This window comes from Staurois parvus, unplaced genomic scaffold (assembly GCF_062004578.1).
Source record: "Staurois parvus isolate SC_StPar_1 unplaced genomic scaffold, SC_StPar_1.0 ptg001200l, whole genome shotgun sequence".
Taxonomy (NCBI): Eukaryota; Metazoa; Chordata; class Amphibia; order Anura; family Ranidae; genus Staurois; species Staurois parvus.
In genome coordinates this window covers 1,566,016-1,638,104 of record NW_028318996.1, presented here as the reverse complement: position 1 = coordinate 1,638,104, position 72,089 = coordinate 1,566,016, and the positions used below count along the sequence as shown (strand labels likewise).

At 44.6% G+C, this 72,089-nt stretch overlaps 2 protein-coding genes across 2 annotated transcripts in view; both read right to left on the bottom strand.

Moving 5' to 3' along the window:
* Nucleotides 1-20,163, bottom strand: part of LOC149438261 (nicotinamide N-methyltransferase-like) — a 21,333-nt gene extending 1,170 nt beyond the window's left edge. Inside the window, exons 1-3 of the mRNA XM_089660067.1 lie at nucleotides 19,968-20,163; nucleotides 5,491-5,698; nucleotides 1-783 (exon numbers count right to left, since the gene is read on the bottom strand). The exon at nucleotides 1-783 is cut by the window's left edge and continues 1,170 nt beyond it. Of these exons, the coding sequence (XP_089516193.1) occupies nucleotides 363-783; nucleotides 5,491-5,698; nucleotides 19,968-20,118 (780 nt within the window). The 5' untranslated portion in view covers nucleotides 20,119-20,163 and the 3' untranslated portion in view covers nucleotides 1-362. The remainder of the gene's footprint in view (nucleotides 784-5,490; nucleotides 5,699-19,967) is intronic.
* A 39,158-nt stretch (nucleotides 20,164-59,321) lies between these two features.
* On the bottom strand, nucleotides 59,322-71,734 carry LOC149438260 (nicotinamide N-methyltransferase-like). The gene is made up of 3 exons (XM_089660066.1): nucleotides 71,515-71,734; nucleotides 62,734-62,941; nucleotides 59,322-60,625 (listed from the first exon to the last, which is right to left on the bottom strand). The coding sequence occupies exons 1-3, from the start codon at nucleotides 71,660-71,662 to the stop codon at nucleotides 60,205-60,207; spliced, it is 777 nt and encodes a 258-aa protein (XP_089516192.1). The 5' UTR covers nucleotides 71,663-71,734; the 3' UTR covers nucleotides 59,322-60,204.
* Between the last annotated feature and the right edge of the window lie 355 nt (nucleotides 71,735-72,089).

Below are 72,089 nucleotides of genomic sequence, written 5' to 3'. Positions count from 1 at the left end.
AATACGCGGCCCTGCGGGACCCCGCCCACCTGCCCGCAGCATTTACTCACGTGTTCTGTAAATGGGAGAACTTCAAGTATCAACAGCCTTTTTGGCTGTCGGCTTGTAGTTCCCAGTGAACTACTGGGGCACTGATGAGAGCTCTAGGTAGTTTGTTGATGCAGTCATTATGTAACTGAGAGTCTGCAGGAGCCTTGTATTGCATCGGCGATGTGCTGATCATGGGTGCAATGCTTTGCAGGCTCCTAGTAAAAAAAAATAATAAATGCATTTTTTACCTGCAAAAAAAATTGTATTTTTTTTTTTTTTTACAAAGCTGAACATATTCTTCAACACAGTGGTGTGAACACAGCCTAATGTGTCTATTCTTTACAAGCTATGCAGAACACAGTTGAGTCAAAATCACATAGATCACTCTCCGCCATTCTTTGGGAAACCTCCAAATGGCTGATGATAAACCCCTCATTACTGAGTATACTTCTCAAGTTGCTTTCATTATACTTGACAACATGGAACTTGTCTCCGCCAACCATATAGAAAGTGCCATTTAAAAATCCATAATACAACAAGTGTCCGCCAGGTTTTAGAAGCTTTGAGAATTTCCTGAAGTTTCTCACAAAATCTTCAAGGTCTTTGCTGATGGTTTCCAGAATAGAGGTGAGCACAAGGCAGTCAGCTTGTGGAAGCACCACTGGGCCGGTGAGATTTTCCTGGTCAAGATCAAATTTTACAACATGGGTAATGGCCTCCCTGAGTCCAATTTCTTTGTCCTCACCATGCACACTGAAAGGGAGAAGCACATCTCATGTCACATAAAAGATTCAGATATTCTGTGGGGCATTGAGTATATTAGGTCTGAGCAGGTGAAATGCTGCTAACATTTCTAAGCTGTAGATGGCTATTCATAGCGAGAATACATAAAACTGGAGAAAGGAAGAATGGAATGTTGCTATGTTGGGCATTTGGATTTTTTTTTTTTAAAACTAGAATAATTGAAGATTGAAATAAATAAACATATAAATAAATCAAACTCATTGAAAGTGGTTGTAAAGGCAGAAGGTTTTTCACTTTAATGCATTCTCTAAATTAACTAGTTGCAGAATATGTACTGCAGGTGGGCAGCAGCTACAGGCTAAGGGATGTATCTGTACGTTGCTTAGCATGGACGCATTGGTGCACCACCTCGGGCACGCAGCATGCCGCTTTCGTGACCGCTCTGTCCATAGGACACATTGGATTATGGATACCAGTACCCGGCTGCATTCAGCGGCCAGGAGATCATGTGATCTCTATGTAATCACTTGATCATAATGTCAACAAAACTGTTATGAACAAATTAATTCATAACAGCTGCGCCCCACAGCTATCACATGGTACCTGGGCCAGTCACAGCACAGCCAATCACAGATCACTAGTAATCACAGCTGTCATGAATGTAACCCATTCATGACAGTGCAAAGCATTGCTGTGACAGTGATCATCATTGTAACAGCAAATAAATGTCAAAAAAGTTTAAAAAAAGAAAAATGTTTTAAAAAATTAGTCTACATTTTTTTGTTCGTTTTTTTTTAAAATACTGTCACTAGTCAGTGTTCCTGATCACCGCCTTACCAATCATATGATGAAGCTGTATTGTGCTGGTGACAGTATTTTATTTCATTTCTTCATTTTCAGAAAATTTATGACAGAATATTACAACTTCAAAAAAATCTCCATGCCTTACTAAATACCTAGGACTGTCTACTTTCCAAACAAAGGTCATCCAGAGGGTATTTGTACTGTCCTGGCATTTTAAGGGCCTCAAGAAATGAAATCAGCCATCAATTCATCAGAATTAATCAATTTTCAAATATATTGTATATATCATAGTTTGTAGCCGCTATAACTATAACACAAACCAATTAATATACACTTATTGGAATTTTTTTTATCAAAGACATGTAGCAGAATACATTTTGGCCTAAGTTTATGAAGAAATTCTTTCTGATATGTTTTATAACAGAAAGTAGAAAATATCGGGGGGGTTATTAATTTTCAGTCTTTTTTCATTTCTATAATAAAAAACCCAGCGGTGATAACATACAACCAAAGGAAAGCTCTATTTGTGTGGAAAAAATGACATAAATTTCATTTGCATAGTGTGTTGCATGACTGAGCAATTGCCAGTTAAACTAGTGCAGTACCGAATAGCAAAAAATGGTCTGGTCATGAAGAGGGTAAAACCTTCCGCAGCTTAACATAAGAATCCTTCTGTGATCAGTTCTTCTCCCAGCCCCCTCTAAATTCTTACTTGAGCCTGATCTCGATCCAGCACTATGCTCTCTCCTCACTGGACATGGAGGCAGCAGTGGGAGCCATTGGCTCCTACTGCTGTAAATCAAATCCGGTGAGTAGAGTGCAGGGAGGGCTGAGCCGTGCTATATGTGTCAATAGATGCACACATTCTGGCTCGGGATTGAGCCCAGACAAGTATCACCATAGCAAGTGGCTTGCTATGGGGGCACTTGGAAGGGAGAAGGAACTAAGAGTGCCATGGGGCAGGTGGGGGATCCTGAAGAGGAGGATCAAGACTGCCCTGTGCTAAACTACTGCACAAAGCAGGTAGGTATGACATGTATATTATTTTTAAAAAATGTACCTTTACAATCAATCTTCATTTGAGTCACTAATTCCGATCACTATCTATATCTCTATCTTCATGCTCTCTCTTTTCCTTTTCTTCTCCTCTCCTTTACGCTCCTTTCCTCATCTGCTCTCCTGTCCTGTTTTAACTGGATGCACATCCCTTACTATGGGAGGCCACCTCTGTATTTTGTCAGGGAGTCTAGTATGCCCATAACTTGGGTTTCCTAAGTAGTATTTAAGGTCCCAGTGGGAATTGCTTAGGGTTGGTTGGTGAAATGGAGTGGGCTGTAAGTGTGTGAGGATCTCTTCTCTGGGTTGAAGAGAACAGTACCACTATGAACAGCAATCTTGTCTCCAATATCACCCAAACCGCCCTTTCCGCTCCTCCCACGACCTCTTACTCTCTAGCTCCCTTGTCTCCTTCTCCCATTCTCATCTACAGGACTTCTCCAGAGCCTCCCCCATCCTCTGGAACTCTTTACCCCAATCAGACTATCGCCTACTCTGCCCATTTTTTCACGATCTCTGAAAACTCTTCAGGAAGACTATCCTGCCTTCAGCTAATAATGGAAACTTTTATTCCTTCTACCAGTCCATCTCCCACAATTATTACCTTTTGTACCACCAGCCCCTTCCCAAAAGAGATGGGGAGTAAAAAAGGAAGGCTCTTGTGATTTGCCAGAGACACTGGACTCTGTATGATGCAAGATGTTGGTACTAAGGCTCTTCTTCTGATAACTATGCTTGCATAAACAATTCTATGCTGTTTACACTGTGGAAGAAAATTGTGCTTCACCTCTGTAGCACTACTCCCAATAGACCCACTGGTGATTGGGCCTATTTCCCCTTTACAGCACCAACAGCCTGGCACATGTTATTTTCCACACTCTTCCTCAGGCTCAGTGAAGTCTAGGGGTTTTTATGAGGGACCAATGAACTTGGATCAGGTTGGGAACATGGGATACCCCAAACTGTAGAAAACCGCAGAATTTTATACAAAATAGAGGACAGATAAGCTCCTGGCTGCACTGTACAGGTTGCAAGCTGTCTCGCACAGTCATAGGCTGCAAAGTCGTCCTGTAATTCTACTAGTAGTGGGAGTAGTAGTAGAAGTAGTACTAGTAGTAGCAGCAGTAGAAGTAGCACAAAGCATGCTTGTCTTGCACTGCACCTGGCTGCACTAAGTTCAGTCACTGACAAATGGTGTGCCATTGGTTGTCCGGCACTGCTTCCGGCTGCACCTGAATTGTGAGGTATTGTATTCCACAGTCACTTCTTTTGTAAGTATGGCTGGATTAAGTACTCACTCCCAAAACATGGTCCATCCCCAGTCTCAAAGATGGAGCTTCCACTCTCCAGAACTTCTGGCTCTTGACTCCACAAAGTCCCAGGCTGTCTCTCTCTCTAGTAGGGTCCCCAGGTAAACCTAGCTGGGACTTTGTGGTTGCAACAACTCCCAAGGCATCTTCTCCTTTTTTTTCCTCTCTGCCCCAAGGGCAGAGCCCCTAGCATACAGGTCACCTCCAGAGGGATGGACCATGGACTCTGCTCTCCACGCTACCAGGTCTCAGAGTATTTATGCGTTTCCCTCCCCCTACTGAGTATGCATCTTCAGAAATAGGCTGGAGATCCATAAATAGTCAGGCTGCTAGCCCTGCTCTACCTCCCACTATGTTCTTGAACACTCCAGAAGATGGGGGAAGCAACAGGCCAGCAGCCCGTAAGACACTGAACAGCTCCTAACACATTTAAACCCTTTTCTGCTGTCTACAGAGGCGCTAACTAAATTTACCTAACAACTATCAAACTAGGAGGGTGCTACACCTCTGTTTGCATTGCTATAAAGTAAGACAACCTTGCAGCACAAGCATCAATATCTCTCTATGTAAATAGCATAATGTTTAACTGCCTTCTGGTCTGCACATTACTGTTATTACACACTGCTGTTATTGGGAACTTTTACCAAATAAAAGAATCGGTGAGACAAAGAAGGTGGTATAGACTACTCTGATCTTTGCCAAGCTGGAGGCTCCAAATACTTCTGTAGGGAAAGGGCATGGGACACTATGTTTGCGCCCACTGTGATTGCCTTAAAGCAGAGCTCCACCCAAAAGGGGAAGTTCCGCTTTAAGACTTTGTCCCCCGCTCCCCATTAAGAATAGGCACCTTTTGGGGAGCTGGTACCCGAATGTGACAGGTACCCGCTCCCACTTTTGATGCAATCGCCTAAGGTGATTGGAAACGGAAGTTGTCCCCCCCCCCTTCCTGTAGTCTTCTGGGACACGTGACAGGTCCCAGAACACTACGAGACCATTTACAAACAGCAGTGCTACTCGCGCATGTGAATTGGGCACTCAGCTGTGAAGCTGCAAGTCCACACTGAAGATGCTAGCGCCGAGGAGAGAAGATGGCTGGTGAAACCAGCCATATTGAGGAAACAACTGGACCGAGGGACAGGTAAGTGTCTGTATTTTAAAAGCCATCAGCTACAGTTTTTGTAGCTGCTGACTTTTATTTATTTATTTTTATTCAACTGGAACTCTGCTTTAAGTATGGTGATATTTTATCCCTGGTTTTGGATGAGAGTAGTCCAGCTGGACTTGTAGAGATGCAGACTAAGTGGTCCTGGGGTTTGAGCTACCCACATGGACCAGAATAAATAGGAGAGTCCTGAGTTTTGGGAATTATTTCAGATAGCCCAGAAATATATTTTCAGGGCTATCTGAAATACGAACTAAAATTTCAGGTTTTAAGAAACAAAATACAAAAACATTCAAAAAATGATACCTGGTCCTCCTTCCAACACTGTTGAAACATTATGCCAGGCATTCAACCTAACTGACAAAAAGCTGGCAGATACTTTACCTGTTTTCTGCCATCTCTGTACCAACCGTATAGGTATGTGACCAATCAAATGCTCCGGTTCGTTTACCCGTCCATTTTTTCACTTCTACAATACAGTGGTCAGTAGGCTTGAGAAGGATGATATCTTTGAAACATCCCTGGGCCGAATAGAGATGGTGAATGATGGGACCAATGCTGATGTCAATCAACACATCTCCTTTAAAGTCACCTGCAGCAAAAAAAAAAAAAAAAAAAACCTTCAAGGAGAGCTGTGTTATAGTCTCCACACACATGCAATTTGAATTCAAGACAGTTACAGCACAACTATGTTCCATCAGAATATGTGCAATTCCGGCATGCATGACACACTCTGCTGCCTAACTGTACATTAAAGTGGTTCTAAAGTCAAGAGGTGTTTTACCTTAATGCATTCTATACATTAAGGTAAACAACTCCACACTACTTGTCTATCCCCTTTCCACCCCTAAATACTCACCTGAGACCTCTCTCCATCCAGTGCTGTGCTCATCTGCAGCAAAGCTGCTCTCTCTACCTGGATTCACAGGCTACATTGTTGACATCAAACAGGTCCTCACGTATTAATAAGATTACCAAAAATAAAACAGATAACAAAATCATAACCAAAATTTTAAAACAAGTTAACAGGCGCCCTTAAAGAGCTTGAATAGTAATTCAGCCCGAACAGAGTACCAGGCAACTGAGTATGTAAAAGGGACTGCAGAGTCCCAAACTCAGTCTGGTAAAAAGGGAGCAGATTAACAAATGGTATGGATTAAAGAAAAACCATAGCATAAGATACAATTTGACCAAAAAAGAAAATAAAAAGAACAAAAAATCATTGTTGTCACGCTCCACTGATCACCTTGTACAAAAACAACTGAGTGAGGGAGTATAATGTTGGCATTGGAGGACATAGCCATCCTATGTCAGTATTATATAAGGCTGTGCATGAACAGGAACCATGGTATTCAGTTTTATAAGATAATGGGCCACCTAGTAGGCATGTGACTGAGGAGGCCTAGAAAAAAATTCTGAAAGAGTGACAATTTTTTAAATGTTGGATGCCAAGACCAAGAGTCTTGAGACCAAGAGCCAGAAAACTGATCACCAGTTGAATATCAGCAAATCAAGCAGGTTCTGCCCTGCCCACCTCATAGCAAACCCTCTTGAGATTTCGGTGTGGAGAGGGTGTATTTCAAATAGGTGAAGGTTTAGGAGTGGACAGGGGTCTGGAAAGAGCTTCTGGATTCAAGAATCCTAGTTTCTCCAGGATATCTTGCATAACATTGGAATCAATATAGGTGGAGCCATTATGCAGAACAATAAGCTTGAAGGGAAACCCCCAGTAGTATCTAATTCTGTCTGCTGCTAAGGCAGAGGTAATCTTTTTCATATTTCTACATCTCCCAAGTGCAGGAGGAGAGATGTCAGGGAAATTTTGAAGAGAGACCCCATCTTGCATGATATTTTGTGAATTCCTAGAAGCTCTAAGGATCTCTTCTTTGGTAAGGAAGTCCCTCATACACAGAACAATCTCTGGGTGGGTTATCTGGGGGTGGTTTTGCTCATCAGGGTCTAGGGATCTGGTCACAAATAAAGGACGGTGTATCATTTTCAGACAGTAAAGATTTAAAAAGCCTCATGACATACAGTCAGGTCCATAAATATTGGGACATCAACACAATTCTACCATTTTTGGCTCTATACACCACCACAATGGATTTGAAATGAAACGAACAAGATGTGCTTTAACTGCAGACTGTCAGCTTTAATTTGAGGGTATTTACATCCAAATCAGGTGAACGGTGTAGGAATTACAACAGTTTGCATATGTGCCTCCCACTTGTTAAGGGACCAAAAGTAATGGGACAATTGGCTTCTCAGCTGTTCCATAGCCAGGTGTGTGTTATTCCCTCATTATCCCAATTACAATGAGCAGATAAAAGGTCCAGAGTTCATTTCAAGTGTGCTATTTGCATTTGGAATCTGTTGCTGTCAACTCTCAAGATGAGATCCAAAGAGCTGTCACTATCAGTAAAGCAAGCCATCATTAGGCTGAAAAAACAAAACAAACCCATCAGAGAGATAGCAAAAACATTAGGCGTGGCCAAAACAACTGTTTGGAACATTCTTAAAAAGAAGGAATGCACCGGTGAGCTCAGCAACACCAAAAGACCCGGAAGACCAATGGAAAACAACTGTGGTGGATGACCGAAGAATTCTTTCCCTGGTGAAGAAAACACCCTTCACAACAGTTGGCCAGATCAAGAACACTCTCCAGGAGGTAAGTGTATGTGTGTCAAAGTCAACAATCAAGAGAAGACTTCACCAGAGTGAATACAGAAGGTTCACCACAAGATGTAAACCATTGGTGAGCCTCAAAAACAGGAAGGCCAGATTAGAGTTTGCCAAACGACATGTAAAAAAGCCTTCACAGTTCTGGAACAACATCCTATGGACAGATGAGACCAACATCAACTTGTACCAGAGTGATGGGAAGAGAAGAGTATGGAGAAGGAAAGGAACTGCTCATGATCCTAAGCATACCACCTCATCAGTGAAGCATGGTGGTGGTAGTGTCATGGCGTGGGCATGTATGGCTGCCAATGGAACTGGTTCTCTTGTATTTATTGATGATGTGACTGCTAACAAAAGCAGCCGGATGAATTCTGAAGTGTTTCGGGAATATTATCTGCTCATATTCAGCCAAATGCTTCACAACTCATTGAACGTCGCTTCACAGTGCAGATGGACAATGACCCAAAGCAGACTGTAAAAGCAACCAAAGAGTTTTTTAAGGGAAAGAAGTGGAATGTTCTGCAATGGCCAAGTCAATCACCTGACCTGAATCCGATTGAGCATGCATTTCAGTTGCTGAAGACAAAACTGAAGGGAAAATGCCCCAAGAACAAGCAGGAACTGAAGACAGTTGCAGTAGAGGCCTAGCAGAGCATCACCAGGGATGAAACCCAGCATCTGGTGATGTCTATGCGTAAAAGACTTCAGGCTGTAATTGACTGCAAAGGATTTGCAACCAAGTATTAAAAAGTGAAAGTTTGATTCATGATTACTATTCTGTCCCATTACTTTTGGTCCCTTAACAAGTGGGAGGCACATATGCAAACTGTTGTAATTCCTACACCGTTCACCTGATTTGGATGTAAATACCCTCAAATTAAAGCTGACAGTCTGCAGTTAAAGTATATCTTGTTCATTTTATTTCAAATCCATTGTAGTAGTGTATAGAGCCAAAAATGTTACAATTGTGTCCATTAGAGATGAGCGAAGAAATGAAAAATTCGATTCGGCTGATTCGGCGAATTCCAGTGTGAAATTCGATTCGATGCGAATTTCTCCGCTACGAAGATGACTTATTTAAAGGGTTTCTAGGCTTCAGAGAGCCTTTAAATTAGTGCAGAACACTGTACCTTTAATTTAAATGCCCTTGGAGATGAGGAAGGAGAAGGAGAAGGAGAAGGATGAGAAGAAGGAGAAGGAGAAGGATGAGAAGAAGGAGAAGGAGAAGGGTGAGAAGAAGGAGAAGGATGAGAAGAAGGAGAAGGATGAGAAGAAGGAGAAGGAGAAGGATGAGAAGAAGGAGAAGGAGAAGGATGAGAAGAAGGAGAAGGAGAAGGATGAGAAGAAGGAGAAGGATGAGAAGAAGGAGAAGGATGAGAAGGAGAAGGATGAGAAGGAGAAGGATGAGAAGAAGAAGGCTGAGAATAAGGAGAAGGATGAGAAGAAGGAGAAGGAGAAGGATGAGAAGAAGGAGAAGGATGAGAAGAAGGAGAAGGAGAAGGATGAGAAGAAAGAGAAGGATGAGAAGGAGAAGGATGAGAAGAAGAAGGATGAGAAGAAGAAGGATGAGAAGAAGGAAAAGGATGAGAAGAAGAAGGATGAGAAGAAGGAGAAGGATGAGAAGAAGGAGAATGATGAGAAGAAGGAGAAGGATGATAAGAAGGACAAGGAAGAGAAGAAGGAGAAGGAGAAGGATGAGAAGAAGGAGAAGGATGAGAAGAAGGAGAAGGATGAGAAGAAGGAGAAGGATGAGAAGAAGGAGAAGGATGAGAAGAAGGAGAAGGAGAAGGATGAGAAGAAGGAGAAGGATGAGAAGAAGAAGGATGAGAAGAAGGATGAGAAGAAGGAGGAGAAGGATGAGAAGAAGAAGGATGAGAAGAAGGAGAAGGATGAGAAGAAGGAGAAGGAAGAGAAGAAGGAGAAGGAGAAGGATGAGAAGGAGAAGGATGAGAAGAAGGAGAAGGATGAGAAGAAGGAGAAGGAGAAGGATGAGAAGAAGGAGAAGGATGAGAAGAAGAAGGATGAGAAGAAGGATGAGAAGGATGAGAAGAAGGAGAAGGATGAGAAGAAGGAGAATGATGAGAAGAAGGAGAAGAAGGAGAAGGATGAGAAGAAGGAGAAGGATGAGAAGAAGGAGAAGGATGAGAAGAAGGAGAAGGATGAGAAGAAGGAGAAGGAGAAGGATGAGAAGAAAAAGGATGAGGAGAAGGAGAAGGATGAGAAGAAGGAGAAGGAGAAGGATGAGAAGAAGGAGAAGGATGAGAAGAAGGAGAAGGATGAGAAGAAGGAGAAGGAGAAGGATGAGAAGAAGGAGAAGGAGAAGGATGAGAAGAAGGAGAAGGAGAAGGATGAGAAGAAGGAGAAGGATGAGAAGAAGGAGAAGGATGAGAAGGAGAAGGATGAGAAGGAGAAGGATGAGAAGAAGAAGGCTGAGAATAAGGAGAAGGATGAGAAGAAGGAGAAGGATGAGAAGAAGGAGAAGGATGAGAAGAAGGAGAAGGAGAAGGATGAGAAGAAAGAGAAGGATGAGAAGGAGAAGGATGAGAAGAAGAAGGATGAGAAGAAGAAGGATGAGAAGAAGGAAAAGGATGAGAAGAAGAAGGATGAGAAGAAGGAGAAGGATGAGAAGAAGGAGAATGATGAGAAGAAGGAGAAGGATGATAAGAAGGAGAAGGAAGAGAAGAAGGAGAAGGAGAAGGATGAGAAGAAGGAGAAGGATGAGAAGAAGGAGAAGGATGAGAAGAAGGAGAAGGATGAGAAGAAGGAGAAGGATGAGAAGAAGGAGAAGGAGAAGGATGAGAAGAAAAAGGATGAGGAGAAGAAGGAGAAGGATGAGAAGAAGGAGAAGGAGAAGGATGAGAAGAAGGAGAAGGATGAGAAGAAGGAGAAGGATGAGAAGAAGGAGAAGGAGAAGGATGAGAAGAAGGAGAAGGAGAAGGATGAGAAGAAGGAGAAGGAGAAGGATGAGAAGAAGGAGAAGGATGAGAAGAAGGAGAAGGATGAGAAGGAGAAGGATGAGAAGGAGAAGGATGAGAAGAAGAAGGCTGAGAATAAGGAGAAGGATGAGAAGAAGGAGAAGGAGAAGGATGAGAAGAAGGAGAAGGATGAGAAGAAGGAGAAGGAGAAGGATGAGAAGAAAGAGAAGGATGAGAAGGAGAAGGATGAGAAGAAGAAGGATGAGAAGAAGAAGGATGAGAAGAAGGAAAAGGATGAGAAGAAGAAGGATGAGAAGAAGGAGAAGGATGAGAAGAAGGAGAATGATGAGAAGAAGGAGAAGGATGATAAGAAGGAGAAGGAAGAGAAGAAGGAGAAGGAGAAGGATGAGAAGAAGGAGAAGGATGAGAAGAAGGAGAAGGATGAGAAGAAGGAGAAGGATGAGAAGAAGGAGAAGGATGAGAAGAAGGAGAAGGAGAAGGATGAGAAGAAGGAGAAGGATGAGAAGAAGAAGGATGAGAAGAAGGATGAGAAGAAGGAGGAGAAGGATGAGAAGAAGAAGGATGAGAAGAAGGAGAAGGATGAGAAGAAGGAGAAGGAAGAGAAGAAGGAGAAGGAGAAGGATGAGAAGGAGAAGGATGAGAAGAAGGAGAAGGATGAGAAGAAGGAGAAGGATGAGAAGAAGGAGAAGGAGAAGGATGAGAAGAAGGAGAAGGATGAGAAGAAGAAGGATGAGAAGAAGGATGAGAAGGATGAGAAGAAGGAGAAGGATGAGAAGAAGGAGAATGATGAGAAGAAGGAGAAGAAGGAGAAGGATGAGAAGAAGGAGAAGGATGAGAAGGAGAAGGATGAGAAGAAGAAGGCTGAGAATAAGGAGAAGGATGAGAAGAAGGAGAAGGAGAAGGATGAGAAGAAGGAGAAGGATGAGAAGAAGGAGAAGGAGAAGGATGAGAAGAAAGAGAAGGATGAGAAGGAGAAGGATGAGAAGAAGAAGGATGAGAAGAAGAAGGATGAGAAGAAGGAAAAGGATGAGAAGAAGAAGGATGAGAAGAAGGAGAAGGATGAGAAGAAGGAGAATGATGAGAAGAAGGAGAAGGATGATAAGAAGGACAAGGAAGAGAAGAAGGAGAAGGAGAAGGATGAGAAGAAGGAGAAGGATGAGAAGAAGGAGAAGGATGAGAAGAAGGAGAAGGATGAGAAGAAGGAGAAGGATGAGAAGAAGGAGAAGGAGAAGGATGAGAAGAAGGAGAAGGATGAGAAGAAGAAGGATGAGAAGAAGGATGAGAAGAAGGAGGAGAAGGATGAGAAGAAGAAGGATGAGAAGAAGGAGAAGGATGAGAAGAAGGAGAAGGAAGAGAAGAAGGAGAAGGAGAAGGATGAGAAGGAGAAGGATGAGAAGAAGGAGAAGGATGAGAAGAAGGAGAAGGAGAAGGATGAGAAGAAGGAGAAGGATGAGAAGAAGAAGGATGAGAAGAAGGATGAGAAGGATGAGAAGAAGGAGAAGGATGAGAAGAAGGAGAATGATGAGAAGAAGGAGAAGAAGGAGAAGGATGAGAAGAAGGAGAAGGATGAGAAGAAGGAGAAGGATGAGAAGAAGGAGAAGGATGAGAAGAAGGAGAAGGAGAAGGATGAGAAGAAAAAGGATGAGGAGAAGGAGAAGGATGAGAAGAAGGAGAAGGAGAAGGATGAGAAGAAGGAGAAGGATGAGAAGAAGGAGAAGGATGAGAAGAAGGAGAAGGAGAAGGATGAGAAGAAGGAGAAGGAGAAGGATGAGAAGAAGGAGAAGGAGAAGGATGAGAAGAAGGAGAAGGATGAGAAGAAGGAGAAGGATGAGAAGGAGAAGGATGAGAAGGAGAAGGATGAGAAGAAGAAGGCTGAGAATAAGGAGAAGGATGAGAAGAAGGAGAAGGATGAGAAGAAGGAGAAGGATGAGAAGAAGGAGAAGGAGAAGGATGAGAAGAAAGAGAAGGATGAGAAGGAGAAGGATGAGAAGAAGAAGGATGAGAAGAAGAAGGATGAGAAGAAGGAAAAGGAGAGAAGAAGAAGGATGAGAAGAAGGAGAAGGATGAGAAGAAGGAGAATGATGAGAAGAAGGAGAAGGATGATAAGAAGGAGAAGGAAGAGAAGAAGGAGAAGGAGAAGGATGAGAAGAAGGAGAAGGATGAGAAGAAGGAGAAGGATGAGAAGAAGGAGAAGGATGAGAAGAAGGAGAAGGAGAAGGATGAGAAGAAAAAGGATGAGGAGAAGGAGAAGGATGAGAAGAAGGAGAAGGAGAAGGATGAGAAGAAGGAGAAGGATGAGAAGAAGGAGAAGGATGAGAAGAAGGAGAAGGAGAAGGATGAGAAGAAGGAGAAGGAGAAGGATGAGAAGAAGGAGAAGGAGAAGGATGAGAAGAAGGAGAAGGATGAGAAGAAGGAGAAGGATGAGAAGGAGAAGGATGAGAAGGAGAAGGATGAGAAGAAGAAGGCTGAGAATAAGGAGAAGGATGAGAAGAAGGAGAAGGAGAAGGATGAGAAGAAGGAGAAGGATGAGAAGAAGGAGAAGGAGAAGGATGAGAAGAAAGAGAAGGATGAGAAGGAGAAGGATGAGAAGAAGAAGGATGAGAAGAAGAAGGATGAGAAGAAGGAAAAGGATGAGAAGAAGAAGGATGAGAAGAAGGAGAAGGATGAGAAGAAGGAGAATGATGAGAAGAAGGAGAAGGATGATAAGAAGGAGAAGGAAGAGAAGAAGGAGAAGGAGAAGGATGAGAAGAAGGAGAAGGATGAGAAGAAGGAGAAGGATGAGAAGAAGGAGAAGGATGAGAAGAAGGAGAAGGATGAGAAGAAGGAGAAGGAGAAGGATGAGAAGAAGGAGAAGGATGAGAAGAAGAAGGATGAGAAGAAGGATGAGAAGAAGGAGGAGAAGGATGAGAAGAAGAAGGATGAGAAGAAGGAGAAGGATGAGAAGAAGGAGAAGGAAGAGAAGAAGGAGAAGGAGAAGGATGAGAAGGAGAAGGATGAGAAGAAGGAGAAGGATGAGAAGAAGGAGAAGGATGAGAAGAAGGAGAAGGAGAAGGATGAGAAGAAGGAGAAGGATGAGAAGAAGAAGGATGAGAAGAAGGATGAGAAGGATGAGAAGAAGGAGAAGGATGAGAAGAAGGAGAATGATGAGAAGAAGGAGAAGAAGGAGAAGGATGAGAAGAAGGAGAAGGATGAGAAGAAGGAGAAGGATGAGAAGAAGGAGAAGGATGAGAAGAAGGAGAAGGAGAAGGATGAGAAGAAAAAGGATGAGGAGAAGGAGAAGGATGAGAAGAAGGAGAAGGATGAGAAGGAGAAGGAGAAGGATGAGAAGAAGGAGAAGGAGAAGGATGAGAAGAAGGAGAAGGATGAGAAGAAGGAGAAGGATGAGAAGGAGAAGGAGAAGGATGAGAAGGAGAAGGATGAGAAGAAGGAGAAGGAGAAGGATGAGAAGAAGGAGAAGGAGAAGGATGAGAAGAAGGAGAAGGATGAGAAGAAGGATGAGCAGAAGGAGAAGGATGAGAAGAAGGAGAAGGATGAGAAGAAGGAGAAGGATGAGAAGAAGGATGAGAAGAAGGATGAGAAGAAGGAGAAGGATGAGAAGAAGGACAGTTCTGTGACAGTTTCTGTCTATTTCTGACAGTTCTGGGACATTCACTCCATACAGCGGTTTCAACCGCTGTATGGAGGGAATGTCATAGAACTGTCAGAAATAGACTATTAATGACAGTTCTGGGACTGTCCTTCCATGCAGCGGTTGAAACATTGTATGTATTTGTTTCCATAAATGGATCCATTTATGGAAACAAATACATACAATGTTTCAACCGCTGCATGGAAGGACAGTCCCAGAACTGTCATTAATAGTCTATTTCTGACAGTTCCATGACATTCCCTCCATACAGCGGTTAAAACAGCTGTATGCAGTGAATGTCCCAGAACTGTCATAAATAGTCTATTTCTGATAGATCTGGGACATTCACTCCATACAGCTGTTTTAACCGCTGTATGGAGGGAATGTCATGGAACTGTCAGAAATAGACTATTAATGACAGTTCTGGGACTGTCCTTCCATGCAGCGGTTGAAACATTGTATGTATTTGTTTCCATAAATGGATCCATTTATGGAAACAAATACATACAATGTTTCAACCGCTGCATTGAAGGACAGTCCCAGAACTGTCATTAATAGTCTATTTCTGACAGTTCCATGACATTCCCTCCATACAGCGGTTAAAACAGCTGTATGCAGTGAATGTCCCAGAACTGTCATAAATAGTCTATTTCTGATAGATCTGGGACATTCACTCCATACAGCTGTTTTAACCGCTGTATGGAGGGAATGTCATGGAACTGTCAGAAATAGACTATTAATGACAGTTGTGGGACTGTCCTTCCATACAGCGGTTGAAACATTGTATGTATTTGTTTCCATAAATGGATCCATTTATGGAAACAAATACATACAATGTTTCAACCGCTGCATTGAAGGACAGTCCCAGAACTGTCATTAATAGTCTATTTCTGACAGTTCCATGACATTCCCTCCATACAGCGGTTAAAACAGCTGTATGCAGTGAATGTCCCAGAACTGTCATAAATAGTCTATTTCTGATAGATCTGGGACATTCACTCCATACAGCTGTTTTAACCGCTGTATGGAGGGAATGTCATGGAACTGTCAGAAATAGACTATTAATGACAGTTCTGGGACTGTCCTTCCATGCAGCGGTTGAAACATTGTATGTATTTGTTTCCATAAATGGATCCATTTATGGAAACAAATACATACAATGTTTCAACCGCTGCATTGAAGGACAGTCCCAGAACTGTCATTAATAGTCTATTTCTGACAGTTCCATGACATTCCCTCCATACAGCGGTTAAAACAGCTGTATGCAGTGAATGTCCCAGAACTGTCATAAATAGTCTATTTCTGATAGATCTGGGACATTCACTCCATACAGCTGTTTTAACCGCTGTATGGAGGGAATGTCATGGAACTGTCAGAAATAGACTATTAATGACAGTTCTGGGACTGTCCTTCCATGCAGCGGTTGAAACATTGTATGTATTTGTTTCCATAAATGGATCCATTTATGGAAACAAATACATACAATGTTTCAACCGCTGCATTGAAGGACAGTCCCAGAACTGTCATTAATAGTCTATTTCTGACAGTTCCATGACATTCCCTCCATACAGCGGTTAAAACAGCTGTATGCAGTGAATGTCCCAGAACTGTCATAAATAGTCTATTTCTGATAGATCTGGGACATTCACTCCATACAGCTGTTTTAACCGCTGTATGGAGGGAATGTCATGGAACTGTCAGAAATAGACTATTAATGACAGTTGTGGGACTGTCCTTCCATACAGCGGTTGAAACATTGTATGTATTTGTTTCCATAAATGGATCCATTTATGGAAACAAATACATACAATGTTTCAACCGCTGCATGGAAGGACAGTCCCAGAACTGTCATTAATAGTCTATTTCTGACAGTTCCATGACATTCCCTCCATACAGCGGTTAAAACAGCTGTATGCAGTGAATGTCCCAGAACTGTCATAAATAGTCTATTTCTGATAGATCTGGGACATTCACTCCATACAGCTGTTTTAACCGCTGTATGGAGGGAATGTCATGGAACTGTCAGAAATAGACTATTAATGACAGTTCTGGGACTGTCCTTCCATGCAGCGGTTGAAACATTGTATGTATTTGTTTCCATAAATGGATCCATTTATGGAAACAAATACATACAATGTTTCAACCGCTGCATTGAAGGACAGTCCCAGAACTGTCATTAATAGTCTATTTCTGACAGTTCCATGACATTCCCTCCATACAGCGGTTAAAACAGCTGTATGCAGTGAATGTCCCAGAACTGTCATAAATAGTCTATTTCTGATAGATCTGGGACATTCACTCCATACAGCTGTTTTAACCGCTGTATGGAGGGAATGTCATGGAACTGTCAGAAATAGACTATTAATGACAGTTGTGGGACTGTCCTTCCATACAGCGGTTGAAACATTGTATGTATTTGTTTCCATAAATGGATCCATTTATGGAAACAAATACATACAATGTTTCAACCGCTGCATTGAAGGACAGTCCCAGAACTGTCATTAATAGTCTATTTCTGACAGTTCCATGACATTCCCTCCATACAGCGGTTAAAACAGCTGTATGCAGTGAATGTCCCAGAACTGTCATAAATAGTCTATTTCTGACAGTTCTGGGACATTCACTCCATACAGCGGTTTCCGGCAAAAAGTGTATGTGCAGAGTTCCTCTATTCTGCAGATACACTTAGAGGAGCTCTGCAGATACACTTAGAGGAGCTCTGCACATACACTTTTTTCCGGTTTGGAATTATTCTTATTTTCATCCTACATCTTCTTCTTCTTCTTCATCCTCATCCTCATCCTCTTCTTCTTCTGAGGATGAGGATGAAGAAGAAGAAGAAGAAGAAGAAGAAGTAGGATGAAAATAAGATTAATTCCAAGCCGGCAAAAAGTGTATGTGCAGAGCTCCTCTAAGTGTATCTGCAGAGCTCCTCTAAGTGTATCTGCAGAATAGAGGAACTCTGCACATACACTTTTTGCCGGCTTGGAATTATTCTTCTTTTCATCCTACTTCTTCTTCTTCTTCTTCTTCATCCTCATCCTCAGAAGAAGAGGATGAGGATGAGGATGAGGATGAGGAAGAAGAAGAAGAATGAAAAGAAGAATAATTCCAAGCCGGCAAAAAGTGTATGTGCAGAGTTCCTCTATTTCTGACAGTTCTCTCACAGCTTCTTCACATGTACAGCGGTTGAAATATCTGTATCCTAAATGGAAACTAATAGATACAAATTGTATCTATTAGTTTCCATTTAGGATACAGATGTTTCAACCGCTGTACATGTGAAGAAGCTGTGAGAGAACTGTCAGAAATAGAGGAACTCTGCACATACACTTTTTGCCGGCTTGGAATTATTCTTCTTTTCATCCTACTTCTTCTTCTTCTTCTTCTTCTTCTTCTTCATCCTCATCCTCATCCTCTTCTTCTGAGGATGAAGAAGAAGAAGAAGTAGGATGAAAAGAAGAATAATTCCAAGCCGGCAAAAAGTGTATGTGCAGAGTTCCTCTATTTCTGACAGTTCTCTCACAACTTCTTCACATGTACAGTGGTTGAAACATCTGTATCCTAAATGTAAACTAATAGATACAATGTTTCAACCGCTAAACATGTGTTCCTTCTGTCAGAGAACTGTCAGAAATAGCGGAGCTCACTGCAGGGACACTTTTGCCGGCTGATCGGGAAATGTTCGATTCGCGCACCCGAAGTAGGCAAAATTTCGGTTTCGACACGAATCGAATATTTCCTGAAATTCGACTCGAATTCCGGTTCGCCTAGTTCGATTCGCTCATCTCTAGTGTCCATGTCCCAATATTTATGGACCTGACTGTAAGTAGATACCTCAGAACAGATTGTGGAACTCCCCTAATGTTTAGGTTGTTCCTCCAATTTCTGTTATCTAAGTCCTCAGCCTGGGATTTCAGCTGTGTGAAAGCATCAGCCAAAGCTTCTTGTTCATCTGTTAAGCTCACTGTAGGCGATAGAAAGTTCATCACGCTTAGTTTCCATAATGTCACTGCATAAGCATAGTGCAGCTATCTCCTGTGTCAGGCTGCTGGCAGTTTTGTATAACTCAGATTAAAATTTAGACTCCAGTTTAGTGTACATAGTCTTCAAGCTGCTGTCTAGATCTTCTTTAATAAGAGGAACGTACTCACTGCAGATCCTCAAAAGAAGTAGGCTGCTGCACAGGAGAAAAGAGTGATGTGGCTGAAGAAGACTGTGAGCCAGTGCCATCTTGAGCAAAGCTCAAGAGCTCTGTTTCTCAGGAGGTAATAGGTAAGAGATTTCTGGGCCCCTCGTCGGTGCTTTTTCCTGGATGCTGGCATGCACATAGTGTTCACATAGTGGGTGAGTGTAGAAAATCCAGTTAAAAGCAATCTTTAGCCCCTGAAAGGTGGCAAAATGCCTGAGTTTGCCTGGAGGTGATTGTTCTTTTTTTTTTTAGGTGCTCAAAAGTTAAACCACCTGCCAGTTTCTTTTTTTTTTTCATAATGCTAAGGTCATGACTCTGTACTCCTTCTGTGCCCATAATGAGGGGCTCCCACATCCTGCACTGAATTTCCAGGTATGCACACCTACAGTTCTCCATTTGTAGACAGTCTGTCTTACCGTGGGCACATGAACATCAAGGCTTTTGGAGATACTTTTGTAACCCTTTCCAGCTTCATGCAAGTCAACAGTTCTTGATCGTAGGTCTTCTGAGAGCTCTTTTCTGCGAGGCATGGTTCACATCAGACAGTGCTTCTTGAAACCAGTAAACCCAAAACAGGTGTGTGTTTTTTAAGGGCAGGACAGCTGTCAGCAACACATCCAATATCATCACACTGATTGGAGTCAAGGTTGGCTCACTCCTGGCTCCAATTAGCTCTGGGAGAAGTCATTAAGCTAGGGCCTCACATACTTTTTCCTCCCTGCACTGTGAATGTTTACATGTTATGTGCAATTAAACCATGGCAACATCTAATGTTTGTGTAGTATTATGTTCAGCTGACTGTGTTCTTCTATTGTTGTGACTTAGATGACGTTCAGAGCACATTTTATGCCCAATTCATGCAAAACTCCACGTAATCCCAAGGGGTTCACATACTTTTTCTTGCAACTGTAGTGTGTCCATTATGAAGATCTCCCATACTCCATGCTGGATTTAAAGTATAAATTGTTTTATGTTATGTAAAATGTAATAAGAGGACCTTAAACATACAAAAGTGGTCAGGAACAGCCAATACTTCCAGGAGGACATACTGTAACTATGCTGGGAGTTTATGCAGGGTGATCAAATTGTTGGTGTTTCCAACAAATGTAAGTGGCTGGGTTTATTGGCCTTTTAAAACATTTGAAAACAGCCTCATTATGCATAATCTTGTGCTCCAATAGCAAGGTAAAATATCCATGGATTTTCCTAAAATGTGAATCAACAGCAATTCTGCTTTGTCTGTACCTGGTTTGTCTAAATAAATGATTTGTTCATCCTCTGTTCATTCTTTACTTGAAAAAGATCATTGTGCAAATCAATAGTTCATGCTGCATTTTTCCAAATATATACAGTACAGTACATCCTGAACTTTTTAGCAGTCTTTAAAAAATAATTTATTAATTCAAAATTAAATTTTACCTACCTGTGGAAAATGCATAGTGAAACTTCTCCATAAGATTTGTCAGACACTCATAAGTTAAGGTCCTTTCCGGTTTATTAGAACAGTACGTGTCAAGGAATGTTCGGGAATGGAAGCCGTGTACATTGTAGAGCTTATGAAAGTCGGGCTCCATCCTGTAATATTGTTATCTCCACTCTAGCAAATCTCAAATGTTTTTCTTATCTTCTGATGTGACCAATATTTACATTTTTAAATATGTTAATGATTTAATTAGAATGTCACCAAATAATATTACATTGGGACTCAAATCATGCTTTGTCAGCTGAGATTCTGGTGACTACATTGTGTCAATTCATAACACAGGTCTGCAAATAATTTTTTTCAAGAGCTGTTTTGGTTATTCCACGTAATCTTTATGTTTTTTGATGCGCTGAATCCGAAAATGACCTCCATTTTGTCATAGGACATCATGTTTCCTGACAATTTAGGTAACTATGTTAAATAAGGCAATACCTCAAAATAAATGGAAATAGACTTATAAAATTAAAGTTTTATTACAATTTTTTCATGAAAATCCTTTTTTGAACTGAAATGAGCTCACCTACACACACTAAACTCGATTCTTCTTCCCTGTGAGGCTCCTCTTGGTGCATTTACGCTTGTGAGTAGCATCTGGAATGTCTCTCTGAAGCATCCAACAGTAGTCTGCCATCATTGTAATGCTCCATTTTCCCTGGTATCTCCTTTCCATCTCTTTAATGTCTTGGTGGAATCGTTTACCTTGTTCCTCACACACAGCTCCCAAATTTTCAGGAAAGTAGTCAAGGTGGGACTGGAGGAAATGCACTTTCAAACTCATCAGGCAACCTAAAGCTTGAAATGCTTTCAGCATTCGTCCGACGATCTTTTTGTAGGGAGGATCTTTGTTATTGCCTAAAAATTTCTGTACGACTTCTTTAAATGCAATCCAACCTTCTTTTTGAGGATCCGTCATAGTATTGACAAACTCTTGATCAACTATAAGCCTTCTAATGTCTGGTCCGACAAACACACCTTCCTTCAATTTTGCCTCGACAGGCCTAGAAACTTGGTGACCAAGTATTTGAAGCATTCTCCATCTCTTGGAAGTGATTTTACGCATTGCTTCATCAATCTCAATTTTATGTGGAGAGGTGGTAGAAGAACTTTATGGGAAGGTACCAAAGTTTCTCGGAGTTTTTTCACCAACTGTTAGCACCCTCGGCTGCCAACTCTTCTTGGTCCAGTGATTTTGTCGGTCTCGACTGTCCCAAAGACACAGAAAACAAGGGTATTTGGTATCCCACCCACTGGATTCTTCAGAAAAGATTAACCCCTTCTACCATTAGAAGCACAGACTCAGGGCTAAGGCTTATACATACAGCATGCTGCTGAGTATCCCAGTAGTCAGACATGTCACTCAGAGCACCACTTGTATTCACCCCTTTTGCAGGGGGGGAGGGGCAGAGATTGTTTACCTGCAAATAACAACAAAGGGCCAGAAGAGAACTAGGGAAATGAGGAAATAGAATGTTTTTCCCCTAAAACTTGCTTAGCTTATGTATAGATTGCTGACCATCAGATTTACAGTGCTATTTTTTTTTACATAACTCGGACAACCCCTTTAAGATTTTTTTGGCATTTTATATCTTAAATGCACTTATATGAATTAATTAATAGTAATTTGGACTTTAAATTTGGTTAAAAACCCATAATTTAAAAAAAATACCAAAAATTAAAAACATTTGATAAATTTGAAGACAATTTTGCATTTTGTGGCAAATCATGACGTCTAGGAGTTTTTTCAATATTTTATTTGTTTTCAGCACACCAAAATACATGGAAATTAGATGAAAATAATCAAACAGCTTTTTAGTCGCAGACCTGTGTAATTTAAGGTACTGTATATCTAAAATAGGGAGAAATGGCATGCCTCTTGGTGATATGGCCCGACCACAAATTTGCCCTAAAGAGCCTGCTCACCTCCTACTATCTCTACAGGCATATTATCCATGTGCAGATCCGCTTTCTCTCCCTTTGGGCCTGCCTGACAATTTCAATAAAGGGGATTGACTACATTTAAAATCAACTTTAGTAATGGGGGAAAAAATATGTGGTGCTTTGATGTACGCTATATCACACACAGGAGCGGACTGACCATTTGGAAACTCGGGCACTGCCCGAGGGCCCCTGGGTCAGTAGGTGGCCCCATGAGATGCCCCTGGTACCTTTTTCATAGGCTTTTTTGAGTTTGGGCAAGGACACAGGGGCCCCATGATCCCCTATTGCCCGGGGGCCCCATGAGTTGTCAGTCCGCCCCTGATCACACAACAATGCGTCGATGTGCTGCAAGCAAAGGGCAGCTTTTTTGTGTCAGCAACAAATGTACACTGTGGACCCCAAAATAACAAAAAGGCCATAGCAAAATATAATATACCACCCCTCAAAAAATAATCTCTGAAACCCCATATTGCCAAACCCTATTTTTTTGTAAACCTAGCTGATGTAGCACCCTCTTAGTTTATCTAGGGGGATTTAGATTCTAATGGGTAGACAGGAGCTGAATAGCAGCTCAGGAGTAATAGCCAGAGGGGTCAAATTGTGGTCAAGGTTGAGAGGCTCTGCAGGTCAGCCCCTCTGGAATTTTACTCTGTTCTGAGGCTTTTGGAGGAAGACATTGGAAGCAGTGGGTGGATCTGAGGAGTGGAAGGCTGCACTCTTGAAGGACCTCAGCCAATCCCCAACAGGAGGCTTGGCAAGGGGCTGGGACTCCCTTAAAGTGTTGGAGCCTGCTCAGTGGTAGGAGAGGAGTGTGGTGGGAGAGGTATAGAAAGTTGAAGGAAGATGTGAGGTTGTGAGCAAGAAGGCTGCAAGGAGGCCTAGTGGGATGGGGTCTGCGTGCAAGCCTGGAGCTGGAAAGGGAGAAAACCTGTAGCTTACTGGCCCCCTGAATGAGGACCACCTGTGTGGCAGGGAAGGAGCAGTCATAGGCCTGGTAGCAGCAGTCAACCCGCAAGTGGTACAGGAGAGGATCTGAGTGAGTACACCTGCAGCCCCTGGGCAGATAGGGGAAGGAACACTCTGGTGGGAAACCAGATTATCCCCCTACTAGTGACTGTTTGCTCATTTAAAGGGACAGAAGCCAGATCCCAGGTAAATCTCCAGATTTCTGGGGGAAAGGGAGAATTTCATCTAGGGTCTGGGGTGGTACATCCAGGAGATGCTGGCTAGCACTCCAACAGAGACTGTGTTGCAGAAGAGAAGCTTGTGAATAGTTCCAGGAAGTTTGTCCTCAGTTATCGGCTCCCTTGGGCATCCTATACCCCCCTTACCCTACCCTAGTTCTAAATCCCATCAAAAAACAACAAAAGAAAAGCTCAAGGACTGATTTCTGACTTTGAATGCAAGCTTTTGTGGAGAATGCCGATTGCCTGGCTGTGCAGGACTATAAGGGGACCCAAATCAACAGCAACCCCCAAGGGGGTAGTGCTACACTGATAAACAATAAGACTGAAAAGGGGGTGGGGGCAGGTAAACAGCAACTATAGTAGTCACTAGTACACACAAAAAGGTGTACCTGCTGGGTCTCTGAACACCTCTGTCTCCCACACCTTTTGATCTCATTAAACTTCTCTAACACACATTAACAAATGACTGCTGAAAACTCACCCTTTAATAACAAATCCCTTTTCCCTTTAAAAAGCCCCCATTATTGACCCTTATAAGCCAGCTGACATAATGGCAAAGGCAGTGCTTTGTGGTACAAAGAATTTAGCGCAGTGAATTCCCGCATCAATTTGACAGGTTCACGACTTTCAACCACACAGGATTCCCGGGGAGGCCATGGTAGCGTCAAACCCAAACCTCATCCCTAATAGTCAGCAGTTTCAGATTTACTGGTAGCCTAGGTATTGAGGTGTGTTCTGGAACTGAAGCCGTGTACATGTTAGAGCTCATGTGGGCCACGCTCAATCCTGTAATATTATATCTGTGATAGCTATCCTCCAGTGTCTCATGGCTTTATCATGGTACCTTTATCATGGGACCTCCAGTCTGTGTCCCCCATTTTGCTTCTGGGATAGCCCTCACTAGCTAAAGGCAACTAAGTCTGGCTTTACCAGGATTATCAGCCCTGCTGCCTCAGCAAAGAACCGCACATCACAAAGTAGGTAGAAAAGAAAAAGTTCCAGGGGCAGTTCACTTTGGTCAGGAATAACTCAGAAATGTCCAGACCACTGCATATCTTTTTTGTTTCTTTACTGAACAGTTCGACAAAGTACATAGTAAATTCAGCTACTCCACATACGGCGGTCTAGCAGCCTGGTAATGTAAATCAAATTTGGTTAGAAAGAATTGCTTACAGAATGGGCAGTACACTGAGCGAGACCTGTTCTCTTTAGCATAGAGAGGTAGATTCTAGGCATCTGTAGCATGGGGCATTTCCCAATCTTACCTCCCAAGGGGGGAAGCATCTGAAATACACAGAAGGCTTCATCTTTTCCAACCAAAAACTAGTTCTTCCTATGACTGTCTGGCTATGCGGCACCACCCTGACCTTATACACTATTTTTACAAATGAAAAAAATGTTTTGCTTATAGTTCTACTTTAAGTAATTTTACATACAAAATATATTATTTTTCATTTAGTTTGCTTACAGTTTTCACACAGGAGCAAATGACTGACCATTGATGGAAAGATTATTCATCAACTCTGAGTAGAATTCAGTGAACTTTAATAATTGGTTCATTATATGTCCAGATACAGTGAATGCAGGCCCCAGGATCCCCAAGGGGCAGACTGCATGGAGAAAGAAGCAGTCAATGCTCTTGTAGAGGCAGGCATCATACCTCCCAGCGAGCTGACTCTTGAGGTTACCATCACTCATGTGGACATCAAGTCCAGTTTTCCTGCAGCAGAGCGCTTTGTGCTTTTCTACATTTTAGCCTTATGGATACCAGTAGCCTTGAGAGATTGACATGCTCCCCCTTTCTCAACGTGTGGTGTTAAGTGGAAGACAGTGTGCTACTAGGAGGCTCCAGTTCCAGTACATCTCTAGCCCAATGTACATTTGTCTTATGAATACTCTTAAGACCTTTCTTTGATACAACACACTCATATGTTCTGTCATAGTGGATAGTGCTCAGGAGCTCTCCCCACTACCCTGTGGGTCTGGCCCCCTAATGTAGCTTTGATGACAGGACATTTTTGTTACATTCCAGGGTGTCAATGATTAAGTATGACCAGATATATACGTGTAGGCAGGTGCGGTTTATTTTCTGTTCATCAGGTGGCGCTCAAATTGAGTGGTACCTTAGCCTGGAGAGGAAGTGAAAAGGAAACATTTCTCTATGGTATCCTGGGTCAATGGAGCAGTGTTTCGGTTGGCTACACTGCGCCAATGTGACCCTCAGAGGCCATATTGGGTTAGCAGGATCTATTTAGTCCTTGCCCCCTGGTTTTGGCACGGTCGTGTGGCTAGTGTAGGGCGAGTGACCCCTCTTGTTAGGGAAAGTGACTAGCAGTAGGGAAAGCTTCCTTATGAGAAGGCACAGGTTGGGGACTCGCTGCCTTGGAAAGCAGCTACCCTCTTGGGACTGGACCAGCCAGGCTGTACTTCACCCTCACAAGCACTGTTATTGAATGTTTACTTTATGTTGTGGTTTTGAAGAATTACATTGCTCTCCGCTGGCAGCCCTCCCCTCTGGGATGTAAGCAGGATACCCATACTATGGATATGTAGCATGTGGGGACTGGGCTTTGCACCTAGTGGGCTCCCTTATGGGGGTTTTTTTTCGCTGTTAGGGTTGGGCTCAGCGAGGTGCGGCATGTGCCTCCTCCTATATGTGCATCCCAGCATGCTTCTGTGCATACTCTGTGGATCAAGCTGTTGGAGACCTGTATGCCCTAGTGGGGAAGTCGGGACCACAACTACTGTATGCTCACATAGTAAAGTTTTGTGCTTACAACAATGCCAGATGTTTACAGGTTGAACAACCTGATTTTTACTGTGCCTTTTTGCTTCTTCAACCACTTAAATACCGGGCACTTTTACCCCCCTTCCTGCCCTTGCCAATTTTCAGCTTTCAGCATTCTTACACTTTGACAATTGCGCGGTCATGCCCAAACTAAATTTTTATCACTTTGTTCACACACCTAGATCTTTCTTTTGATGGTATTTCATCACCACTGGGTTTTTTATTTTTTGCTGAATTAATAAAAAAAAAACCACGTTTTTCTTCATTTCTGTTATAAAATTTTGCGAATAAATAATTGTTCTTCATAAATTTAGGCCAAGATGTATATTGATACATTTCTGTGGCAAAAATAACCCAAATCAGCATTTATTATTTAGTCTGCAGGAAAGTTATAGAGTCGACAAACTATAGTATATATCTGAAAATCAATCAATCCTGAAGTACTGATGGCCAGTCTCATTTCTTAAGGCCCCCTCTTTCCTCTCTTCTTTCTCCCATCCCCCCTTTTTTCCCCCCTCCCCCATATTTTCCTATCTCCATGGTCACCCTGAGGGCGTGAGCACAGTTTACCCACGCAGGCTACAACATGACCGTGATGGTTGTCTCCTGGAATATCAATAGGCTAAATTCCCCAAAGAAACAGAGCAGATGTCTTGCTGAGCGGTGGATGTACACAGCACATATTGTCTTCCTTCAAGAGACTCATTTTAGAGCAGACAAGCCGGCGGCCATCTTTAATTCCAATACATTACAAATGTGAGTGCATTTATCTTGCTTGCGGATTTACTCATTCACCAATAAAATACTACACTATCAGAACTCTTTGCTTGGGCTCATTTATTGTGAGCCCCCTCCCCAAGGTGGATTTCCTTGTGCTGCATTCCGGGAGAGGCCCCCTGCTGGAAGCAAGTTAAGTTCTGGTACTGGGTGTGTGGTACCTCCCCCCTCCCCCTTGCTGGATAGATGAGTATCCCTGACACCTGGAGAGTGATGACATCTAGATTGCCTGTCTTGCGGTGGTTGGCCAGATGATCCTTGATCCTCCCCTTTCCAGATCCAGGTGACCAGGAGTGGTGTGACAACTCAAATGCGCAGTATTTTGCGCTATCTGGTTAGTGCAATACATACTCATTTACTATCACTGGAGTCACGGAATTTACCTGTTATTTACATTTGGACTTTGTTTACAGTTTATTGTTTTACCTAATATGTCACTATTGCACTTTTAACATCATTCATAGACGTCTTATGCACCTATATTTATGTATACCTGAGCGCTCCACAGCGCACCTTTTTGTTGTTATTACGCTATATTATCATCATAGCGCTGCATATTTAATTTAGGTTATGGATGAGAGGTTCTGAGATTTCACATTTATGCTAGCTGCTTGCCAATTTATGACCTAGCGCTCGTTACCCCATCTTTTATTTATTGCACATTTCCATCTCAAAGACATGTTACCACTTGATTTGCACCAAATGATTGATATCTGGAGTATATTCCATCAGCTGGAGAAGGATTATACCTTTTACTCCTCTACACATGGCTCATACTCTAGGATTGACTTCTTCCAACATGAACATTCAGCCATCCCCATAGCCTCTAAGGCAAGTATTGGACAAACCACTTTGTCGGACCACATGCTAATTTTTCTAGAGCTATCCCTACAACGTTCTCGCCAACATGGCGACTAAAAGAGGTGCTTTTGTAGGATCCCACCATAGCTGTGGAAGTTCTTTAGGAACTATCTTCATACTTTACCAATGCCATAGACTCGGTTGACAACCCATTCTGTATGGTCTGCCCATAAATGTTTTATCAGGGGGATCATAATCAAGTATAGTCATGTGGCCAGGCAACAATGAACAAAAAAACTATCTGGCCTACTGGCGAGGCTATGTGCTGGAATGTCAAAATAAAATCCGGCCAGATGGTACCTTCGAGGCAAAATTGGTGAAGATATGAGAGACCATCAAGGAACACTCCTTATATGAAGCCAAGTAGATACTGTTGAATTCCAGTCGCTCCTTCTATGAGATTGGCAACAAGTGTGGCCATCTGTTGGTCGATGCCCTGAGGGCCAAAACGTCCTAATCCTACATTCTGATTTTGTCTTCCCCAATGGGATCGAAGATTCACTCTACCCATGATTTCGCTAGAGCCTTTCGTAATTTACTCCCTGCTCTATAAGCTGGGCTCAACATTCTTGCCTTCCTCAAACCCACAGATGCTTTTAGATGTGACCACCTACATTCAAAAGGCAAATCTTCCCATGCTTACCAAAGAGGATCGTGATATTTTGTCCCAACCTATTTCTGTGGAGAAGTTCGCAGCAGCATTAGCTGATACTCAGCCTGGAAAGACCCAGATGCCTTTTCTTCGGCCTACTATAAAACATACCAGCCCCTACTAGCACCCATTTTACAAAAGCAACTTTATAGGCATTACAAAGGATCTATTGTGCACTAGTATATCAGTCATCCCAAAGCCAGACAAGGACCTGCTACTATGTTCCAGTTACAGGCCTATCTCCCTCTCGAACTACGATGTGAAACTTTTTACCAAAATACTTGCTACAAGAATGACCTCCCTTTTACAGTGCTGTCACAAGTTAGCCTGCAGCCTCCTGTTGCTTTGTCTTACCTCCTTGCTGGTTGTGTTTCCTTCACATGTGTGTCTCTCTCTGCTCACCTATGGGCGTCGTCTGCTATTCCCTGGGTTTTATGTTCTTCCCTTTCATCACTTCCTGGCCCGCCTCCTTGTCTGCCTGTCTATTTAAGACCTGCTCAGTCTGTCCCACATTGCCTGAGCAACGGTTGTTGTCTGTGCTCCCCAGTGTTCTTCCAAGTATCCAGTTTAGTGTTTCTGTGTACCGACCCCAGCTTTGTCCCTGACTTCTCTCCTACATCGTCCACCTGTGTACCGACCCCAGCTTCGTTCCTAACCTTGCTTGTCTTCCGCCTGTCCCGACTTTGGCTTGTCTTCTGGATCTCCTAGTCTACTCCCATTGCACCCTGTTCCCGCTAGCGGTCTCTTCTACCACATCTGGGTGTACCTGGGGGCCGCGACCTGGTTCCAGCCTGCTCCAAGTCCATCCCCACCATCAGGGGCTCTGGTGAACAAGCAGGCTGGGGCTTAGACTCCGCGCCCTGGGGAACCCCAAGCTGTGGATTAAGAGCTCACCACCACAGGTGCTGACAAGTGCCTTATCTCTCCGGACCAGGTGGGATTTATCCAAACCAGAGAGGCCAGGAACAACACTATCAGGACCTTGAATATCATAGGCAAAGTGCAGAAATCCTGTACCTCCCTTCTACTCCTGTCTACAGATGCTGAAAAGGCATTTGACAGAGTAGACTGGACCTTTCTTACCAAAACCCTTAGATATGTGGGCATGCCTGCCACTGTTTTGTCCTGGGTATTGGCTTTATATACTGTACTAACCCTTCTGCCACTGTCAGAGTTAATGGATTTGACTCTGATCCAGTTACAATCTCCAGCAACACCAGTGTCAGGGCTCCAGGGTATGACCAGAGGTATGTGACTGACGCAGGGAAATGCAGGCTTCAGATAAGTTGTAAACAATATAATTTATTAAAGACTAACAATACAAACATAACGCAGTGCAATACTAAAACATAACACAGTGCAAACGAACCAAACCAAACCACCCACAGATAATACATACAATGCAAGCGTCGTCAGGCAGGCCGGGTCAATAACAATCGGGCAGGTAGGTACAGGGGGGTCAGGCAGAGAATGGTCGGGGTCACAAGCCAGGGATAAAACAGGAGAAGTCAGCAGAGGTCCGGATCAGGCAGGGTCAGCAACGAATCAGACAGAGACAGGAACAGGGATGCAGGAACAAGATACAGGGCCCAGGAAAACCACACACCAAGGCAAGGACTGCAGGTCTGGCCATCACTTAAATACACCTGCATAAGCAGTTTCAGGTGTTTGGCTGGCTGCAGGGTTGAGTCTCTGATTGCTGGGAGCACCCGCTGGCCAGCCCTGGTACTGCAGCCCACAAGGCAGGTGAGTCCCACCATTACTGGCAAGTCCATTCCTAACAGTACCCCCCCCCTCAAGGAGCGGCCTGAGGACGCTCCAAACAGTCCTAGCTGGGCAAAATGTTCCACCGCCCGGGTCTGGTAACTGGCGGGATATCAAAGACTGGCACATCGGGCAGGACTCCGGGCAGCGGCACACCGGGCAGGACTCCGGGCAGCGGCACACCGGGCAGGACTCCGGGAAGCGGCACACCGGGCAGAGGCACATCGGGCAGGACTCCGGGCAGCGGCACATCGGGCAGGACTCCGGGCAGCGGCACATCAGGCAGCGGCACATCGGGCAGGACTCCGGGCAGCGGCACATCGGGATGGACTCCGGGCTGGACTCCGGGCAGAGGCACATCGGGCTGGACTCCGGGCAGAGGCACATCGGGCTGGACTCCGGGCAGAGGCACATCGGGCTGGACTCCGGGCTGGACTCCGGGCAGAGGCACATCGGGCTGGACTCCGGGCAGAGGCACATCGGGCTGGACTCCGGGCAGAGGCACATCGGGCTGGACTCCGGGCAGAGGCACATCGGGCTGGACACCGGGCAGATGCACATCGGATCACCAGGCGGAGCAGCAGGCACCGGGCCACCAGGCGGAGCGGCAGGCACCGGGCCACCAGGCGGAGCGGCAGGCACCGGGCCACCAGGCGGGGCGACAGGCACCGGGCCACCAGGCGGGGCGACAGGCACCGGGCCACCAGGCGGGGCGACAGACATCGGGCCCCCAGGCGGGGCGACAGGCATCAGGCCCCCAGGCGGGGCGACAGGCATCGGGCCTCCAGGCGGGGCGACAGGCATCGGGCCCCCAGGCGGGGCGACAGGTTTCGGGCCCCCAGGCGGAGCGGCGGGCACCGGACCCCCAGGCGGAGCGGCAGGTCTCGGGCCCCCAGGCGGAGCGGCGGGCGCCGGGCCACCAGGCGGAGCGACAGGTCTCGGGCCCCCAGGCGGAGCGGCAGGTCTCGGGCCCCCAGGCGGAGCGGCGGGCGCCGGGCCACCAGGCGGAGCGACAGGTCTCGGACCCCCAGGCGGAGCGACAGGTCTCGGGCCCCCAGGCGGAGCGACAGGTCTCGGGCCCCCAGGCGGAGCGGTGGGCGCCGGGCCACCAGGCGGAGCGACAGGTCTCGGGCCCCCAGGCGGAGCGGCGGACACCGGACCCCCAGGTGGAGCGACAGGTCTCGGGCTCCCAGGCGGAGCGGTGGGCGCCGGGCCACCAGGCGGAGCGACAGGTCTCGGGCCCCCAGGCGGAGCGGCGGGCGCCGGACCCCCAGGCAAAGCGAGAGGTCTCGGGCCCCCAGGCGGAGTGGCGGGCGCCGGGCCCCCAGGCGGAGCAGCAGGTCTCGGGCCCCCATACGGAGCGGCGGGCGCCGGGCCACCAGGCGGAGCGACAGGTCTCGGGCCCCCAGGCGGAGCGGCGGGCGCCGGACCCCCAGGCGGAGCGACAGGTCTCGGGCCCCCAGGCGGAGCGACAGGTCTCAGGCCCCCTGGCGGAGCGGTGGGCGCCGGGCCACCAGGCGGAGCGACAGGTCTCGGGCCCCCAGGCGGAGCGGCGGGCGCCGGACCCCCAGGCAAAGCGAGAGGTCTCGGGCCCCCAGGCGGAGTGGCGGGCGCCGGGCCCCCAGGCGGAGCAGCAGGTCTCGGGCCCCCAGGCGGAGCAGCGGGCGCCGGACCCCCAGGCGGAGCGACAGGTCTCGGGCCCCCAGGCGGAGCGGCGGGCGCCGGACCCCCAGGCGGAGCGACAGGTACCAAGTCACCAGGCATGACAGTGGGCTCCGAGTCAACTGGCATGACCGCTGGCACTGGGTCAGACATTGGATCGTCTGGCTGGACAGCGGGCATCGGGTCACCAGGCATCAGGTCATTTGGCTCGACAGCGGGCACCGGGTCATCAGGTACCGGATCGTCTGGCTCGACAGCAGGCACCGGGTCACCAGGCATGACCGCGGGCACTGGGTCATCAGGCATTGGATTGTCTGGCTCGACAGCGGGCATCGGGTCACCAGGTATGACAGCGGGCACTGGGTCACCAGGCATCAGGTCATTTGGCTCGCCAGCGGGCACCGCGTCATCTGGCAAGGCAGTGGGCACCGAGTCACCAGGCACGACAGTGGGCTCTGAGTCAATTGGCACGACAGCGGGCACCGGGTCATCAGGTACCGGATCGTCTGGCTCGACAGCAGGCACCGGGTCATCTGGCGCTGGATCGTCTGGCTCCACAGCGGGCATCGGGTCACCAGGCATGACAGCGGGCACTGGGTCATCAGGCATTGGATCGTCTGGCTCGACAGCGGGCATCGGGTCACCAGGCATGACAGCAGGCACTGGGTCATCAGGTACCGGATCGTCTGGATCGACAGCGTGCACCGGGTCATCTGGCGCTGGATCGTCTGGCTTGACAGCGGGCATCGGGTCACCAGGCATGATAGCGGGCACTGGGTCATCAGGCATTGGATCGTCTGGCTCGACAGCGGGCATCAGGTCACCAGGCATGACAGCGGGTACCGGGTCATCAGGCATGATAGGATCATCAGGCTGGATCAGTTCATCAGGCTGGGTACAGACATCAGGCTGGGTACAGACATCAGGCTGAAGTGCGGGTGCCGAGGCACCAGGCTGAACCACGGAAGGCAGGTTCTCAGACGGCAGGCTCACCGGTTTGGATACTGGCAGGATGGTACTGGTTGGAAAGAATTTTCGCTTTTTTCTGGTTTTAACTACTGGAGCACTGCAAGTAAACGCAGGTCTGCAAACGAATGGAGCAGCTGGAGACAGAGAAGAGCTGGAGGATGGAACAGGGGAGGGAACAGTTGCTACAGAGGGCTTCTTTACAGGGTTAAAGGCAGGATAGGTGCAGCGAGTGGGAACAGGGTACTGACATGCGGTAGATAGCAGGGTATACTGGGCTGTAACTGGTGGTGCTGTTGGGAATGCAGGAATAGAGCTTTGAGGAAATAGATTAGAAGCAGGACTGGATTTTTGTAAGCTGACTGAGGCTGGGTGCAACAAACCTGTCCATGTCTGCAGTATGGGTTGAACAAAGCTGAGCTTACACAAAGCCTGTCTGACCAAAGACTGCACTGCGTTTATACAATCCCTTAATACCTGTGGTGAACATGCAGCATAATGCTCCAAGAAGCAATCCACATCATCCCAAAGGCGACTACTCTGTCCTCCTCCTCCTAGACCTCTCCGCGGCCTTTGACACAGTCGACCACCCCCTCCTCCTTAATAAACTACTCTCCCTTGGCATCAGAGACACCGCTCTCTCTTGGTTCTCGTCCTATCTATCCCAACACTCCTTCAGCGTTTCTTACAACGATGCCACCTCCTCTTCCCTCCCCCTCTCTGTTGGGGTCCCCCTTGGCAAACTCATACACTCCCACGGCTTCATTTACCACCTCTATGCTGATGATACTCAAATCTACCTATCCACCCCTCACCTCACCCCCACATTCTCCGCCCGCATCACTCACCTCCTAAACGACATCTCTGACTGGATGTCGCTCCATTTCCTCAAGCTCAACCTCTCCAAAACCGAGCTTCTCGTCTTCCCCCCAGCCCGCGTCCCCCCCCCCCTCCTTTCCATCACTACCAACAACACCACCATCAATCCCGCCCAGCAAGCCAAGGTCCTTGGCGTCATTCTGGACTCAAACCATCCCTTTCAACCTCATATCAAATCACTTACAAACACATGCAGGCTCCACCTCCGGAACATCGCCAAGATACGCTCCTTCCTTACCCCAGACACCACTAAACTACTCGTACACTCCCTGATTATCTCACGCCTCGACTACTGCAACTCCCTCCTCACCGGCCTACCCCAGTGCAGGCTCTCCCTGCTCAGACCATCCTGAACTCAGCGGCCAGACTCATCCACCTCACCAGCCACTCCACCTCTGCCACCCCCCTCTGCCTCTCCCTCCACTGGCTCCCCATTGCCCAACGCATTATATTCAAATTGCTCACCCTGACCTATAAGGCCATTCACAACACTGCCCCTAACTACCTCACTGACCTGATTCCCAGGTACCACCCTACCCGTACCCTTCGCTCTTCACAGGACCTCCTTCTATCTTGCTCCCTGGTCTCCTCCTCCCACGCACGACTGCAAGACTTCTCCAGGTCCTCCCCCATCCTCTGGAACTCACTACCCCAATCCATCAGACTGTCACCTTCCCTCCTCACCTTCAGGCGCTCCCTGAAAACCCACCTCTTCAGGGAAGCCTACCCCACCCTCACCTAACAGTCGCTGCCCTTCCCTCCTCCTACACCTCCATCCCCCACAGCCGTTTCCTCCTGTGCCTCTACCCCCTCCCTCCTAGATTGTAAGCTCGAAAGAGTAGGGCCCTCTTACCCCTTGTGTACTGTTTGATGTTACTGTTCTGTTTCATGTATTTTCCCCCCCTCTATTGTACAGCGCTGAGCAAACCCTTTGGCGCTATATAAACTCGATAAATAAATAAATAAATAAATAACCATACCAGGGACTCTACCTGGTCTGCACTAAATGGCGGCAAAAAGTCATTCCTGCTTTCAGGGGCACCAGATGAAGCCAACTCTACACAAACCTGAATCAAAGGTTGCACCTCAGAGAACTCTGTGCCCTGATCTACTAGAACATGTGCGATCCGTATACGTTCTAGCAGTTGATCCCGGGTATACTCCCTCAGAGCCTGATAAGCATATTCTCTGTCATCAAAAACCAGCAGCGACAAATACACAACCTCATCAAGATCCATCTTTCCCAGCAACAAGCCAAGATGGCTTCCCTGTGCAGCCACTTCTGGTCAGGATAGGCCTTGGTGTAATGTCAGGGCTCCAGGGTATGACCAGAGGTATGTGACTGACGCAGGGAAACGCAGGCTTCAGATAAGTTATAAACAATATAATTTATTAAAGACTAACAATACAAACATAACGCAGTGCAATACTAAAACATAACACAGTGCAAACGAACCAAACCAAACCACCCACAGATAATACATACAATGCAAGCGTCGTCAGGCAGGCCGGGTCAATAACAATCGGGCAGGTAGGTACAGGGGGGTCAGGCAGAGAATGGTCGGGGTCACAAGCCAGGGATAAAACAGGAGAAGTCAGCAGAGGTCCGGATCAGGCAGGGTCAGCAACGAATCAGACAGAGACAGGAACAGGGATGCAGGAACAAGATACAGGGCCCAGGAAAACCACACACCAAGGCAAGGACTGCAGGTCTGGCCATCACTTAAATACACCTGCATAAGCAGTTTCAGGTGTTTGGCTGGCTGCAGGGTTGAGTCTCTGATTGCTGGGAGCACCCGCTGGCCAGCCCTGGTACTGCAGCCCACAAGGCAGGTGAGTCCCACCATTACTGGCAAGTCCATTCCTAACAACCAGACAGGGATTTCCCTTATCACCTCTCCTTTTTGTTATCATGCTGGCTCCATTCAGGAGATGCAAACTGGCAATTAGGTTCATAAGGTTGCGACTTACACTGATGACCTCTTTTTTATGTCTTGGAACCTCTCACTTCTCTACCCTCCTTATTATTGGAGTTGAGGCTGAAACAATATGGCTCGCTCTCTAACTTTAGGGTTAATCTCCGAAAATCAAAAGCATTGAATGTCTCCCTCCCTGCCTCTGTCGTGGTCAGATTGCATCCAAATTTCCCTTTTAAGTAGGCCACATGATCTATCCAGTATCTGGGGACCAAAATTCCTGCAAACCCGAATACTATATTCTCTCCTAACTTCCAACCCATCTTAGCCACCTTGTCTGCTGACCTAATGAAATGAGATTGCCTTATCCTGGTTCAGCTGTTGCAATGTATGGAAACTGAATGCAATGCCTAGGTTACTGTACATGTGACAATCATTACCAGTCAGGATACCACAGGCTTTCTTCTGCATAGGGGAATATGCATGTATTGCAGAGATGTACTGCAAAGGTTTCTTTTTATTTTGCCTTGATATACACTTTAAGGGGTCTTTTCATAAAAAAATACTGTGCAAATGTCCCAAGCATTTGCACAGCTATCACAGAATATTCTGCATAATTTGCCTAATACATTTATTTCCTATGGTCATCAGCTCTTTCTTACACATCTACTGGCTAAACCAGTATTTTCCTGATTGAGGTATAAAGTTAATATAGACTATACTGTAAATAAAAATATATCAAAGAAAACTTTTCTTTTTACAAAAATCCAATCTACATACAAAGTGTCCAATATAAAAATTAAAATGTCCCCAATGTTCTAAACAATCTCAGTGAAACACTCTTTTTCTTCTTTCAAAAATTATTCTCAATTCCGGAAGTCTGCAGTGATCATATACCTCAAAAAAAACAAAAACTCAAAATAGTGTTAGATCCTTTATACAATAAAAATATACCCCACACTGTGCGCAAAAAAATAAAATAAATACATTTGTTTTTTGCGCACAGTGTGGGGTATATTTTTATTGTATAAAGGATATAACACTATTTTGAGTTTTTGTTTTTTTTGAGGTATATGATCACTGCAGACTTCCGGAATTGAGAATAATTTTTGAAAGAAGAAAGAGATTGTTTAGAACATTGGGGACATTTTAATTTTTATATTGGACACTTTGTATGTAGATTGGATTTTTGTAAAAAGAAAAGTTTTCTTTGATATATTTTGATTAACTTTCAAGGGTGGAAGTAATTTACTTTTCTAAATAATTGGAGTGGTGCTGTTTAATGAATATATACTGTAAATAATCTATCTTCTTTCTTGATGATAATGATGATGATCTGAAATAACCTCTTCCTCCACTATTTAACATATGCAAACTCATGTGGCATTCATAGCTCAGTCAGCTGTATCCTCATGACTGCTTCGTAAATATGTTTATGAGTATATTGAATTACACAGTATTTTTCTAATTAAGGCATAAAGATAACATAGAATATACTGTAAATATTCCTTCCTTCCAATGTAACAAACTTATTTTGGTTCAATTTAAATTAGACTCCAACATTAGTTTAAATGTATAAATCATGGCGAATGTACATGTATTGCAGAGATGTATTCCATAGGTTTCTTTTTATTTTGCCTTGACATACACTTCAAACAGTAATTCCACTTTTGTTGAAAAAAAACATTCACCTTTGGGTGAACAATTTACATTGCAAAGATTTTAACACTCTGTTGCACATTCCTATCTTTTGGAATAGCTGTTTGTTTGTCTGTGTCCATTGCAAAGTGAATCTGTATGGAAGTGATTTCATAATTATCAAACAGTTGTTGCACTTGCAGAGTTCTAATTGGGAAAGTGGCAGGGTCTGCACCCCTTTAGACGTGATTTCCCTTTGGGGGTAACTCACTAAAAATTAAATTTTTGTTGCACAGGATGCCAAAAATCTGACTTTTACCTTGGTACAGATTTCTTGGATAATCAGTGAGCCAATCACACAGACAGCAAATTACATTTCTGGGGGAAAATTCTGTACACATATGGTTGCCATATTGCATTTACAATTTACAGAAAAATTACAGCATTGCAGATTTAAAAGGAAAAGATTATTTTTAATAACATTCAATTACAATATGGCTTGTGTCGCAACTGTATGTAGTGCTACCCCCTTGAGAGCAGCTGGTTTTGGCTCCTGCTTATTTCCTGCACAGTCAGGCAACACACATTTTTCAGACACAAGGAACGGTCTTGGTTTTTTGTATTTATTAGGGAATTCATCTTGAATAGGGTAATGGGGTTATGAGATGCCTAACTTGGTAGAAGAATAGCAAAATGAGGACTTTCCTCGACTAAAAAATAGCAAAATGACACACTTTTTACTGTGTTCCCTCTAGAACCATGACAGTCTCTAGCAAAGCGACAGCTTATAGGAGCTCTGGGTCCACTTAGTGAACAAAATACCAGCCCACCTGGTCACAGTATCTGATCCCAGGGCAATGGACTGGCTAAGCACTAAACTATCCCCTGAAAACTTTCTAAGAACTTGCATCCAGCAGACTTCTCTTCTAGGCCCTGGAGGTACTCACACTGTCCTTGTCCTGCAGCTATGGACGGAACTGCTTTCAGGCCTTAGGCTGGGCTGGTTCTTTTCCAGGCTAACAGGCTGTCCTTCACCAGTGGACTACAAGGCAGTGGAACTCCCTCCCTCAGCTTTCCTCCTTTCTCCAACCTGCAGCCAGGAGGGAGAACTCCGCCTTCTCCGGGGCCCTCTCCCAGGCTACACAGTAGCACTTCAATCCTCTATCTTCCACTCGATTCCCCTTGCTGGCCAGGATCAGTCCTATTTATAGGCTGGTCTGCCACACTGCCCAGCCTCCTGCCTGGGATTGATCAGACTCCCAAAAATATGCAGCTCAGCCTCTCCTCACCTCTGCCTACTGACTTCTAGAAGATTCACTAAGCTTCTAGAGCAGGGGGAGGTACCAGAGGACCGACCTGTAGAGCTTTCCAGCTTAACTTGAAGTAACCCTCTGTCTAAACCCAACCTTCTAGCAAGCCTCTAATTACACTCAACAACTATGTACATTAGAGGGAGCTACATCTATATATTATATTCATTTTTATTATTTGCTATTTTATTCCCATGAAAGTGGAGTTACCCTTTAAGAGGACTAGTCATAAAAAATTGCTATGCAGGGGGGATATCTCCGCCATCTGTGGTGGTGGATGCGCGCGGCCTGGCGCGGCCGCATGGTCCGTGATTCCGGAGGTTTCTGTCTGCATCCGCTACCATCCGGGCGGCAGCAGATCCTCCTGAGGCATCGGTGACATCCTCTGCATCCCCTAGACCTGGGGAAGAGACGGCGCAGCATATTGCCGTTCCCTGAGGCTGCGGCCTACTGCATCTGGACCGGACCTCCTCCCCCTCACATCCGAGCCACGGTGAGTGCAGGAGGCTGGTAGATACTGACCATCCTATCCCCCTTTGACGACTCGGGAGACGGGGCTCCCGCCCACCACTCCAGGGACCCCGTTCCTGTGTGATTGAGGCCTTTGCTGGGCCCTGAAACCCACTGAGGCCTATATACTGCCCTGGAGGGGTGCATGGGCTGACTATATTTGCCCTGGAGGATTCTTAGGCCATCATGAGGGATCCTCTGTCCTATACTTGCCCCCCCGTTCCTCCCAAATCCTGGAGCTATTAATGGGGTGCACCACGGCCTATGTCCACTCTACATCCTCACAGCTTGCTAACTATATTTACAATATAAAGTTTTTTCGGATAAGCTTGACAGCGTTTATGTAAATACAACCCTAAACCTGATTCGGGCGTTATAGGTCCCCTGGGGTCATTATCTCCTTTTATCATCCAATTTCCAGTTGATCACCCCCGGGAGACTCTCTGTATGCCGTCCACCAAAAAAAAAGAAGGGACAAGCTCAAAAGTCCCTCACTACATATCTACTTAAGACACACGAGATTTGCAACATGTCTCTAGGTGACGCAGAACGAGCATCCCTATCCGAACCCATGCGGGATATCACAGCTCCTTCATTAACTCTGGTCAGTGAAGATGCACAGCAACTTACAAAGGGTGACCTGGAATCTTGCTTGGAAACCATGTACACCAAATTGGCCGCCAAATTCCAATCAGAATTACACAAAAGCACTAATGTTCTCTCTCAAGAAATAGCCACATTGGGCTCTAGAACCGATCGCTTGGAAACTAAACATGATGAACTTAGCCTAGCCTATGGGGACCTTTCCAGAGAACATGATCATCTACAAACGGCCTTTTTACAATTGCAGGCACAGGTTGAAGACCTTGATAATCGCAACCGCAGAAATAATCTGCGAGTCAGGGGAATTCCGGAATCTGTATCTGATCTCTCACAAACCGTTACCAAGCTATTCAAATCACTCCTTCCGGATCGCAGCCCCGGGTCCTTCGCCTGTGACCGCATCCATAGAGCCCTGCGCCCTAAACCCCCTGGTGATAAACCGCCTAGGGACATTGTTCTGTGTCTAAAGGATTTCCTGACCAAAGAAGACATACTCAGAGCTGCTCGCAACACTCCAATGATCTCCTTTGAAGGCTCGGTTTTACAAATTTTTCCAGATGTTTCTCCGGCTACATTGGAGAAGCGCAGGAAAATGAAGGAGGTTACAACGGCTCTTTTTTCAGCTCGTATACGTTATAAATGGGGCTTCCCTTTTAAGTTGATAGTTCCACATAATGGGAGCACATATATTGCTACATCCCTTCCTGAGGGCAGAGAGATCCTGACCAAGTTGGGCCTGGCGGATGCCCCATCGCCTCGGCGTCCCCCCCCCTACACCTCGTGTCTCTCCTATCTGGTACACTCCATCTCCACGGAGGGAAAGGAGGAGGGCCCGACAAGAACTGGGCTGATGGGACCATGCCTTCCTGCCTATTATTACTTGCATCGATGATCCGGGTCTGCGGTTTCCCTTGATTGGGATAGGAGGCAACTCACGGGGTGTCTATTTTTCAGCACCCCCTACACCTTGGGGATATATATATGTGTTTTTGTGGACGCTGTTGAGCTGTTTCTGTGTTTATATAGACTATATATGCTCTCTCGTTGATAACTGGATGTGTTTAAGTCTAACAAGGGTCTTCGGGCCCTCTGAATATCGCCCACTGATTCATGGCCTCACAACTCTTGGACCCAGCCTCCTGACATGACCGGAGGAATCACCGCCCGTTTGTGGGGTGACGGCTCCGTTTTTCATGTGTTATGGAGACAGGGTTTGGGCCCGATTGGCCCTTTGATGTTGAAATTTTTTGTTTTTTCAGGTACGGCTAATTGCATACCTGATCCATGTCTCTCAGTTACTCTTTTCATTGTCGCAGCTATCATTGCTTCACTTTTACTGTTTTTTGTCTTTTTTTTCCTTAAAAATTTCGTACATGATGTTGGCTTGATGCCGGTGTGTGGACGTCACGACCCCCATTTTAGGGTCTGGATGTCCCCCAGACTGGTAATGCTACCCGTAAATCTATTTGTTATGGACTTGAAGGTCCTTACATCTAGCCAAATAATTCGAGTATATGTCTTGTCAATGTGTATTTTTTTGCTGATGGTAATAATTTTTGCATATTATGGTAATTCAATGTATCTCGCATAATGTCCAGGGTTTCAATTCGCCAAACAAACGCAAAACATCCTTTCTCCAGTATAGGCGATTAGGGGCTAAAATTATTTTATTGCAGGAAACACATTTTGCGGCCGCAAAACACCCGACATATTTTCACAAATCCTATAGACAAGGGTATTATACTTTACACTCCTCCAAGAGTAGAGGGGTGGCCATTTTTCTGCATAATTCAATCCCCTTTGAGGTTCAACATGTGTACCGTGATCCAGACAGTAGGTTTATTATTCTTAAGGGCACCCTTTCAGGCCGAGAACTTACAATAGCAAATGTTTACGCACCGAATTCGGCACAAGCTACCTTTTTCTCAAAATTTTTTGATGTTCTTGATAGATTTTTGTCACCCCATCTATTGGTGGGTGGTGATTTCAACCTGGTAGCAAATCCTCTTTTGGACCGTAGCTCACTCTTGCACTCTTCCCACGCCTTCCCAAAATCACTTACTAAAAGACTAGAGGCCTTCCAGTTAGTAGATGCCTGGAGGGCGCATAATGTAGGAGCTAGAGAATATTCATTTTATTCTCACCCACATGACTCTTATGCTAGATTAGACTATATTTATTGCACCCCTATTTTATTAGCAAACTCTAGGATAGCGAACATCCACTTGAGTCCTTGGTCGGATCACAATATTATAGCCTTGTCTATCACATGTATGGGACTTGCACCCACTCCCTTCTCATGGAGACTCAATGATTCTATGCTTACGGATGTTGACTCCCGCCATGAAGTAGCTGCATCTATTTTGGAATATTTTCAATCTAATTCGACTCCTGATATTTCTCCAGCCACATTATGGGTAGCCCATAAGGCGGTCCTACGAGGCCGCCTTATTTCTATGGCTTCATCCAGAAATAGAAAACGATGGCAGCAAATTCTGCTTCTTACCCGAGAGTTGGAAGCACATTACCGAAGTCATATTGCTAACCCATCTCTTCTTAATAAACAGTTACTATCTCAAAAGCGCTTAGAATTGAATACTCTGCTATCCCAAAAAACTGAAAAAGCTCTCCGCTGGTCAAAAGCCTCGTTTTTGTTACATAGCAACTCGGCTTCCACTATGTTTGCAAGGAAACTGAATCACTCCATGCGCCCCCCACATATTTATAAATTGCGTACTAACTCGGGTGCTATTTCATCTCTGCCTCAGGAGGTTTTGGGCATTTTTGAAAACTTTTATTCTAACCTATTAGCCCCTCCACGGTCGGACTCTGTTTCACCTGCAGCCTCGTGGCTGGATTCTATACCCCTCCCTGCTCTCACACCTTCTCAAGTTGCTTCTCTTAATGCCCCTTGCACTCTGGAGGAGATAACTCGTGCAATTAGCGCCCTGAAAAGCTCTACTGCGCCAGGTCCAGATGGGTTCACTGCTAGTTATTACAAACATTTTGCCTCTACTTTGGCTCCCTATCTGATAACTATATTTAATGATGTTTTGCAGGGGGGTAGGTTCCCGGAGGAGATGCTGTTGGCTAACATGTCTTTAATACCCAAACCACAGAAAGATCACAGCTTACCACAAAATTATAGACCAATCTCAGTAATGAATAATGATCTGAAAATATTTAGCCGCATCTTGGCGGACAGGTTGGCCCCTATTATCTCCTCTTTGGTCTCTCCGGACCAATCTGGATTTATCCCAGACAGATTTATCACTGATAATATTCGCCTCACGCTCAACGTTATTCAAGATGCTAACTTACATTCTAAAGAGGTCTTGCTGATGAGTCTGGATATAAACAAGGCCTTTGACAGTGTTCTTTGGCCCTATATGTTTTCCTTGCTACGAAAAATGGGCTTTAATAACGAATTTTTAGCCGGTATACACGCCTTATATGACTCTCCGAAGACAAGAATACGGCTCCCTGGCTGCAATTCAGACTTTTTCACATTGGGTAGAGGTACCCGTCAGGGCTGTCCCCTTTCACCCCTTTTATTTGCACTGGTGTTGGAACCCTTGGCAGTAGCGATCAGATCACACCCGGATATTTCAGGCTACCCATTGTTAGTCTCACAATTTAAAATGAGCATGTATGCTGATGATGTTATGCTTTTTCTTACTAACCCGTTGACTTCATTGCCTAATTTATGTGTCATACTGAATGATTTTGCTATAACGTCAGGTCTTACTGTTAATTTTACCAAATCGGTAGTTATGCCGGTTAATATTCCTGATTCCCTAAGTGCATCTCTCCGCAGTTCCTTTCCATTCCGCTGGTCTACAGACCGGATATCCTATTTAGGTATTAATCTCACTCCCAGTTATTCAGATATATTTGCTGCTAATTATCCACCGTGTATATCACGTCTAACTACTCTACTGAGGATTTGGCATGGTTATCCTATTTCCTTCTTGGGTAGAGTCACGGCTGTTAAAATGAATATTTTGCCTAAACTTCTTTATCTTTTTAGAGCACTTCCAGTTCCAGTCTCAAAAACGTTTCTGAGCCAATTTCAGCGGACCATTAATAATTTTATCTGGGGTAATAAGCGTGCACGTTTTGCCTCAGCAATTTTATACCGCTCACAATGGACTGGAGGCCTCGGTCTTCCCAATTTTTGGATATATTATCTTTCGGCTCGTTTTGCGCAGCTATCACAGTGGGCAACTATTAACTCTCGGATCCCATGGGTCAAATTTGAATCTCAGTCCATACGCCCATTCTACTTACCGAGCATCCTGTGGTCCAGGGTCTCTCCACGTTCACTTACCTTTTATAACTCCATAGTGACCCATTCAATGACACTTTGGTCCACATACAAATTTAAATTAAATTTGGTCTCTCCTATTCCCCCCGGTATTTCATTTTTTGGTGATCCAACTTTTACACCAGCTTTTTCTTCTCCTCAACTGTTTCGTTGGTGGTATGATCAATCTCTTATCAGATTATCTGATTTTCAAAGAGGAGGATCTTACATTACCTTTGATATGCTACGCGCGCTTTTTGATATTCCCCTTCGCGAGTACCATCGTTACCGACAGATTAGACACTTTTTTGAATCACATTCTGGCCTTACACCGTCTTCTCTGGTTTCCTTTTTTGAACGTACCAGCCGTGACTCTCCCAGGGGTAGGGGTCTTATTTCCAATTTTTATCACCAATCTTTACTTTGTCTTTTTCATACGCCTCCGTTGTACCGACAGAGGTGGGAGGAGGATAGTGGTACCACTTTTTCGGATGAGGATTGGGATTCCATGGTGGACAATATCTGTAAAAGCTCTCGATCTCTTTCGGTTCGTGAAACGGCCCTTAAGGTTTTAACTAGATGGTATTATACCCCATCAAGACTACATAGATTGTACCCACAAACGTCCCCTCTATGTTTTCGAGGCTGTGGTTTTACAGGCACTTTGGTGCATATATTTTGGGATTGCCCGTCCATATCTTTGATTTGGAGCAGGATATCCGAGGTGGCCACCTCACTGGCGGGTACCCCAGTATGCTTATCTATTCAGACTTGCCTATTGGGGGCTCATATCCCAGGGGTTCCTGATGCCATAATGAGATTGATACATACTATTTGTATTGCCACTTTATGGTCTATTGCCTTACACTGGAGATCCAATGCTGTACCTTTGGCCTCCATCCTGCACAGAATTGATGCTGTAATGCTCATGGAACGCATTCATTATACTTTGCTGGATAAGATGCACTTATTTGGTAAAAAATGGGAGTCATGGAGGGATTATAGACATTTATTGCATGATTGATAACGTTTTCAGTGAACAATGACTGACAGATGCTGTTGACAGACGTATTATTCAATTTCTCTTATCATTAACGTATTTCATGTACTTGCAATCTACTTTTCTTCTGTTTCTTCTCTTCATTATTATGATATCTTTTTCTGAATTGTACTTTTCCAAAGTGCCTTGTTTTTGCTGTTAATATTTGAAAATGTGCTGTTATTTATCGTTTACTTATACTCAATAAAATCGTTTGTAAACAAAAAAAAAAAAATTGCTATGCAAATGTCCCAAGCATCCGCATAGTCATCTCAAAATAATCCCCAAAATTTGCCTAATGCGTGTATTTCGTATGATTGTCAGCTCCAACCACCTGGAAATAAAACAGCATTTTATTATTTGAGGTATAAATATTTTATAGAATATAAATAATGTACCTTTCTTTCTTGACGATGATGTTCTGAAATAACTTCTTTCTTCACTATTTAACATATGCAATCTTATATGGCAATCATAGGTTAGTCAGCTGTATCCTCATGATTAAAATATATAAAAGAAAACGAGCACTAGATCTATGTGAATGGAGCTGCTAGCATGAAAGGTAGTAACTAGAGATGAGCGAATTATTCAAAAATTCAATTCGGCTGATTCGCCGAATTCACGGAATAAATTCGATTCGAGGCGAATATATTCGCTGCGAATTTAACGTGAAAAAAGGGTGTTTCTAGGCTTCAGAGAGCCTTTATATTAGTGCAGAACACTGTACCTTTAATTTAAATGCCCTTGGAGTCTGCTGGGGAAGAGAAATAATACTGTCAGTCAGTATGACATGCAGATGAGTGCCGTCGATCTTAGAATCACCGCACACTTCACTCATTTGGGCAGTCACGGGGCCACAGTGTGGCGGTGGAGGCAGCAGCAATGGGAGGCCATACAGCACCCTATGACAAAATGGAACCCACCAGCAGTGTGAGGAGACCTGAAACTTGCACATGGCAGAGTGTGGCGATGGAGACAGCAGCAATGGGAGGCCGTACAGGGACCCATGACACACTCTGGACCTGGCAGCAGCATGAGGAGGCGGTACAGGGGCCCATGACAGATTACGGGCCTGGCAGCAGCATGAGGAGTCGGTACGGGGGCCCATGGCAGATTACGGGCCTGGCAGCAGCAATGGGAGGCCATACAGCACCCTATGACAAAATGGAACCCACCAGCAGTGTGAGGAGACCTGAAAGTGGCACATGGCAGAGTGTGGCGATGGAGACAGCAGCAATGGGAGGCCGTACAGGGACCCATGACACACTCTGGACCTGGCAGCAGCATGAGGAGGCGGTACAGGGGCCCATGACAGATTACGGGCCTGGCAGCAGCATGAGGAGTCGGTACGGGGGCCCATGGCAGATTACGGGCCTGGCAGCAGCATGAGGAGGCGGTACAGGGCCCATGGCAGAGTGGTGGAGCGTAAGCAGCTAAAATTGAAGGCCATACAGAGGCCTATGTTAAAAAGTCCCCCCAGCAGCAGCGTGGGGAGACGACTAATAGTCGTCTCCCCACGCTGCTGCTGGGGGGACTTTTTAACATAGGCCTCTGTATGGCCTTCAATTTAAGCTGCTTACGCTTCGCCACTCTGCCATGGGCCCCTGTACCGCCTCCTCTTGCTGCTGCCAGGTCCAGAGTGTGTCATGGGTCCCTGTACGGCCTCCCATTGCTGCTGACTTCATCGCCAGACTCTGCCATGTGCCACTTTCAGGTCTCCTTACACTGTTGGTGGGTTCCATTTTGTGATAGGGTGCTGTATGGCCTTCCATTGCTGCTGCCTCCACCGCCACCCTGCGCCATGTGCCTCTGTCGTCTGCTCATGCTGCTGACGGCTTCCGCTTTTTAACCGAGGCCTGTGTTTGGCTTCCGAATACTATCAAGAGTCCAATGGCAGAGTGGCGGAGCAGAAGCAGCTTCAATTGAAGGCCATACACAGGCCTAGGTTTAAAAGTCCCTCACAGTTAATTCCAATAACGAACTCTACTCCTCCGTGCAATCTACTTACGAGACCCTGGGCAGGTCTGGGTCCAATTTGTGGTAGAGACTGGTTTTGTTCAGCCATGCTTGAGCGAGTAATAACAGGTCTGTGCTGCCCTTTGGTGTCTGGCTTAATGCCCACAACACTGAACGTCCCAGCGTTTGTCAATGATTTGCCGTTAAGTGATGCAAACCCGCTGAACCACGTTCATGAGGAGCCGGTACAGGGGGCCATGAATCAGTATGGACCTGGCAGCAGCATGAGCAGACGACAGAGGCACATGGCGCAGGGTGGCGGTGTAGGCAGCATTATTCTGAAGCCATACACAGGCCTAGGTTAAAAAGCGGAAGCCGTCAGCAGCGTGAGCAGACGACAGAGACACATGGCGCAGGGTGGCGGTGGATGCAGCAGTATTCGGAAGCCAAACACAGGCCTCGGATAAAAAGCGGAAGCCGTCAGCAGTGTGAGCAGACGACAGAGGCACATGGCGCAGGGTGGCGGTGGAGGCAGTAGCAATGGAAGGCCATTCAGCACCCTATCACAAAATGGAACCCACCAACAGTGTAAGGAGACCTGAAAGTGGCACATGGCAGAGTCTGGCAATGAAGTCAGCAGCAATGGGAGGCCGTACAGGGACCCATGACACACTCTGGACCTGGCAGCAGCAAGAGGAGGCGGTACAGGGGCCCATGGCAGAGTGGCGAAGCGTAAGCAGCTTAAATTGAAGGCCATACAGAGGCCTATGTTAAAAATAATAACATGTTTGGGGCATGATTCATGGCGGATTTAGTCAGTTGTGTCAGAAACTGGTGGTTTGAAATCCAGACTAATCCACGCCTGATTCATTTTCACAAACGTGAGTCTCTCCACACTTTGGGTGGACAGTCGTGTCCTCCGCGGAGTTACAATACCTCCTGCCGCACTAAACACGCGCTCCGATGCCACGCTACTGGCCGGGCATGACAGCCTTTCAAGGGCAAATTCAGCTAGTTGGGGCCAAAGGTCAAGTTTCGTTGCCCAGTAGTCAAGGGGATTGTCTACCTCGGTTGGCAGGGTGCTGTCCAAGTAGGCCCGAGCCTGTTGTTTGAGGTCCTGCTCCAGGTCCACCTGATGCTGCTGCTGCTGCGGCTGGTTAGTAGTTTCCTCACTGCGCTGGTGAAGAAAGCTACTCATCATCGACTGCAGACTGAGGCAGCCGCTGCTGGTGGAGCTGCCACTGCTCCTACCACCCCACCCCTCCCCTGCTGCCATGGCAGCGGAACGCGAGCGCACAGGGCCCACAGTGTCTGAGGATGGACGTTGGCGCAGAAAGGCAGAGACCAACTGACTACATAGGTGGTTTTTATAGTACTTTATTTTGGCCTCCCTCTCAGCAGGTGTGAAAAAGGCCACCATTTTTGAACGGTAGCGAGGGTCCAACAAGGTGGACAGCCAAAAGTCATCCCTCTGTCTGATGGTTATTATTCGGCTGTCGCTACGCAAGCAACCGAGCATGCTATGGGCCATTTGTGCCAAGGAATGCGAGGGACTCCCTGCCTCCATCTCCACAGCATACTGCCACGGTGCGTCTGGATCCTCTGTCTCCTCCTCTTCTTCCTCTACCAGATGCTCCTGCTCCTCCACTCCTGTCCGCTGAGTGGAAAAACCACCCATTTCACTCAATAATTCCTGAGCACCAATGTCCTCCTCTACCTCCTCCTCTTCTTCCTGTCCTGCCCCCACAGGGGTCATGTGGCGTTGAGATCTGTGCGCCACGTCTACCGCACCCTGACCAGCCATTGTTAACAGCATTTGTTCCAGGACGTGCAACAGAGGAATGACTTCGTTCATCCCATAGTCCTGCCGACTCACGAATAGCGTGGCCTCCTCAAAGGGCCTGAGCAAGCGGCAGGTGTCACGCATGAGCTGCCAATGGCTGACATATAAGTTACACAGGGGAGTACCTTTATCCGCTTGTAACATCAGGAAATCGGTGATGGCCTTTCGCTGTTCGTAAAGGCGGTCTAACATATGTAGGGTTGAATTCCACCTTGTTGCAACGTCGCAGATCAGGCGATGCTGTGGAATTCCGTTCTGCCGCTGCAGCTCAAGGAGGGTGTGCTTTGCGGTGTAGGAATGGCTGAAATGCATGCAAAGTTTACGTGACATTTTAAGGATGTCTTGCAGTGGGATGGTGGATTTTAGGAACCGCTTGACAACCAGATTGAACACGTGAGCCATGCATGGCGCATGGCACAACCTTCCTTGACGCAGAGCAGACACCATGTTCTTTCCGTTGTCGGTCAACATGGTTCCGATTTTCAGTTTGCGCGGAGACAGCCATCTGTCGATTTCTCTGTTCATTACACTCAGAAGTTCCTCCCCTGTGTGACTACGTTCGCCAAGGCATACCAGGTGCAGCACAGCGTGACACCGTTGCGCCCTGCACATGTGATATGCCGGTCGGGTAATGGGACTTGGCACGGGGGTGGCGGCTGAGGACACGGCGGAAGAAGAGGTGGTAGAGGCGGACATCTTTGCTGGACCAAGGACGTGCAAACGTGGAGGCAAAAGCGGCGTGACCTGTCCAAGTTGCTGGTGCGGCTGTGCCGGCACCACGTTCACCCAGTGGGCCGTAAATGACATGTACTGTCCCTGACCGTAGTTACAGCTCCACACGTCGGCGCTGCCGTGCACTTTGGCAGAGACCGACATGCTCAAAGACTGGCCCACCATCTCTTCTACATGTGAATGCAGGGCTGGCACTGCCTTTTTGGCGAAGAAATGCCGGCTTGGCACTCTCCACCGCGGCTCGGCACAAGCCATCATTTCTCGGAAAGGTGCTGAGTCCACCACTTGGAAAGGGAGGGACTGCAGCACCAGCAACTTGGACAGGAGGACGTTCAGCTTCTGCACCGTCGGGTGCGTGCTCGCAAACTGTTGTCTCTTGGAAACGGATTCCAAGAAAGACTGCTGACGGAATCCGTGAAGAGGAGTAGCAGGAGAAGGAGCATCTGAACGAGCGGAAGATGCCAACGAGCGACAACTCCCCTCAGCAGAGGTGTTGGAGCCTTGACTGGCTGATAGAGGGCGATTGACGTCGGGTGACAGAGCAAGTAACGGAGCAGGTGATGGAGCGGGGGCTGGGGCAGGCAGAACCGCCGTATCTTTATCACGGTTTTCCCAGGCCACCGAATGGCGACGCTGCATATGCTGACGCAACGCTGTAGTCCCAACATGGGCCCCCTGGCCACGCTTGACTTTCTGGCCACATAGTCGACATACGGCTACGTTTACTTCCTCGGGCGGCTTGACGAAAAATTGCCACACCGCCAAGTAGGAAACTTTGCCCCCGCTACTCCTCACTGGCTGACTGCTACTTCCTCCGTGCACACCGGCACCACTACTGGCCGTGGTGGTAGGCTGCAGTGGAGCTGGTGCTCTACTCCGTGGCCGTTTGCCTCCACTGACACTGCTGCGACCCTGCTGCCTCCTGGGCAACCCACCGACTGTTTTGCTCGCTGGCAAGCTGGCACCCTCTTCTGCTGATGATGCGGAAGCAATAGCCTGATGACGACAAGGCTGCCAAGTGCGATCAGCCTCATCATCATCAATTAGGGTCTCCGCGTCACTACTAGCCCCCTCGGCTGCGTGTGGGTCAGGAGACAGACCTGTCTCTAGACCGGCTACCGAGCCACTCTCCTCGCCAGTAATTCTTCGCCTGGCTGCTGAAGAGGCGGATGTCTCCCCCCGTTCCTGACCGCCCTCTGTTAGCTCTTCCTCACTGTACAGTGGGGCTGAGCCCACAGCATGCGATACTTCGCTTGGTGAGGGAACACCAAAGGACAGGGGCAGGTAGAGGACACGTGATTTCAGTGGGCTTGCTCCCGGGCCATGCCAACTAACGGTTGTGTCTGACGTACCCACCGACCGTTGGCTGTAGGTGTCAGAGGTGACCTGGGAAGAGGAAGACGACCGAGTCAACCAATCGATGACGGCAGGGTTGTCGGTGGAGACACGACCGCTGGATGACACCGGGAGCACTGGCCTCTGGCTGCGACTAGTGCTGCCTCGACCCCTTCCTCTGCTGCCACGTCTGCTCGCTCCTGAAACATTGCCTCCTCTGCCACTCCTCTGCGTGTTGTCTGACATACTCTTTAATTCAATAAGCACCCCAAACATAAAACAGGATTTAACTCTTTGAACGTACAATAGTGGTTGTGAAGCAGAAAGTAACGATTCTGTGTCCCTGAGTAACAATTCTGTGTCCCTGAGTAATGATTCTGTGTCCCTGAGTAACAATTCTGTGTCCCTGAGTAACAATTCTGTGTCCCTGAGTAACGATTCTGTGTCCCTGAGTAACAATTCTGTGTCCCTGAGTAACGATTCTGTGTCCCTGAGTAACAATTCTGTGTCTGTCCCTGAGTAACGATTCTGTGTCCCTGAGTAACAATTCTGTGTCCCTGAGTAACAATTCTGTGTCCCTGAGTAACAATTCTGTGTCCCTCAGTAACGATTCTGTGTCCCTCAGTAACGATTCTGTGTCCATGAGTAACGATTCTGTGTCCCTGAGTAACAATTCTGTGTCCCTGAGTAACGATTCTGTGTCCCTGAGTAACGATTCTGTGTCCCTGAGTAACAATTCTGTGTCCCTGAGTAACGATTCTGTGTCCCTGAGTAACAATTCTGTGTCTGTCCCTGAGTAACGATTCTGTGTCCCTGAGTAATGATTCTGTGTCCCTGAGAAACAATTCTGTGTCCCTGAGTAACGATTCTGTGTCCCTGAGTAACAATTCTGTGTCCCTGAGTAACGATTCTGTGTCCCTCAGTAACGATTCTGTGTCCCTGAGTAACGATTCTGTGTCCCTGAGTAACAATTCTGTGTCCCTGAGTAACGATTCTGTGTCCCTGAGTAACGATTCTGTGTCCCTCAGTAACAATTCTGTGTCCCTGAGTAACGATTCTGTGTCCCTGAGTAACGATTCTGTGTCCCTGAGTAACGATTCTGTGTCCCTGAGTAACAATTCTGTGTCCCTGAGTAACAATTCTGTGTCTGTCCCTGAGTAACGATTCTGTGTCCCTGAGTAACAATTCTGTGTCCCTGAGTAACAATTCTGTGTCCCTGAGTAACGATTCTGTGTCCCTGAGTAACGATTCTGTGGCCCTAAAGTCTCTGTGGCCCTAACTCTGTCCCTAATACAGACAGGTCTGTCTCTCTTGAATGACCGGAGGCTAATGGAGAAATCTAAGATGGCCGCGATTTATAGCTCCACCATTACACAGTGCTGGCTGGCTGGCTGCTGATTGGCTAATGCGATCACATGTCATGAATGAATGCATTATGGGTCAGCGCGCCTTGTCTGCGCGCCTTCCCAGAGATCCCCGCTCCGTCGCCACACATGTCGCCGCCATTTTTGGGAAAATTCGATTCGTGCATCCGAAGTTTGCTAATTTTCGGATTCGGCGCGAATCGAATTTTTCCTAATCTTCTAAACGAATTCCACTTCGTCATGTTCGATTCGCTCATCTCTACTGACAACAATGTTTGAGATATCAGTGCAGCAGAGGCAGCGTTGTCAGCTCCAACAAGAAGATAGGAGCTCCCTGGATTACTGTCAGATTGTGTGCAACATTCTTGACATTGTTGCACACAGTGGACACAGGAACATTAGGATCTGTTAATTGATAAAGGTGAGTTTCATTACAAATTACAGGAGTATCACAAACTTGGAATGCAATTATTTCTTACAGTTTTGGGAAGGTGTCAATCATTTTGTCTAGTCCATTTTGGGAGTTTTGCATTGAAAGTGTCAGATTTGGCTTTTTGCTTCTCCAATTTTTTGTGTCATTCCAATACAAACAAAAGAAATAAATATGAGAATGCCTAAACATTTGTAATTGAAACAGGCGATGTGGTGCATTATCTGACAGAAATGCAGGGGTGCCAATATTTTTGACCATGGCTCTATATATATATATATATATATATATATATACTGTAGATGCCAGGAAGTTGTCCTCAGTTTACTGTTCCTTAGGCATCCCATGAATCCCTCAACCCCATCCAAGGTCAGTACCCCTAATAAAACTTAAAAACCAAGCTCAAGGACTGTTTACTGTCTATGGAATGCAAGTCTGTGAAAAATGTGTGTTGCCTGGCAATGCAGGACTATAGGGGGACCCAAACCTTCAGCAGCTCCTGAGGGGGTAGTGCTACATCATCATAAGTCAAAGCTCATACAATGTTCCAGCAGTCTGAAAAAGTGTAATTCACTTATCTTCCTGGATTTCTTGAGGGAGATTGTTGATAAATATTTCTGTCCAAAGTGGAGCTTCTCCAACCCAGTCTGTAGGAGGGCCACCATATTTCCTCTGACCATTAACCTGTACAAGATTAATATTAAACCTTTCCATCCACTCCAGAAGGGAAGCTTTATTGTTTTTATTTAGATAATCAATCCCAACCTCGCTTTCAGCGTTCCTCACACTGATCTGCTCTCTCCATGGGATCAGAGACTAACTGAGCTCTTTTCCATGCTCTGACCAGGTAAAGCTGACAAAATCCCTGGTCTCCTTCATGGGCCATAATCAGTGGGTAGAAAGCTAGCCCCTAGTCCCCTCCAAAAGCACTGGTCACGGTTGGGTCTGTCACAATACCTATTCTAAAAGGTAATGAAAGAAAACACCCAATCCCATCTAGTGGACAAATAAGATATAATTGAAACAAAAAAACTCTAAAAATTCTCATATGGACCGACATGTGTGATCTCCATTAATAATGGTATCTAACCTTAAATCTTCATTAAAACCCTATGAAGCTAAAAAAACAAGCATGTAGATTAAAAACAACTTTATGCAAAATGAAATGCATACCACGGACTATGCAGCAAATGATAGTTAGCTATGAAGCAATCTTCTATCGTCTATGTTAATATTTAAACCTTTGGAGGTGAGTGTCTCCAATTCATAAATCCAACAGGATTCATTGTGTCCCTTTTAAGTCTTGATGTTGTGCAGCCCACATGTTGGAGGCTGCAAGGAAACTTCAACACATATGTAACATGTGTACTGTTGCATGTAATATGTTTCTTTATAGAGTATTGTCTTTGTTCCTTTCTCTCTTTTGTGCCGTTTTGCAATGTACACATTTTCCACATTTGCAAAAACACCTTATATCTAGAGAAGTTACCATTATTGTTTTTGGGGGGGGGGGGGGGGGGTGTCAGGAATATTATGTGCAATCCTATTTCTTAAACCAGGAGCCCTTCTATATATAAAGTTAGGTTTCCTTTGTAATATCTTATCCAAGGTAGGGTCCCTTCATAAAATGGGCCAATGTCTTTCTTCTCCAATTCTTTATACTAATGGTTGAAACCTGTGATAAAAGCCGTATCAAATTATTTACTTTCCTTTCTTCTTGCTTTTCACAAAGTCTCTCTATTCATATTCTCAATCATTCTTCTAATACTTTCTAGCTTGTCCTTTGAATATCCCTTCCTTACAAATCTTTTAATAAAGGCATCTATCTGTGCTACATAATCAGTATATGGGTCACAATTGCTCTGTATTCTCATAAACTGTCCTTTCAGAATGCCTTTTTTTTCCATTTGGGGTGATGGCAGGTACTGACATGAATGTACCCATATCAGTTTCTTTAAAATATGTTCCAGTGCTCAAAGTACCTTGGTTTTTGAAAATGGCAAAATCCAGGAAATTGGTGCTCTCTTTTTGGATGTTGCATACCTTATACCATATTTATTCTGATTTATGTGTTTTATAAAATCCTCTAATTTGGCCTCCATGCCTTGCCATGCCATCAAAATGTCATCTATATATATCTCTTGAACAACATTAATTGAGGCCACTCCCAGTTGTGTATCTCTTCCTGTTCCCATTTGTTGAAAAATATATATGCTACACTGGGGGCATACTTGGCCCCCATAGCTACACGTTTGATCTGGTTATAATATTGATGTTTTTACCAAGAGAAACTGTTACTCATGGCCATCTTTAACCCCTCTAAAATGAAATTCTTTTGAGCCATTTTCAAGTCAGATTGCTGATCTAAAGCCCAAGCAACCTCCTCCAATGCAACTGATTATTTAATATTAGTGTAGAGTGATTCTATATCAATAGTGACCAACAGACTATGTGTGTCCACTCTCACCTGCTTAAGTGGGTTGATTAAATCTCTACTATCCTTTAGATAAGATGATCCTTTACTGTATGGCTGTAGATAGATATCTATATACTCTCCCAATCTGGAGAAAAGGGAGTCTACCCAACTAATAATGGACATTACTGGTGGGTTATGTCTGTCTTTGTGCACCTGTAAGAGAAGCTTAGTACATATTAGAACCAGAAGGGTGCCCATAGTTCTGAGCAAAGGCTCACTGCAAGACAGGTATAGGCACACACATACAATTTTTCAATGAGTCTATGGTCAAGTTTCAGAAACTACTTTTTAGGCAGTGGGGTTGATTTACTAAAACTGGAGAGTGCAAAATCTTGTGCAGCTGTGCATGGTAGCCAATCAGCTTCTAATTTCAGCTTGTTCAGTTAAGCTTTCACAATAAAACCTGGAAGTTGATTGTTTTCTATGCAGAACAGCTCCATATTTTGCATGCTCCAATTTTAGTAAATCCCCTCAGTGTGTCAGTGCTCTGAGCCAGATTTCAACCAAGTGATCCATTTAGGTCGGGTGTGGACAACAGTGTGACCATTCCACTGAATGGCTCATTAGTACACCAAAAAACAGCACGCTTCCATGATCCAGAAGCTGGAGTTGAGAAAGTTGATGTGAAGGAATATGGACCTCAGGAGGTAAAAAGCTGCTAGCATATTTTTTTTCAAAACAGCATTTTTTGTCTAAAATTACTCTGGACTGCTTCTATTTTCATCTTGGCTTGTCTCCTGGTTACTGTTTCAGATTGACTGCAGTTTATTATGTCTCCAGAATGTTGTTGCCGCTTGATTTAGTGTGGGGAGTGCATATTCTTGTCCAGCCAGGACTTGGATGGATTGTTGTCAGAACTGATTTGTGGTCAGAGAGTAATTTATCTACTGGCTCACTATTTATTTTAAATTGCACCAAATTTGTGTTTTTATTATGAAAATGCAGCAGTAGAAGTGATATTCTGGCACATAGCTTCCTTCTCTCTCTTCCATCCCTTATTCTTTCTCCCCCTTACTTTGCTCTTTCCCCCAATGCCTTCTCCCTTTCTCTTTTCCCCCCCTTTCCTCTGACATTTTTCCTCCCACTGACACCACAGTGCTAAGGTATTTTTTCCTTTGTCACTGTCACCCCCATATTTCAGCTTGCTGTGACGCATTTTGCAGTCCTCAGTCATTGTCTTTGTTTAGGAGTGGTTTATGCAGTGGGACTAATATCCCTACATCAGTGTGGTGCACTACGCGCGTCACTGTTGCCTTTTTTAGGTATCCCATTGCAGGCTCGCTAACTTCTAATAGGTCCCAAATGTGATAACCTGTGCCACAAAGATGGGATAAAAATGGCAGACTGGACACCAGTTCTCAAAAATGAGTGTAAAGCACCCAGTTAACCATTTAGTCATGCTCCATCTTTGTTATGATGCCTATTTGACTTTTCAATAAAGCAAGGTAGTTTCTCTGTTTTGGCTATTGTATTTTTTGTTCATATTGTTTAAATATTGATCATTTTCATTTTCAAATATGAGTTTCTGACCTAGTTGAGGTTGTCAGTAAAAATATGCTCCATACTAAATTTTCATGTTTTGTCAGTAAAAAATGTTCTAAGGAGTTGGTAACCCTCAGCAACAATGCCAGAGTCAGAAAAATAAAATTGACAGGTGGGGTGATCTGCACTACAGCTGGTCCATGTGCACTGTGCATTGACTGCAAATAATATGCCCATGCCGGCGCTTGAAGTGCTGCTTAAGTCCAGCCCACCTTACTCTACTTTTGGTCACTAGGTCAGATCAGCAATTATAGGGCAACATCTTGTGTCACTCTTGCAATTTGAGAGAATTAAACCTCGCCCCCCAGGAGGACAATTATCTACGGCGATGGTCCAGGCTCTAACAATGTAACTATGTATAAAATATACCATGCCTTGAATTCAACGTGAAAGCACATCTAAAGTCATTTTTTTTGCATAAAGTGTGGAATGGTTTAAAGACCTTTTCAAGTTTTTATCTGCGATATCCTACAGGGGAGATTTCCCTTTGCTTCCTTTCCCGGAGACACAATAGGAAATCAGGGAAAATCTCCTCATGGTGAAAGGAACCCCTTTGAGCCAGTTATGTGTTTTATACCTTTTTTCCCTACACTGTGCATGTTCTCCTCTTTCTTTCAGCTTGTTTCCTCTTAGGAATTACATACAATTTTTTATTGCTATGTCCTACTTTTTCCCCAGTTTTTCTCAGAAGCTATTGTTTGATCACCTCCAGATATGTCATCCACTAATAGTACTCTTGACAACAGCATCCATTCCCACCTAGGGACCAAAGGAATAAATACACCACACTACAAGTTTGTTTTAAAGAACAATATATTAACATGTTTCAGGGGTCGGTCTGTGCCCTTGTTCAAGTTTTAGGAGGCTGTACTGTATGTAATGAAGTGTCACAACTCTTTCTAGTATAATCCTAGATTGTAAGCTCGAAAGAGCAGGGCCCTTGATCCCCTCATGTTTTGCATTGTATTGGTATTGTTCTGTCACATGTTCTGTCCCCCTTTGTAATGTACAGCGCTGAGCGAACTATTGGCGCTTTATAAATACTGTATAATAATAATAATAATAATAATGTAATGAAAAAAATACTGATTGTAAGTCACTGCTGGGATGAGTGACTACAGCATCCAATAGTTTAAACATCTTCCATCATTCCACCCCAGTCGGATGAACCAACCACTACTTTTTTAGACTTCTCCTCCCCTTCTCAAGACTCTAAGGCACCTGTGTTTTGCATCTTAGCATCCTTTAAACACAAGTTGGAGGAGGTTGGTGTGTGCAGCTGCAGCCAGGGCTGGGACAAGGGGTGGGCAAGAAGGGTGGCTGCCCTGGGCACTGTGGTATCATGTGAGGTGTGGGGACACAACAAGGAGATTGGGGGGAGGGGATTTGTGTTGGGAGCAGGAATTTGGGGTGTGGCAGGGATAAATAATTGTTCTAGGAAGGGAATAGTGGGGGGGGGGGGTGCTAGATGAGGTGATATAGTAGAGGGAGGAGGGGATTTGTGCTAGGAATGGAATTTTTTAGGGGGGGTATTTGTGCAAGGTGGGAAATTTGGTAAGGGGGAGGATTCGGGCTAGGAGAGGGCATTAGGGGGGAGGGTGGATTTGTGCTGGGAGGGCGGGGAGGATAGGATTTTTGCTCAGAGGAGAAATTTTAGTGGTAGAAGATTTGTGCAAGGAGGGGTGATTTTATTTTGGGGGGGAGTGGAATTTGTGCTGGGAGATTTGAGGAGAGAGAGGATTTTAGCTGGGCAGGGGGATGGGGAGGCAAAGATTTGGGCTAGGAAGGATATTTCAGCAGGGATTCAGATATGTACTGGGAGGTGGGAGAATTTTTGCCTAGGGGTTAAGCATGCAGATTGTTCAATTTCTTTTGGGAGGGGGAGGAGATTTTTGCTGACACATAACGCGCATATATCTTAAGGGGCGCAGTTTGGCATGTATTCCCTGGGTGCTAAATGACTGTTTCCCAGCACTGTCCACAGCTGCACCCGATGGGCAGTAAATTGGCTCTGGTGGGTGACAGCATAGATTGTGAGGCAGTGATCTACAGATCACTCACCCCCTTCTGGGTTAGATGCCAAACATCACAGCAATCACTTGACTGTTACATACCTTTGATATTAGGGGAACCTTGCAGAGCACTGACTTGTCCTCTGCACTGGGATCCCGATGGCCATCTTGGGAAATCCTGTGTCGAATTGGAAATAGCACGAGATCTGGGCAGCCACCTTGGATTTAAAGAGGCTACATTTACAGGTGAAACTCGAAAAATTAGAATGTCGTGCAAAAGTTCATTTATTTCAGTAATGCATCTTAAAAGGTGAAACTAATATATGAGATAGGCTCATTACATGCAAAGCAAGATAGTTCAAGCTGTGATTTGTCATAATTGTGATGATTATGGCTTATGGATTATGGCTTCACATCACAGACCCCTCATTATACCACAGCTTCCCCCTTCACATAACACCCCCCCCTCCCGCCCTTCATATCACAGCCCCCCTTCACATCACAGTCCTCACTATATCCACAGAACTTCCTCCACACTGCAACCAGTACATAGGCAGTATGCAAAATTTTATTTCTGAATTCTGTTTGCTACCTAAGGACCTATTCACACTGTTGTTTTTATCTACTATACAATGCTGGATCAAAGCACATGATAACTCGAGTTACCATTGTAATCTACCGTATGAAGCTGTTTACATCAGTGTTAGAGGAAACTACTCTACGTTTTTGAAAACTTCAGCTTTCTGCATCTTTTTTTGGTAAAAATGCACTTTACAATATAGTCAAAGGCAACACATGTAAAACGCACTTAAAATTCAATATGCATTTTAATTAGTACATTTTTGCAAGTCACATGTCAAATTTCAAAGGAAGAATATTTATGCAAAATACATGTAACCCAAGCTTTGCCTTGCATTATATTTTAACACAATGCATTAAAATTGCATTAAAATCACATTATGCTTTTTGATTAAAATTCATGTGCTTTTTCAAACGCCGGCCATAGATTGATCGAATCTTAGCTGGTTCAGCAGGGACTGGACAGAACTAGATCCATCTATGGGCAGGCTGGTTGTACGGAAGTCAATCAATCAATTTTTTCATGTGATTGCTGCTGGTGGCTATAGCCACCAGCAGTCATCTTTGTGTTTTGCTGGTGAGGAAGGCTCCTCACTGGCAGAACACAATAGCACTGCTGGAGGGATACAGTCAGTATTGATGGGGGAAGCAAGCAATTTTCTCTGGTGGAAGGAAAGAAAATTGCAAAATCTATTGGCTCTTTAAAGGATAAGTTCACGTGTTACATGTTACACCCATATTCAGGGTATAACAAGTAAAATGCTACTGGTAATGCAGCCCTCGCACCCCATCCCCCCTGATCCCCCGTTGTGACAGCTGTAGTTCTCAATGAACTACTGGGGTGCTGATGAGAGCTCTAGGTAGTTCATTGATGCTTCCTGCCATTATGTAACTGCCCACCCATATGAGACAGCTTAACACTGACAGTCTGCAGGAACCTTGCATTGCATCCTCGATCTGCTGATCATGGGTGCAATGCATTGCAGGCTCCTACTAAAAAAAATAATGCATGTGCATTTTTTTTACCTGCAAAAGGATGTGCATTTATTTAATTTTTTTTACAAGAGTGAACATATCCTTCAACACAGTGGTGTGAACACAGCCTAATATGTCTATTCTTTACAAGCTATGCAGAACACAGTTGAGTCAAAATCACATAGATCACTCTCCGCCATTCTTTGGGAAACCTCCAAATGGCTGATGATAAACCCCTCATTACTGAGTATACTTCTCAAGTTGCTTTCATTATACTTGACAACATGGAACTTGTCTCCGCCAACCATATAGAAAGTGCTATTTAATAATCCATAATACAACAAGTGTCCGCCAGGTTTTAGAAGCTTTGAAAATCTCCTGAAGTTTCTCTCAAAATCTTCAAGGTCTTTGCTGATGGTTTCCAGAATAGAGGTGAGCACAAGGCAGTCAGCTTGTGGAAGCACCACTAAGCCGGTGAGATTTTCCTGGTCAAGATCAAATTTTACAACATGGGTAATGGCGTCCCTGAGTCCAATTTCCTTGTCCTCACATTGCACACTGAAAGGCAGAAACACATCTCAAGTCACATAAAACTTTCAACTCATATTCTGTGGGGCATTGAGTATATTAGGTCTCAGCAGATGACATGCTGCTAACATTTTAAGGCTTTAGATGGCTATTCATAGAAAAAATACATAAAACTGGAGAAAGCATGAATAGAATTGTTGCCATGTTGGGCATTTCGATTTTTTTGTGTGAAACTAGAATAATTAAAGATTTAAATAAATAAATAAATAATAAAAACTCATTCAAAGTGGTTTTAAAGGCTTTTTTACTTTAATGCATTCTCTAAATTAACTAGTTGCAGTATATGAACTGCAAGTGGGCAGCAGCTACAGGCTAAGGGACATACCTGTACATTGCATAGCACATGCTCATTAGTTCACCCCCTGGGGCATGCAGCGTGTTGCTCCCACAACCACTGTGTCCACAGGACACAGTAGATTGCGGATCCCAGTACCCTTCTGCATTTGGTGGCCGTGAGAGCATGTGATCTCTATGCAATCACATGATCACAATCTCAATAAAACTGTTATGAATGAATTAATTCAAAACAGCTGTGGCCCACAGCTATCGCATGGTACCTGGGCCAGCCACTGTACCCTGTAGCCAATCACAGATCACTAGTAATCACAGCTGTCATGAATGTAACACATTCACAACAGTGCAAAACATTGCTGTTACAGTGAGGAGTGCAGCGCTACAAAAGTAATGAACAGGCTAAACCTGTCTTTCAGCAGATTAAATAAATGAATAACAGTAAATGTCCAGTACAGCAATATCAGGTGAAGTGAATAGTCCCAAGATTAACGGTAACTTCAATCAGTGCCGATATGATCCAGTGTCCTGATGTCGAGGAATAGATAGATTGCCTACTCACCAGAAGCGCAATCTTAATGCGCATATCAAGATCACATGTAGCCGGGGTCCTGCGTGGGTACTGCCTGGTAATGCAATCCTCTGGTGGTCACTCAATGGCGTAAAGTTACCGGTCTGGTCATAACATACTACTCCTCAAGTCTGCACAGATGCCTGAAATGCTGGGGCTGAGGTATGGAGGCTCAGTGCCAGGTATAGAGAGTGAAGGTGCTCATAGTGTAGTAATGTTAATAAAGATTTATTAAATCAAATAAAGCAGAATATACACACATGGTATGGACTGTGAGTAGTGGTAGAAAGCTGCTTGCAGATAATGATAAAAAGCACCTAAAAACACTGACCAGTGGAAATCAAAAGATGGTCGCCAGACCTCCTGATCCGGCGGCGTGACGTCAAGGCATGCGAGGGCTCCTCCTAGATGTGTTTCGTGTAAACACACGTCTACTGTAGGGGTGTGTTTACACGAAACGCGTCTAGGAGGAGCCCTCGCATGCCTTGACGTCACGCCGCCGGATCAGGAGGTTTTTATAAAAGATAATATAATTTACTTTCAAGGGTGAAAGTGTGACTTTTTTGGACTCTTTTAGATCCTACACAGGGTATTTTTTTGTGCATTATTAATTTATTTTTTGATACTGAATTAATTTATTTATTATTTTCTACTCACCTTATTACTCTTTGTTCTCCTCTCTGTTCCCCTCTCCTCTTCACCTCCCCCTCTTGTTTGCTTGTCCTCTACTCCTGTATGCTCTTCTTCTCCCCTTCTCTGCCTTCCTTTTTTTCTCTTCCAATTTTCTTCTCTCCTCTTTCCTCTTCTTTTACATACCCCCGCTCTCTTTCTTTCTTGTCCTCTCCCATTCTCCATTGTCTCCCTCTCCACTCTCCTCTCTTTCTTCCCCCTTTTCTCCCCTCCACTTTATTCTTTTGCTGGGAATAACATGCTTTGTGCCAAAAATTATTCTTTAAGCATTTGTCTTACATATGAAGTTGGCATTTAAACCATCAGAGTGAAGTATTATAGTATTATGAACACCTGTTTATTTTCTTAAAATATTAACACATGAACTAAAAATCTTTTTTTTAGAAGCTAAAATGGCAAATTCCAGGTTTTAAGAATATAATACAAACATTTTCTAAAAATTATGTCTGGTCCACCTCCCAGCACTGCTGACACATTATGCCAGGCATTCAGCTTAACTCTGACAAAAAGCTGGCAGATACTTCACCTGTTTTCTGCCATCTCTGTACCAACTGTACAGGTATGTGACCAATCAAATGCTCCGGTTCGTTTACCCGTCCATTTTTTCACTTCTACAATACAGTGGTCAGTAGGCTTGAGAAGGATGATATCTCTGAAACATTCCTGGGCCGAATAGAGATGGTGAATGATGGGACCAATGCTGATGTCAATTAACACATCTCCTTTAAAGTCACCTGCAGCAAAAGATTTAAAAAAAGAAAACCTTCAAGGAGAGCTGTGTTATAGTCTCTACACACATGCAATTTGAATTCAAGACAGTTACAGCACAACTATGTTCCATCAGAATATGCGCAATTCCGACATGCACGGCACACTCTGCTGCCTAACTGTACATTAAAGTGGTTCTAAAGTCAAGAGGTGTTTTACCTTAAAGCATTCTATGCATTTAGGTAAAAAACTCCACACTACTTGTCTCCCGCCATCCACCCCTAAATACTCACCTGAGACCTCTCTCCATCCAGTGCTGTGCTCATCTGCAGCAAAGCTGCTCTCTCTACCTGGATTCACAGGCTACTCTGAGAACAGTGAGAGCCATTGGGTCCTGCTGCTATCAGTCATATTCAGGAAGGAAAGAGCTGGAGACACTGCTGAGCTATGCAGTGTTTGCCTATGGACCCACACAGCCTGGCTAGGGAGCGCAGCTGCACAGGTGCATCCTGAGCACACGGCTTGCTGAGGGGGCACTCAGAGAAGAGGAGGAGTTGATATGATTGGTGGAGGACTCCAGAAGAGGAGGTAAGGGGCTGCTCTGTGCATGTTGCCCAGCGAAGGTAAATATTCCAGTTTTTTTAATTTAAACAAAAACTGACTTTACAACCACTTTAAAGACGCATTAAACCAAAAAGCAAACATTTATTATATTGCTGCTTATTATTTCTTGAGTGCGATGGCTGCATTAATTTCCCTTTTTAGGCTTTCTTTCTTCTATTCTCAGCTGGTAATCCAGCAAGTAAGTGTGTTGTTTTTCCACAGAAAAGTGGGATGAGACAGGGATTTAACACTGGCATGGGTGCTTATGTAGCAGAGGAAATGAATCCTATCTGAGCCTGCTGTAACCTGCTGACTTGCATCTCCTGTGAAACCTGACATTTGCACTGGACACAGACAAGGCAGTGAGGGATTTCAGCCCCTCCATTCTCCTCTCCAGACTGTAATAGAGAGAGAGAATTTAAAGGAGCCAATGGCAGGGACTTTCTCAAGCAGGAGGTGCAGCTGCAAAGCATTGTGGAATATGCAGTCTTGAACAGAAATGGCCTGATAGGCTGATATGAGCGATGGAAATACAGAGACCAGCATGCTTAGTGAAAGCAGAAGGAAAGTCTCCATCTTGTTTTTTTCCTGAAGGGAAAAAAAGGTTTGCATGTGGCAAGGGAGAGGGGGGACCGAGCAAAGATGTGCTCAGGGTCAGTTCACTGTGTGTTTCGCTATCTGCATCAGTCAGGGGAACATCCAAACTGAGAGAGGTGGGCCTACAGTACAGTGCCTATACTGACAGTGTGAAGCGCTCATCATGAGGTGACCAGAGGAGCCTGTCATTTCCAGGGCGATCATTTGGGCCTTAGTCACAGGATTTGGTGAGAGGAATTTTGCCCACTGGTAGATGACAGGAACACTGCACACAGACAGAGACATTACACTTCGCCCATACTCACCAGGCACTGGGTTGTGTAGATGGCCCTGCTAAACCGATACAGTATTTTCTTTGCTATACACATACTGCCACAGGATTACAATTATACTTTACCATAGGATTTTAAGTGCACCAATGAAAGTGGCTAGCTGAAGACCCCAAGATTCATCCTGTTACCAAGAGACTGAAGTTACAGGTGCCATACAGGCACGCGCATGCGTATTCAGGCCTCTATATTGCATGCTGTGTGAGGGAATAGCTTTACCTTGGAAAGTAGCTATTAAGAATCAGTTGGGCACAGTGTTTGCCTATTGGGCTTGTGGTGTCGGGGGTTAGAAGGTAGAGTCATTCCTCTGCTCTCCTCCTGCTTGGACATCATAGAACCAAATTAATGTAGAGGAGTTAAACCAACTTTGAGGTTGCCATTTAAGTGTTTCCTCTGCTCTTGGGGTTATTCATGGTTGGAAACCCCTGAAAGCAGCCTGAGTGTAAAAGTGAGCTATATTGCTTTTAGTCTCAGTATTTTGCTGTTCTCTTGATTCACCTAACATATACAGTACCTGTTGTTATTGTTTATTACCTTCCATAGAAGTCTTACAGTAAAGCCGATCTCTGTGTTTTATTTTAAAGTGTGTGCTTTTCATTGGTCCTTGCACTTACACTATTGCCATGTGTGTCAGTTGGGGCTGAGACAATTCTTGGGGTTGAGAAGCAGAGTAACAGAGAGAACAAACTTAAGCAGCTCCTGCGGGGGTATCACTACACTTAACATGATCCGCTTTTTTAAATTTATATAATTCCTTTATCCCAAAAGGAAAAATCTTTTTGTTGTAACTGAGTATAAAGTGTTAGCTGGAGTTCAGCTTCAATTTGTTAGTGTAGTTAACTTTGCTAGTACTTCCAACACTGACAGTGCTGCTGTCCAAATCTGCCCCTTTGCTTCTTTATCCAGAATAGTGTCTGTATAATACAGAAGATGTTTTGGCCAGATCACGAGGGGAAAACAAAAGAGAAAAAAGCCTAAAAAAAAAGAAAATTAATACAGCCACCACATCTAATGATCGGTAAGCTGCAGTATATTACTTTTTTATTTTTAGTTTAATATCACTTTAAATCTTATTAACATCATATGTGCATCAGCTGTAACACATTATCAAAAGTGTGCTGCACTGTCAGTATAAATTAAGCAAGGAATAGGCATTTTTTTTGTTTACTATCTTTTATTAAAGATTGCAAAACAATACAATAGTACCAGCATATCCAATAACAGAATATACAAAAACAGAGCAAATAAAGGTAAACAATACTCATGATGACGCATATGTTATGCTTAATACAAAAGAAGGCACAATATATATCAGGTTTGACATGTGATAATAAGAAAGTAACAAGAGTAATGGAATGTCAATATAATTTAAAATATAGAACCCAGAATAATCTAGATACAAAGATGTTATGCAAGACAAGGATATTGGGTGGCTAACAGTGTCTACTGGCAATGAGAAACCTAAAAGAAAGGGGGGAACAGCGTTTTAAAAAAAAAAAAAAAAAGTGTTTATGATCTTTCCAAGGGTCCCACTTATGTTCAAATTGTGCTTTTGAGTTATCTAGGATGTGATATAATTTCACCATAAGCATAATGACATCAACTCTGGATTTGACCTGTGACAAGGGTATGTCTTCCAGTGGAGTTCAATAACCAATTGAACTGTGACACAGATTGTGTGGGTAAGTTTTTCTTGAACATGGGTGACTCCTGGGAGTGGGGCAACAGTAGGCAATGTGCCATTGTCAATGAGACAGGGCTACCTATTAGGGTAGATGAAAAGGATTGTTTTTTCCTCCAAAACATATTATGCCTTGTCACAGGACCAAAAGATGTTCGGGAGTATCCCAGGGAGAGAACTGCCACAAAAACATGCAGGGGGTACAGTAGGGTAGATAGTATGTAGTTTGACTGGGGGTTAGATACCCCTTAATCAACAGCTTCATGGCTGTTTCTCGAACACTAAGATACTGAGTACACTTTTGAAGGTTGGTCAAACATTCCTTCCAGTCCTCTGGAGAGAATGAAGTACCACTATCCACCTCCCATTTAGTCATATGTGAAACTTTTTCTGAGGAAAAAGAGGCCTTTGCCTCTAGGGGTGTTCTTGCAAATTTTTAAATATAATGATGGGGAAGCAAAGGTGGAATTGACTGGAATTGAAGTCAGACCAAAAAATTAGGTTTCAAGATATCCACCAAGAGAAGTCCAAGAGCCTAGAGAGTCCATAGGTAAAGGCAGGGTTACCCAAAAACGAAGTCTGAGGTAGCAAAGATGAGGCCAAATGTAATTTTTTTTATAGAGCTGCATAGTCTAAGGGATTGAGCAACTGTATTATTACGTGGGGTAGTGTCTTGCACTGAAATAGAAGTAGACCATAATAGGCTCATCAAACAAAAAAGGCAAAATGGACTCCCTTTCAAAACATACACGTGGAACTCTGGAGTCAAGGATGTTCCATTAGTCCAACTGGGAGAAACATGCAAATACATAATAGAGCCAAATGCAGGGGATTCCCAAGCCATCTCTATGCTAAAAGCAATATAAGGTGGATTTATCAAAATGGGGATGGGAATTGGCCTATATAAATTTATTAATCTTTTCCTGAAAAGAGTCCAAGTACAATTTTGTTAGATAAATAGGGAGAGCCCTAAATAAATATTGAAGTTTAGGGAAGTATTCATTTTGACTGCTGTTACTTGGCCCAAAAATTAAATGGGATAGGTAATCCAGAGCTTGAGCATATTCCAAATCCTAGACAGACTTGGGGGGTAATTTAGAGAGAATACTGACTACAACACTGTATGGCTAGTACAAACAAAAGGGGAGATAGAGGGCAGCCCTACCCACCTCAAAAAAGGTCAGAATTGCAATCTGGGAGGTTAATTCTGGTACATGGAGAGTTATATAAGGCTCTAAAGCCATTAATAAACTCTTCCTTAAAGTCATAATGCGGTAGCAGAAATTCTAAATACTGCAAGAGAACACTGTCAAATGCTTTATGGATGTCTCAGCTCAACAGTAAAACCTTATGTGAACATATGTTTGCATTTTGTATAATTTAGTGACCAGATGGATGTTATCCTTAATTTGATGACTGGGAATAAATCCCAACTCATGCAGGGAGAATAAAGTAGGGATCACCAAGGAAAGGCGGTCAGCCAACAGTCTGCTGAAGATTTTAAGATAATTGTTAATGACCCAAATTAGCCTGTAATTATGTGGTAGAGTATGGTCTTTTGAAGAATTGGGAATCAAGGACATGTTGGCTAACAGCATCTCCTCAGGGAATTGTCTACCTTGTAGAATATGATTAAATTGACAAATAAGACAAGGCACCAACAGAGCTGCAAACTGCTTATAATATTGTGTGGAATACCCATCCAGTCCTGGAACAGAATTGCATTCAAGTGATTTAATAATAGAGAAGACGTATTCAAAATATCCTGCTGGGATGAGGAAAGGGACAGAAATGGAATACCATCTAACCTGGACATCACTGTCTGGGAAACTGGAGAATAACTTAGAATATAAATCTTCAAACATTTTTAAAGTGTCTTGGGTTAAAGAAACCAGCTGTCCAGAGTCATTACAAAGTTTGTAAACATGAGTGGGCTTCAAGAGTTGGTTCAGTTTACGGGCAAACATAGCCATATAGGAGTAACTGGAGAGGAAGAGCTTAGCTTTTGACCAGCATTAAGCTTTTTTAGTTTTGTGGGAGAGTAAAGAATCTAATTCCAGTCTTTTCTGATTGATCTGTAGTAATAAGGCCAGAAAATGTGAATTAGAGTGAGATTTATATAAGGCATTCAATTGGTTCATAAGCGAATAATTTTTTCCCAGATCTACATGTTACAAGATAAGGCTAATTGAATGAGACACTCACTAATGACTGCCTTATGAGCAAACCAAAGGGATGCAATTGACATCTCAGGAATATCATTAGTGCGAAAATAGTCATCAATTGCCTTAGCAATATCCTTTTCCAGAGCAGGATCAGTAAGAAGTGATTATTTTAATCTCCAGGAGAATGCAGTAGAGGATAAACCAATCTGAATCGCATGAAACTGGACAATATGGTGATCTGACCAGGCACATGGAAGTATAGATGCTCCCTTAGAATTAGTTAAAATCACTGGGATGCAAAAAAGTTAGTCTAACCTTACGTACAAGTTTTTAAGGGTGAGAATAAAAGGTATTGGCAGGAGCCCCAACATTATGTGCTTGCCAGGCATCAATAATCTGAAAGGAAAGTAAGTGCATCATGAGGGTTTTAGAAAAGTTTGGAAGGCTTAAATGTCCTGCCAGCAGTGATACTGTCCTCAACTCTGCTGGCCACTGTCTTCCTCCATGCTGACCCTTAAACCCAGCCCTTTTAACCCCTGTCCTCTGTCCTGTTGACCCCTGTCCTCTGCCATGCTAACCACTGTATGCTGTCTAGATAACCCACTGTACACTGCCCATATTGAGACAGTAAAGATTTAAAAAGCCTTGTGACATAAGTAGATACCTCAGAACAGATTCTGGAACTCCCCTAATCTCTAGGTTGTTCCTCTGATTACTGTTTTCTACGTCCTCAGCCTGAGATTGCAGCTGGGTAAAGGCAGCAGCCAAAGCTTCATGTTCTCTGTTAAGCAGGGGCAGACTGACCATTTGGAAACTAGGGCACTGCCCGAGGGCCCGGGGTCAGTAGGAGGCCCCATGAGATGCCCCTGGAACCTTTTTCATAGGCTTTTTTGAGTTTGGGCAAGGACACAGGGGCCCCATGATCCCCTATTGCCCAGGGACCCCATGAGTTGTCCACCCCTGCTGTTAAGTTCATCACGCTTAGTTTCCAAAATGTCAGTGCGTGAGCATAGTGCAGCTATCACCTGTGTCAGACTCTTGGCAGTTTTGTGTAACCCAATTTAAAATTTATGTAGCAGGCTCCTTGTACAAGAGGATTCAGAAGGAATCACATGATCAGCAGTCAGTCTTTTCTCTCTCTCTCCTATTTGTAAAACCTGGGCATTCTGCCAAGTTCATGACTCATCCACTACACAGCAAAGAACGCTGGGAGGGGAGGAAGCAGGAAGTGAACGGGAGAACAGAGAGACACAAGGCTGGAGAAAAGACAGTGACATGTGGAGCCCGTCCAAGCAGAGGAGGAGGCACTACAGCACCCAGCGCGGATAGAGGGACCCTGCTGTGTGTTCAGAGTCTGGTGAGCTGTCCCACTGGAGAGAGTAAGACACACCATTTACACTTTGCATATAGACTGGGACATCCGCACCCCACTGCTGGGATCTCACCCATCCGGGGCCCTGTGCAAGCCACAGATCCCCCTGCCTGCTTTGCCCCTCACCACCAGTGTAATTGAGACTGTCTGCCCCGGGGACTGACACATACTGGGAGATTGCATCCTGCGACTGCCCCTGGTCTTGGGGTGCTTTGTGTTGCTCTAGACACTGAGATTGGATTCTCTCAGCCCAGAAACCTAGTGAAATCTGATGTAACCCACACCAGCTGAAACTCCAAAGAAGCCTAGAGCTGCTATTTACTTCATTGTAAGGACTAAACGTGCACCAACTAGAGCTCCACCGTTACAAGGACTGAAGTGGGGGAATCTGGCTTAGTAGCTTTATTAGAGGTACCTCTTTATTGCATTCTGTTCTGACTCTGAGGTGATTTTTGGCTAACGCCCCTCAGAAGCAGAATCATACACCGGTGTGGGTAATACATTTCATTGATAGAGTATAAGTAAGTTTATTTGTTTGATATCAGTTGTATTCTGCTTAAAGTGCGACTCTGCCATCCGGAGACTCTTGGCTGTGAAGCCCTCTAGTGGCAGACCAAATTTACTGCATTGCATAAAAGAAGAAAAGTAAGTTTTGAAGTTGAAAGGGGAACCCCACCCCTCTACACTGCATTTCATTCTCCATAAAATTGTTCTTGTTTCATTTAACCCTGTGTCAGCAAATTTCTTGGCGGGGTATTTGCTATTCATTACCAGTTGTGCCAGAGGGATTGAGTTTGCTTAGGGTTGGATCTATTGAGCGCAGGACCCATAATATATTCCAGCTTGTCGCAAGGGGCAGTGCTACATTTAGAATAGTCTTCAAGCTGCTGTCTTGATATTCTTTAGTAAGAGGATCGTACTCACTGTGGTGTTGATCCTCGAGAGAAGTAGGCTGCTACACATGAGAAAAGAGCGATGTGGCTGAGACAGACTGTGAGCAAGTGCCATCTTGAGCCATGCTCAAGAGCTCTTTATTTCTCAGAGATTTTTCCTGGATGTTGGCATGCACAAAGCTCATACAGTAGGTGAATGTAGAAAATCCAGTTAAAAGCGAACTCTGGCCCCTGAAAGGTAGCAAAATGCCTGAGTTTGGAGCTGAAATTTCATTTGTTTTAGGTACTGTAAAGTTAAACCACCTTCCAGTTTCTTTTTTTTTTTGATTCATAATGCTAAGGTCATGACTCTGTATACCTGCTGTGCCGATTATGAGGGGCTCCCACACCCTGCACTGAGTTTCCAGGTCTGCACACCTAGTGTGTCCATTATAAAGATCTCCCATACTCCCATGCTGGATTTTTAGTATTATCTTTATTATGTTATGTAGAATGTAACAGGAGGACTTTGAACAAACAAAGGTGGTCAGGAACAGCCAATACTTCCAGGAGGGCATAACTAGGCTGGGAGTTTAGACAGGGAGATCTCATTGTTGGTGTTTCCAACAAATGTAAGGGGCTGAGTCAATGAAACAGGTTTCCACCTATAGCTGCATTGATTGGCCTTTTAAGACATTTAAAACATTTGAAAACAGCCTCCTTATGCACATTCTTGTGCTCCAATAGCAAGTTAAAATAACCATAAATTTTCCTGAAGTATGGATCAGCAGCAATTCTGTTTTGTCTCTACCTGGTTTGTCTATATAAATTACTCAATCCTCTGTTCATTCTATACTTGTACAAGATCATTGTGCAAATCAATAGTTCATGTTGCATTTCTCATAATATATACAATACATCCTGAACTCTTTAGTGGTCTTTAAAAAATAATTTATTAATTAAATAATAACTTTACCTACCTGTGGAAAATGCAGAGCGAAACTTCTCCATAGGATATGTCAGACACTCATAAGTTAAGGCCATTTCTGGTTTGTTAGAAAAGTACGTGTCAAGGAATGTTCGGGAATGGAAGCCGTGTACATTGTAGAGCTTATGAAAGGGATCCATCCTGTAATATTGTTATCTCCACTGTAGCAAATCTCAAATGTTTTTCTTAGCTTCTGATGTGTGTGATATATTCATCTTTTTAAATATTTAAGTGACTTCATTAGAATGTCACCAAATATTATTACATTGTGACTTAAGTCATGCTTTGTTAGCTGAGATTCAGGTGACTACATTGTGTCAATACATAATTTAAAGTATATCTAGAGTAGGGAGAAAAGGCAGACATGCCTCTTGGTGATATGGCCCGACCACACCTTTACCCTGTAGAGCCTGCTCACCTCCTACTATCTCTACAGAGATAATATCCATGTACAGATCCTCTGCCTCTCCCTTCAGGCCTGCCTGACAATTTCAGTAAAGGGGATTGACTACATTTAATATCAACTTTAGAAATAGGGGGAAAAATATGTGGTGCTTCGATGCACAC

Coding starts and splice junctions, on each gene's coding strand:
- LOC149438260 (XM_089660066.1), bottom strand. CDS start 71,662: ATGGATCCCTTTCATAAGCTCTACAATGTACACGGCTTCCATTCCCGA. Junction 62,942..71,514: donor TCGCTCTGCATTTTCCACAG/GTAGGTAAAGTT, acceptor CTTTTGCTGCAG/GTGACTTTAAAGGAGATGTG. Junction 60,626..62,733: donor ACAGAGATGGCAGAAAACAG/GTGAAGTATCTG, acceptor TCTGCCTTTCAG/TGTGCAATGTGAGGACAAGG.